This window comes from Sebastes umbrosus, chromosome 14, assembly GCF_015220745.1.
Source record: "Sebastes umbrosus isolate fSebUmb1 chromosome 14, fSebUmb1.pri, whole genome shotgun sequence".
NCBI lineage: Eukaryota > Metazoa > Chordata > Actinopteri > Perciformes > Sebastidae > Sebastes > Sebastes umbrosus.
The window spans coordinates 18,623,942-18,696,030 of record NC_051282.1 but is presented as its reverse complement, the minus strand read 5'-3'; the positions used below and the strand labels follow the sequence as shown (position 1 = coordinate 18,696,030).

General features: G+C 39.9%; 1 protein-coding gene across 1 annotated transcript; it reads left to right on the top strand.

Annotated features, from left to right (window-relative positions):
- Positions 1 to 24,717: 24,717 nt before the first annotated feature.
- On the top strand, positions 24,718 to 47,928 carry hs3st2 (heparan sulfate (glucosamine) 3-O-sulfotransferase 2). Its single transcript, XM_037793611.1, has 2 exons — positions 24,718 to 25,711; positions 46,646 to 47,928. Exons 1-2 carry the CDS (start codon positions 25,206 to 25,208, stop codon positions 47,262 to 47,264), a joined length of 1,125 nt encoding a protein of 374 aa, XP_037649539.1. The 5' UTR covers positions 24,718 to 25,205; the 3' UTR covers positions 47,265 to 47,928.
- The last annotated feature ends 24,161 nt before the right edge of the window (positions 47,929 to 72,089 follow it).

Sequence of the window (72,089 nt, the reverse complement as noted above, 5' to 3'; positions counted from 1 at the left end):
ACTACTCATGGACTCTATGAAACTGGCCATGTAAAAAATGTCAAACTTATATTGTATTTAGACAAAAAAAATCCTCTGCACACCTGAATATGTGACAGGTGTGTCAGAGGGAAGTGCAATCTTAAAAACAATAAGAAAAACTCCTGCACAATGTCCGCTCACAGCTTATATATTTATTTACACAATGTTTCAGTCTGTCCGACCTTCATCAGGTATAAACTTCTATTTTAAAGATAAGTAAATTAATCCAAAATCTGTCATCTTTCACATAAGTGTTTCACAACTTACCAAACATGACAATTCAGATAAATTACAATCATCAGCACTTTATTTCCCCCCAGAAGTTACACTCCTGCTCTACAAAACTCCAACATGCTGCATTCAACGCACGTTATTATTCAAGTCATATCAGTGTATGCAAGACCTGGCAGAAGCCACTGCATGCGCTGTGGCCTGCATGCGCCCGATATTGGCAGAACGACATCCGAGATCGCTCTGGACTCACAAGAAGAAGTGTATGCAATCACCAAATCTAATGCAAAGGCGCATGTGTTTGTGTCAGTGATAAAAATCCAATTGTACAAACAGCCAACACTAGATGAAAAAAAATAGTTTTTGCATGAGACCCACGTCCACCACTGACCTTTCTTGATTGAGTGTAATAGCATACAGAGCAAATGCAAAAAGGTCACTGGTAGAGACAGCTTTAATATTATAATTGGCACTTTTTCCAGGGAGACAGCTCTGTTGCAAGCAGCCACACGCACTTGCTCCAGAAAAAAATAATATATTACATATTCAGGACATAATGTTTGCAGGCCTGTCATATTCATGCAAGATGGACTACCTGGTTAATCACACAATGCTGTGATGTGACTAACAGAATGAGCTATTGCAACTTGTTTTTTTGTCCTTTAGCATTCTGAGAGGTGCCTTTGTGTCTTTGTTAAGTCTACTCTTTTTTTCCGTATAATAGTCAAGGGTAGCGTGTTTTCAGCTGAAAAGTGAATTCACTTCAGTCGGAATATGCAACCACGGACATGGCGCTGAAATAATCAAATTACCAAGTCTAGCCAGACATTTAGAGAGAAAGCACAGCTCCAACATGTAGCCTCTGTCATCTTCAGGAATAATCATCACCCGTGCTCCTCTGCTCCGTATGAGCTAATCAGCAGAGTAAAATGTTGTGTTCTGTGACTCTGTTAAGCACCTTCAAGTATTCTCCGACTGCCCTCTCCTTGTGCCATAATGATGAGCAAGCTGTCTGCCAAGTTTAATCACTGTTATTCAGGCAGGTTAGCTTTGTACGTGGGCTACATCGTTAAAGGCCAAATCTGAAAATAAAGAGTGAAGCACACAGCGGAAACATTTGTGCACCGTGTGCCGGCCTTGTTTACATTGTTATTGACCGGATCAAGGACTGTCACATTGGACCGTCTTGAGGTTTTTTGTTGAAAGACAGAAAGTTCTGCATTAATGCCACACTGCTGTAAAAGTTTTTGTGATGTTTGTTAGACGAGGGACAGAGTTGTGACTGAGTAAAAAAAGAGTTTAAAGAGTCTTGATGGATGTAGTATGTTCGTATATGCAATGTGTTTTACTTACATATCATCTCATAATAGATACCAGTGGTAGAATCTAACTATAGATACTTAATTACAGTTTGAAGGTACTTGTACATTACTTTTTCTATTTTTGCTACTTTATATTACTCCACTACATTACTACACACCAGAGATGACATTTGACACTTGACTTGGACTTTACCACCAAAGACTTGTGACCTCACTTGGACTTGAGCCTTTAGACTTGAAACTCCTTACATTACTGAGCACCAGTTGGAAAAAATGATACCAAAGATAATTTTGTTTGTGTACACAAACTAAGCGGTGATCAACGAAAAACAAATTGCACTATACAAAATGTGCAGGGGACGGCACGGTGGTTAGCACTGTCGCCTCACAGCAAGAGGGTCGCAGGTTTGAATCCGGCTTGGGGCCCTTCTGCGTGGAGTTTGCGTGTTCTCCCCGTGTTAGCGTGGGTTTTTCTCCGGGATCTCCGGCTTCCTCCCACAGTCCAAAGCCATGCAGGTTAGGTTAATTGTCTAAATCGCCCTTAGGTGTGAATGTGAGCGTGAATGGTTGTCTGTCTCTATGTGCCAGCCCTGTGATAGTCTGGCGACCTGTCCAAGGTGTACCCTGCCTTCACCCAATGTCAGTTGGGATCGGCTCCAGCCCCCCCACGACCCAGGATGGGATAAGCAATTACAGATAATGGATGGATGGATGGAAAACGTGAAGTTCAAAAATTACAAGCAGAGATGCAAATGGCATTACAATTGGTGAAGAGCGCATTATGACTTGTTTAGGCCTTGAAATTCAAAGTTTAGGTCTTGGGACTTGAGTGCAAATACTTAATTGTTCAATACTTACTTGTGATTACAATACTTACTTGTGACACTACACTACTTTTCAGATTAAGATTTTAAATTAAAAATCATATGATGTGCTTATAAAATACACTACAATGGCAAAAAAGGTCCTAAACTCGTATTTCCACCATGATCCCTCCCCAGATTTATCTTGTGACCTTCTGATAGGGTCCGAACCCTATGTTGGGAACCACTGGACTAAACTACCAAACTCTATATAAAAATAGTTAAAATTATGTCAACAGTAAAATGCTACTTTTTTTTACTTACTTACTTGAAGACTTACGTTTAATTCTGTATGTAGGATTAGGATTTTGTTTACAGGACTTTTACTTGTAATGGAGTATTTTTACATACCGTAGCTGTATTGGTACTTTCATTTGAATAAAAGATCTGAATACTTCTCCATCAGTGATGAACACCATGCTTTCATTATATTTGAGGTTTTGCCACATTGAGCTTTAATTATGAGTACATCTTTGATTATAAAATCATGAATCACACTTTTGTTCATTTTGCATGTCAATGAGCAGGCTTGTCTGTGTCAGTTTGTTCCTGATTATAGCTACATTATAACAATGGCAACAGTAGGTGGAGTAATTATTTTCACAGAAGCTTAATAATAGCTTTAGCTCAATGGCTTATTTGTTCTGGGTTATGTAAATACAGTGCATTCTAATTAATGTAATTGGGTAAACAGGAAGAGATAATTGGGAAACATCACACGGAGTGGTTGTGTGCTTTGGATAATAAAAATGTCACATTCATGGAATACAAACTTGAATGGAGCATAATCATAAGCGAGGTACCTGAAATTTCATATTGTGACCCAAATCCAAACATACTTTAGCCTACTCTTTGGAGATAATATGGAAATGAAAAGCTATTCATTGTTGCAATAACTGTTGCACTTGTGATTCAGAGCGCAGTATCATGCAGCACGCTTTGGACAATGGCACCATTTGATAGATAGGATTCAGTCTGCGGATGATTTGTTAATGATTGATGGGTGTGTCAGAGCGCTCTGCAGTGACTTCCCATCATAAGTGCTGCCGTTGTTCTGCTGCTGTGCAGAAGTCTTCGGACCAGAAGTGAAATATCCATCTTGTCAAGTAATTGTGTCTTATTGAGTCCCTTATTTTCTAAAAACCGGTATAATGACAGTTTCAACTTGTTTCCAATACAAATCAAATTAGTTTGTTCCAGCATCATTTAACATGATTGTTGTGCGGCCAAATTATTATCTGACACTCATTTCTACAAAATGCTTGGAACAAGTTGATTTTTCTTGAAATAATCTCACAACATTGGCAGATTTCTTTTTCAGATTTTAAAAACATGCCAGCAGCATGGCTCTAGGGGTGTCTGTCTGTTGGTCGACCACTTTGGTCCAGATTGAAATATCTCAACAATTATTGATTGGCTTGCCGTGATATTTTGTAGTGACATTCATGGTCCCCAGAGGATGAATTCTCCAGAGTTTGATCCCCTGAATTTTCCCGCTGTTTTCATTAATCCTGCAAAATGTCTTTTTGATCATTTCGTACATTCATGGTTTTCAGAGGATGAATATACAGACTGGTGATCCACTGACTTTTCTTATCACCTTCATGAGATTGCTTTTGAGTGAAATGTCTCAACCACTATTGAATGGATTGCCACAAAATTTGGTACACACATTGATGTGCCCCTCAGAATGAATTTTAATTTCCTTGGTGATTGTTCAGCGCCATCATTAGGTCAAAATTTCCATTTGTTCAACCCTTTGGTTTATGACCAAATACCGGCAAAACTAATGAGATATCATCATCGTCAACTGTGCGTTTTGTTTAGTGCTAATCATCAAATGTTAGCATGCTATCACACTAAACTAAGCTGGTGAACATGGACATGAACCTGTTCATGTCTCGTGTGAAACCAGAAGTCAACGTTGATTTATTTGTCACGCAACTTCCGTGCTTAAAGTAATGCCACTTCCGTAGTTATTTTACCAAGATGTTTTCCTAAACCTAACCAAGCAGTTTTGTTGCCTAAAACTAAAACCAAGTTGCTTCCTGTTAAGACAGAAGTATATTTTGAAAAGACTGCTTGCATTTAATGAGCGGAAACTGACACATGCTGGACATTCATAGGAAAACGCACAAAAAATGAGGTAACTTTTCGTAACATATCACGGTAACCTTTGTATGAGGATACGTTGAAATATTATATGTACTTGGCCGCATGTTAATATTGTCATTACTAACATGTTAGCATGCTGATAATGGCATTTACCTGCTTGCATGGCTGACAATACTTATAGGTCTCAATATCAAAAGAAAATTACTGTATAAGAGTTTTTGCAGGTTTACCACTAACAGGTTATGCATTTAGGCCTGAACAATCAGTGAACACAGTATAAACTCAACATTACAGCATGAGTATAGAAGAGGGAGATAAAAAATATTATATTCCAACGCACTCATTATGAAACACATCTCAAATCTTCACATGCAAACGAACAGTAAAGCCGAGAGACTAAGATTAGTCTGATGATCCGTCTGTGGGAATGATAGATGCGTAAATGTCTCCATACACTGATTTATTCCACCGAAGGAGTCAGGACCAACACTGTATGTGACAAATGTGTGTCTGTATGCACCTGTGAACCCCCCCACGCTTTCATGATTATAGCATTTAATGGCTCCCTCTCAGTAACACATTGACATTGTCCACCCGAGATCCTCCCCAAGATGGCTTGATTTACCAAACCCCTCGAAAGAGAAAAAAAATCTCATTGAGGGGACGGATTGCTGAGAGGGCTCTCCAGCAGGCCTATAAATCATTCTTTAATCAGAGCGCACTGAGAGTGAGGTTACACACTCAGACCCCACATTAGCACCACTGACTCTCAGCTGTCTATGGTTCTGCTCCTGCACTCTGCCTTTCAGACTCCTTCTGTGCTCCTTTGCCCTCCATCTTCCCTCGTCCTCTACGCCCTGCAATACAAAGCAGCGTGTCATTTACCTGAGAGAAATGTTGATTGGTACAATTAAGGATTTGGGACACTGATGGGGCCTTTACTACGACGGAGTATTAAAAAAAGAAATCTGAGATTTCGAGAATAAAGTTGTATTATGAGAATAGCCATACGTTTACAAAAAACTGTTGTAATATTATGAGAATAAAGTCATAAGTTTACGAGAAAAAGGTTGTAATATTATGAGAATAAAGTCATAAGTTTAAGAGAAAAAAAATTGTAATATTATGAGAATAAAGTAATAACACTGGGGGCGTTTATTCTTTTTTTCTTTTTTTTTCTCATGAGAGGAATTCAGATTTTTTTTCTAACTATTATTTTTGTCATGAGTACTTTCACATAGAAAAAGCTGCATAATTTTTTCAGAAGGAGGTCCATATTTCTGAGCTTTCACACCACAAATAAAGGCATTAACCAATCACGTTGTGCAGAACGGACATATTCAAAACATACACTATCATTAGGATTATAAAACAACAACAACACGGAGGCTCCAGTCCGAACTAAGACTGCAAACTTCATTACTCCTTTCAACCTTGACAAAGGCAGCACACACTGTACCACTCATTCCGTTCCTACCTTTCACTCAAATTCACTCAGAGCATTTCACTAAAAGGAAACTGAATAAAATAGATTACACAGTTTGCCTCTGACATACTGCCAGTCGCTGCTCTGGGTCAATAGGATCCTGGTAGTTGGTCCTCTGCCTGCATGAATCTATCCAAACCTTTTATTGAACAAGGGTTGCATTGCTGCCGGTGGTGTTGATGAGAAAACTTTGCAGGCGAGAATTTTGCATTTTGGTGTCTGACAGCTTTAATTTGAGGGTATTTTCAGCTACAAAACTGAGCAGTCTAGGAGCAGTTATGGTATTTCTCTTTCCTATTTCAAGATGTGAAAATGTTTGTTCATGTCAATGTTACATTCAGAAAGATGGCCGTGGAAGCAGAGATGTCAATGCTCAAAATAATCTCTAATTAAGCCTCTTAAGGTAGCACCAAATTATCAAAAATATTTTGAATGGTGGCACTCGTAAAGTTTTTTAAGACTTTTTTATCCACTTGATTTTTTGCATGAGTCATTGTCCAAGGTTTATGCCTCTGCGGTGGTCTGTAACCCCAATGACAAGCTGTGTTTGCTGAAACCAGCCTGTTTAAAAATGAAACACATACTGTTTGGCCTTCCTACAACCAAGGACAGTCCAGTTAATATTTGTGAGCCTGAACAACTGTTTTATTCAGAAAGATAGAGGTCACAAAGACGTGTTATTGAAGTAAGAGAAGTTATACTGGTGGAAGGATTTGATGTGAACTAAAATCTTCTCTGATGAATAGTTTGAATTATAATGTACAAATGTATGAAAGACACAAAACTAGCAAGGTGATGTGGTTTGATGAAGAGCAGGTCAGCTTTCATTTCTTCATTAGTGGCCTAATAAGTGTGATTAGGTGTTTGTCTCCTCAGTGCTGTTACAATATTGCTCTTTTGTTCACTCTGAACTTGACAGCCTCATCTTGTTTCATCTGTGCTCAATGATGGACCAACAGATTATATATATTGCCATTATTTTAACACGTAAATGCTGCACATGTGAACCTTTGTCCATCCTGCTTTTAAAAGTCGATGTCCCCTCGCCTCACGTGCAATGCTCTGCTGTCGATAAGAACGAAAACTGGGTTGTTAAAATCACACAGAGCTTTGAAAATCGCATTTGCCACACAGATGATATGAAAGTTAAAAAGTTCCCTTTTGGAAGAATAAAAGAAGAATAAAAAATGTGTTTGTCAGATATGCATTTATTCTCCAATTGGTGGCTATAGATGAAGGGGAAATTAAAAAGAAACCAATATAAATTTATTGTAATTTGAAGATTTTAAATAATAATCTCTCTTCTTGTTATTTAGATCGACCCTTGCCAGTTAATAATATTCAATTTATGCAAGTATGATGAAAACAATCATTATCTGTCTGAAGGCTGTTTTTGGAGGAGAAGTGAAATAAAAGCATCCTCATTAGAGTTTGCTGCGTACCCAAACTCACTCACAGTTTGGTCACAGATGAGGAAGAGCAACCCAGTCATCATTGGATTTAAGTTCTTTCAACTCACTTCAAAAGCAGTCTTACACTGATAGTGAGGGGAAAATGCGAGCTTCAGTACGGGGACATCACAGCCTGCACTCTCTGGGAGTGTCAGCTTCATCATCTGGAGCCTCTTAGTTGTCATCTTCTTAAAATAGGATGTGTTCAGGTTGACTAAGATAGGGAATAGAGGAGCCTATATCAGTCGGTGCATTAGGACATCAAGTGTGCTCGGTTTTAGGGTCGTGTAACTTCATTCACATGCGCTTCACTTTCCCTCTAAAGACACAATAACTGCACATTGATACAGTATATTCCCATAGAGTGACGAGTACAATATACATTACAGGCCAGGGTGCATTATGTGCTGACAGTGCTGTAATGTAAATCCTATTCAGTTGTAGTAAACTTGGCTGAGCAGTGAGTACAAGATGTAACTTTGTGCTGTGCAGAGCAATATGTGTTTTTACCGGTTAGATCCCTGTGAGACATTTGATGGACACTTTTTTTTGGAACAACCAGCATTACTTCAGTTGTTTTGGAGAAGGGTGGCTTGAGGCTAACTTATAATGATTTCGCTGTCTGGAATGGAAGTTTGATTGACATGGTGACACTTTATTTTGAGATCATCTCGAGAAAGAAAACATAGCATGTTTAGTTTAAACCGGCAAAAACTGATTTTTTTTTACTACCTGGAGGCAGCTGAAAAAAAATTACACACAACATTGACATATCACCAACAGCTGCTTATTGATACATCCAGCGGTTACGGAGCAACATGATCATTCATTTGGAGTCATGTTTCTGGTCACCTGATGAGTGTAAGTCCAATAGCAATTATTGTTTTTAGCTCCGTTTTTGGTCTCTACCTGCTACCTTGAGGGAAATATCTGTCTCTTTAGCTGCTAAATGCTCCACTATGTTCACCAGCCAGTCTCTATCTTTGTCTGTCTGTTGTTTGGTGCTGAGAAAGTCGTGCACGATGGTTTTTTTTAGAGCTGCCAGCTGTGGCTGGAAATGTAGATTCATCACTACGAGTGACCACTTTCATGTCGTCACGTAGTCATTTTAATTTGATTAATGCCGCTTTAAGGATCATCAGTGTATTCACCATTACCTAATGCAATCACTGGGCAACCTCCAGTTCTGAAAAGTGAAGCCATGTGGAAGTGCCTTAAACTTGCATTCTTTATAATAATTAATAATTCTTTCTAATTCGTTCTGGTTGCAAAAAGAAGTCTGATTGTATAGTCTATGAGAAAATGAGCCTACATCTCACTTGATTTATTACCTCAGTAAACATTGTAAACATGAGTTTATGGTCTCAATCGCTAGTTTCAAGCCTTCTTCAATACAGCATGATGTTCTTTTGGTAAATTATGGTCCCATTTAGAGTCAAATAGACCATAAAGCAGGGTATGCTTTAGGGCGTGGCTACCTTTGATTGACGGGTTGCTGCCATGGCGTTGTCTGGTATGGCAGTTTCCGCGTTTCCGTCTTACAACTTTAACCCTTTCACAGTGTGTTTTCAGTTCATGAAAGTTAATTGTAACATTTTTGTCAACTAAAATTGTCTTATTCAGCGTTTGGTTGTACTTAGCTCCACCCTCCCGTGTCACTTTTGGTTGCAAAACACCTAGATGGCCAAAACGCTGAACTCGAGGCTTCAAAACGATAGTCCACAAACCAATGGGTGACGCCACGGGGACTACGTCCACTTCTTTTGGATGAACTGCACTTAGTACCGTACTGTCTACTATATGAGTGCAAACTTTATTTCACTGCCTCCAGAGCATGTATGATAATTCCACTCAGCTCTGTCTGCTGATAAATATCCTCAAGTTAACCTCTGCATATTGAAGTGTACAGTGTATGCACTGCTCTCATATCTCCTTCCCAGAGAAGGTCCCTGCAGGCTTTCTACTAAGTTGGCAGTACTGATGGTTATACAGCGCACAGCCTTGCTATTAGTCCCCAGTTTACTCTGTATTTATGAAAACAAACTGTCTGTATGCCTTTGAGGTGAGGGATTTAGCCGTCTCCCCTCCTTCTGATATCCTTGAAAGGGCAATGTCAGCGCTGACGTTATGTGTATGTTTGGCCGAGATATAGTTTTAGCATATAGTTATAACTTTATTGTTCACAAAAAAATGATACACAAATAAATATGTAGGTTGTCTTTGTGTCTTCTGTGAAATACACAGTATTGTAAATATTTTACAATTGCTGTATTATTTCTTAATGTTCAGGACTTCTCTCTGTGGAGAAGTATCTGGTGCGATGAGTGCATAGAGCATGGTCCGTGTTAAATAAACAATACATTTAAAATATATATTTTTTTTGCATCTGCCACGATATCAAACAGCTAAACAATAAGCCAAAAAAAAAATGTATTTCACTACTTTTGGCTATATCACTTTACTGTATAGATGGAGTCTCCCTCAGCTGCTGTCTGAGCTTTAACGGATGATGAGTCGTGGCAGGTTGTGTCACCTCAGGAGTGTCCTGAGAAGGAGAACCAGCCTCAGTTACAACTCTTGTTTGCAGAGCTTTCTTTGTCTAGCAAAGCCCAGAGGTGTACACTAGAAAGAAAAACAAAAAAAGAAAGAGAAATCAAATATGCATCCCCTTCAATTCATAATTAAATCTACTGTGTAACATTTGCTTATGTTAAATAATGCATCCACATCACTGGTGTGCCCTATATCCGCTAACAAGTAGCAAACGGGGGAAGAGGAAACTCTTGTGATTTGTAAACAACAAAATTACATCTTCAAAAACAAAGAGATTTTAATGAAAATTAGCTTCACACTGAGTTTGCAGACATGGTAACAGTGGTGATGGTTGTGCATTCAGCCACAGACTTCTCTTTTTCCTTGTGTTTTGCAGTTTTTACTTTGCTTTTGGCTTCTACTATTATTGTTCTGGCATAAAAAACAACAGAGCCAGTACTTTCAAGAACAAAACGAACACAAGTGGAAATAAATCTGACACTTCTGATCTTGTGATCCTGGAAGATCTTTCCCAGAGCCAAATTGGAGCACTTTCCAGTTCTGTCTAGCATGCAAAAAGTGTGACAAATCACCAAAAGAAAGAAGCCCCTTTTCTGTTTTCTGCAGCTTTAGCATCCCTGAACCTTGTTGTTTGAATTCTGAATCTCTACCCCTGTGACACTGGTGCAGGGAGAGGTGATGAATGATTGAAGCCCCCCATTTTTTTTTTTATTCCTCTATATGGTTGCAACACTATCTCCTCTGACAGACCCTGCGTGTGTGGAGCTTTCCCTCGGCAGTGCAGGAGGGGTATGGATACAGAGTCACACCTCTGTGAAAAGACAAACCAGGCAGAAAATTGAACACCTCTATCAGTATTTGCAACAATCAATTTGTTTAAGTGAAATATTTATGCACCAATCCTAAAGCGGAGGAAGTGTTAGTTTGCGTGTGCTCTGATAAAACATATAGCCTCTGCTATAGGAAACAAGATGAACACCGTGTGATCCCAAAAGCACTGCCATACTATTAAATTATTCCAATGTCTACAAGAACACACAGATTGCTTCCACTGCGTGTTTCCATGGTCACTGCCAAGCACCTTTTCTTTTCAAATCCCCTCCCAAATCTCGATAAGAACATTGATTGAGACCAAATTCCTAGAGGATAAAGGTGGCGAGGCTGCACGGATGACAGTAAAATGAGATCTGAATATGTAGTGGGGACCAAGAAGGATTTAAATATAAATTATGAATACGGCAGGAATTCAGAGTGCTCTAAAAATTCTCCCTCCCGCTTCAATAATAGATGCGGTTTTAGTGCTCCGCCGATCCATATGGGATCCACTTTTATACACTGGTGTTTGTGAGAGTAATGCCAAATAATCCCTCATTCACATGAGACGGACGGAATTTCCTGTCGAGCAGAATTAAACTCCCGACACTGTATCTGATTTTCAAGCTCAGCTCTTTTTTAGTTTGAAAGTGTAAACACTTGTTACTAAGTAGAGCACTCGCTTCAGGTGAGCCACCTGTTTTGATTGTGAAGGGATGGAAGATCTTAGTGCATGATCGGAGCAGGAATGATGGTGTCTTACCTCAAACAAAGATATAAATAACCTAAATATATACAATATATAACAGCCGGTATTGAGGGCTGGGGATTTGCACTGCATGTTACCTCTCTGTGTGATTTCCGGGTGTAGACATCTGTGATATACCAACATTTGAAGTTACTTTTCTTTACAAACACCTTCTCAAACAGACTCTGAGAGCCGAGGTAGCACTTGTGTTTTCACAGTGGGACGCTCTGTGAGAGCAGAGCTGCTTCCTACCGCACTGACAGAACTCCTATGCTGAGATGTCTGAGTGATGAACTGCGAGGCTCCTCACTGAAAATCTGAAATTATTGTATTATTGTTGTATAGGAGCACGCTGGAGGGGAGTCAGTATCAACTATCTTTAAAAAATGAATCGGTGAATACAGGCAGATAGGTGCTCTGCCCATCGCAGGTACCCTCGGCCATTTCTGATGAAATGCTCTGCATTTTGTATGGGAGCTGATTAGTAGATCTGTGCAGGAAAAATCACCTCTGTTTTTATATTTTTGGATGTTTTAAGCACTCTTTCATGGTTATTGTACTACGACACACCACCTGTTCAAAGTCCTGCCTGCCTGAAATCCGTTACTTGGACAGAACCTCTTAGTCTTATGTAGACCAACTGTTAACTTGAGGTAAACAGGAGGATGCCAACCTGCTCATTTTACTGGTTTTAGGTGCACAGGAACAGAATGGAGGAGCTGACGGCCGGCAGTCTGTTCTTAAAGGATTGTTGAACAGCCATCTCTTTGTAATGAAATGACAATTTGCTCTAAAACTAGAGATACAATTAAAGAACACGATAAATGATAATTACCACCTTGCGGTTGAATACCTCCACCAACCAGTCAAGTTGCAGTTAACATCCATGTCTGTCCAAAATGTCATCGCGTCATCATTTTATCCTAATGTGTGTGAAATTGTCATAATTAGCATATGAATTCTTGATTTTTGGCCAAAAAACGTGTTTTGTTGAGGTCACAGTGACGTTGAAGAAAACCCCTGAAGGCGTTCCTGAGATATTGCGTTCACAATAAATGGGCCGGACGGATGGACAGACAACCTGAAAACATTATGCCTCCAGCCACAGTTGTCGCCGGCGCTGAGGCATAAAATGACTGTTTTTTTTCCAAGTAGGAAAAGTGTATGTGAACCACAGCCAGAGAAAAACCAAGTTCACAAGTCCGAGTTCTTCACACAGCATCAGCTGCTAAACTGAAACAATCTAAAATCAGATTAAAGGCCAATGAATAAACAGCACAGAGGAACATGACGGAGCAACTACTTGTTTTTGTCATTCTGGATGAGAGAGTGTCTGAATGGGTTCGGATCAACAGCCAGTTAGGAATTATCTCCTCCCTTCTCTTCAACAGACAACATTACTAGCAATTTGCCTCCAACACAGCCGAACCCTGTTAAGTTTGGCCATGAGATGTAATTTTGTTTTTCTTCCATTTAGCCAGATTGATGGTTTCATGAATGGCCTGAAGGCCACAGCAAAATACAAAGAAACCAAAACACAGAGAATCTCTCTGTGGGAAATGTGATGGAAGCTTTGCGTCCAGGTGTTCCCAGATTCATTAAAGTGACAACCCCGTCAACCAGTTACCTGCAAGACAACAAAACAAGCCAACAGTTGCTCCCAAGACAGACACCTGGGCTGTATTCAATAGGCCTTTTTCACAGCAGACATTTGGACATATTCAGTTTAATAATGGCGGAATTTCATTTAGCTGCTTCAGTTTCAGGGTCCTCGTATTGTGCATGCTTCAGTTCACATTGTCATGACTTATTGAATAGAACAGAGCCATTGTAGAGACACCTGTACTTCCATTCACCTGAAAAAAAACATTGCAAAGACTTTTTACACTTGATTGAGGTGGAAAAGTTGGTGTATCAATAAAAGTAAATGTGACAATGGGAACAGACTTGGTGAATAAATCAAGCGGCCAAAACATTCCTTAAATTAGTACATGAAACAAACACAAAGGCCATATTTCCATAATTTTGTTTCCAACATTGTTTTCCACAGTTTGAAGTCATAATTTTATGACACCCGACCGCAGTATTAGTGCAACCAACTGTTTATCTCCATGAACCCACTCCTAATGTTCACATTAGTGCATGGAAGCAAACATCGATTCGCATTTCAACCATAAATGTTGCACAACAGCAAAATTATGAAAAAAATAAATGAATAAAAAAATTTAAAAAATGGCACAAAATAATTTCTTGAGTCACATCAATATTTTATTTTGGCTGAGAATATGTGGATAAGAGATTTGTTATGTGAAATGTACAGTACTGGACAGAATGTACACCTTTTGGAGTGATGTGCTGTAACAGCTCACCTAACCTTCATATTTACTTTCTGGTATTCATATTCTCATTTATATGTATAGTTTTCTACCACTTTTATACTGTATTTGTGTATGGAGACCAATATAATCTCCACACTCTGACAACAATCCTTTTAAAGAACATACATGTCATTGTTTTTCCCGCTCTGTATATATGCTGGTTTGGGAGAATACTTGATTGAAAAGAGTCGACAACTTCTAAATGCTTCACATAATATTCTGTGCATGCGCATCAGACTGTGTGAAAATTAAACACTCATACAGTTTAGCTTGAAGCAGAATATCACCAAATTAAATATTCTCATCTCTGTCGGAAAATAATACGCTGCAGGACATTCCAATCAATATTTGTCACTGTTAATTCTCTCTGGAGGCCATAAACGAGACAACTAACGCTGAAATGTGGGACGTTAGCAACAGGTGACAAATCTAAAGTTACAGCACTTGAAACCAAATTTGACTTTTCGTGACAACGCTGCTTTTTCACTTTGACACTGAGGAGTTTCCATATGAATTGGATTAAACGAATAATACTATGTATGTATCTCCACTCCTCTCCTAAACCGAGCAATAGCAACACGTTTGTTTGTCTCATTGTGTCCAGTGCCATTATCTGTGTTCCCAGTCCAATGTTGTTCTGTGATACAGCGGTCCCACTGAGGGACAGTTCTCATTTTGTTTGGATTCAGGATTGTTGAGCCTCAGAATAACAGCAGGGATTAGGTACTCCCTGTTTATGTGCTTTCCACAGGGCGCTGGCCATCCAGTATAAAGAATCTGTAGAGATGCAATCAAAGAAAACAAACCTGAGAGCCACCGAAAGGACATTGAAATCCACTCCACAGCCATCAATCGACTCTTGTTGCATTTGGGCAACAGAAACAGGAGTGCATCCTTCTATAAACGCTGATCTATCACTTGTTGAAGCAACCCCTTTGTCTGTCATTGTCATTGAAACCCAAGTAAAATGCACATCAGCCATGTGGTTTGTCTCAATCAATAAGAAGTTGTGTTCAGAGCAATTAAACAGCTTCATTTTTAAAAAACACTCATGTCCTGCTCTGATGGCAGCTGTCCATCATCACAGAGCTGGCGTGGATGGAAATCAGTCAGTTGCAGAGGTGTTAAGAATATTTTAATTATGCGGAGACGCAGGCAGCCTCTGCATCACTTGAAACAGCCAGAAATTACAAAGATGGCAACAACCTGCAATCAATAATTTATATTTTGAAAATAATTTAATTCTAATGCAAGTAAGAGCTACAGATGCTTAAAATCAATGCTCATTATTATTATTATCTTCAATAAATGTGCAGCAGAATCCTGTTCCATTATGAGAACTGTGACTAAACAAATCAAAGTGGATGGATCACAGCACTCAGGCTCCTGATGCGTTTCTCATATTTTTTGCTGAAGTTATAACTAATTAGATTTTTTGGGATTCCTCCTGACAGTTTAGAGTCTCTTTGACCCGGTGGCAGCAGGATCTGTGGGTGTTGGCTTCACCCTCCATGAGAGGGGATCAGAAATATTTGCTGGATTCAGGAAACTGCTGAGCGCTGTCACAGCAAGCTGTGTGATAATTAGATGATTTTGTTCGAATATCGAGACGCTCAGCGGACGGCGGAGAAGGTGGCATTTCTAAACCGTGTCCCCTTTTTGTGAAGAGACAAAAGAAAGCGATGCATCAGAATGGTCTTGATTTAAACAACACGGGCAAAATGTCAGCGGCAATTAGCTGACACCGTGGTTGGCAAGGAGAGAGGTTACCTGCTGTTCAATGACCTTTAGTCGGTGCTTGGCTTTTGTTCTTGTTGTCTTTTCTTCAGCTAAACATACACAGGAAGAGGAAGAGCATGAAGAAAAAGGCAAAAAAGAATTAGTAGTAATAGTGTTATTTTAAAACAAGCTTGCAAAATTGAAAACTGATGCTGATTTCCCAACTAACCTTCACGGCACTACATGTTTCATAGTCAAAGTCTCTTCATTCCAAAAATGCAGCATGTGCTGATGGGGCAAAAATACCTTTTTTTTTTTTTACAAAAAACAGAGCTTCTAGTGTACAAAACCGTCTGCACTTGTACAACAGGCAGTAAGAAGTGACTCAAATTAACTACATTAGGGATTTGAGCGATTCTAATTGTAAAATTATAAATAACATGTTAAAGGATAGGTTTAAGTCTGTGTTAAAACATATAGGTGTTCAAATGTTCATATTCTCCGCCAGGTTTGAGGAGATTGTGCGCTCAGTCGTGTGTGTGCATCTGTCTGTCTGTCCACGACTAATCTCACATACTAACCATTAACCTAATAATTTGTTGTGCTCATTTATGACTGTATGCTCAAGGATCTCTCATGGTTGCTGGGATTCATGCTTTTTAAAAAAAAATATTTCATTGACTGCTGACTCCTCACTCCTCACTCGGCCGACAGGGGCCGCAAGTGATCATCAACTGGTTCAGTCAGATTTGCACCCCTAGGTAAGCCGCAAATGTCGGCCCAGTAGTATTTCTGATTTATTTTCCCATCTACACAACACATTCTCACTCCCAACTCATCAAATACCTCCGCTTGGTCAGTGCCCCTGCATGGGATACCCCTCTTGCGTTACTTTTGGACGGACCAGGGACGGCGTGTCAATATACGCTTGTTACATGCATAGTGTCCTTTCAAAATAAACTTCCGTTTTCACAGGAAGTTAGGTTTTAACATTAACTTCACTGACTCGACTTACGTGACTAATGACTCACATGAAAAAATAAGTTACTTTTTGTTTCACACGGGACACCAACACCGGTCTCCTGGTTGTAAGTCTTGTGTTTGTTTGCGGTTGCAAACAGCTGCATACACCAAAATGAGATTGTATGCGTTGTGAGATGTGCGAATGAAAATCATGTCTGATATGCTTGTAGTAGACGGGGAGGTTAGCCAGTTGTGGTTCGTATTCATCCAAAAAACATTACAGCAGGGGTCGTTGCAGACACACCGGGCCGAGATCTGCACTCTACTGAGTCCACCCTTCTAGTTGAAACAGTTTTAGCTCGCTGTAATCATTCCTCCTGTTCACAGTAGCCATTAAGAGATCCCTTTCCTAATGTGTTTCCAATGGTGATGGGGAACAAAATCCACAGTTCTGGTGTGCACAAATCCATTCCAAAGTTTATCTGAAGCCAATAAAAAGCTTCAGTGGTTTCAGTCAGACAAATCAAGTGAGTGTCTACCAAAGTTAGTCTATTTAGTACCTCTTTGTGTTACTATGCCTCCACCAATTTTGCACTAAAAAGCTGTAACTTTCAAAGATCCCCACTTCAGATAAGCTTTGGAATACATTTTTTGCTCAGAACAAAGGCTGTGGATTTAGTCCCCCATCATACATTTGGGCCTGTATTGTTTTCACTTGAACATTTATGAACCCGTCCTTTATTCATGCATCCCTCCTACCAAGCACAGAGAAAGCTCCAGCACAGTTGTTTATGAAGTGATACAAATGTAAGTGTGTTTCTGTCCTTAAACACCTACATGCAGAAAATTAACTTCTAAATGTCACTCTGAAATTAATTTTGATGGCTGTTGCAAAAGAGGTCTTTTGGTGGTGTGAAAACAGTTTTATATTACTGCCCTCAAAGTTTCTATTCTGCCAGTCTTTAGGTCCAGTTCAGTTACTTGAATGTGCAGGATGACTGATGGCAGAAACAGACAGTGTGTCACTCTTCTACCGGAAGAAGCAGCAATAAGATCATCTCACTCCACTGATTCACAGCAGCCCACATTTCTATCACTGATGGACATTTTGATGAACTGGGTATGTTCAGTAGTTGTATAACACTGTGTTATATGGAGTCAGTGGATGGGGAAAAAGCATCCAGGATATACTTATGTTTATTCTCAAGGAAAACATTAGTGTAGTCTCAAAGCAGCGAAACATTGCCGTAACTCCCAGGGTTCCCTTTGTGCCTCTTGTTCCCCGCTCTTCTCTCTGAACAATCATCTCCTAACTGGTCCCATCAAAGAGCACGCTTCTGCACACTAACCATTTGGCTTTTACAGCACTTTTAGTATATTTTGAGTTAATGACTAGTGTTTTTTAGTTTGAAGGAGGATTGTGAAGATACACAGTCACGTTGACTCTCGATCTGATTTGCCACCAGAAAGATAGGAATCTGTCGAAAAAAAACACCGAGTGGGTGTTTACCACAAATAAAAATGACACATTTTTACTGTAAAACCAATTCTGAAAACTCATCATCACTGTCAAACTTTTTTTGAAAAGAAACAATAGTTATTGTCCTTACGCTGGCATCTCTTTCAAGTTTATCTACAAAACGGCAGCCTGCGGTGTGCCACATAATTTAGCCGTATAATGTCAGGTTTTCCACATTGAGTGGGTGGAATAACTTAATGCTGTCAAGTCCTGATATCATACTGATATGGTGAGCCTATAATCTCTGAATAGGAAGAAACTAAATGAAAAAAGCAAGATATCCTTGGCATTATAGGACGACATCAAGAAGAAAGAGAAGGTGTTTCATTACCACGGGGCGCTCCGCTGCGCCACTGTGCAGAGGCTTGGCAAGGTTGCTTATTCTCAGTGGTTTATATCAACTTAAAAGGAAAAAGATTATTAGAATCCCCGGGGATAATATTCTCTGCTGGAAACATGAGCTTGAGCCAGGGCACAGCTGGCAGTTCAGCAGCATTTACAGCAGCAAAGAGATACTATGAGAGGTTAATTGGCATATAGCAGCAAGTAGTCAACAGAAACGTTTGATTGCTTTGTTGATATAATATTAATTTGACATGAAACGACTAGGTATTCGCAGAGAATCAAGGCTGTGTTTGTGTTAGCTGTGACGCAGGATCTGTGTGAACAAAAATACAGAAGGCACAGCATGAAAGTCGGGATGCTGCCCTACAAATGTCATATTTTCTGAAAAACTTGCTGCATGACAAACTATCACATATAGCAGCAGCTTGTAATTTAGGAGCAATTTCTGGGATACCTGCACACATCAAACAAGACTTTTATAACATTCTGCTCTATTACTCGTTGGAATTGCATCCATTTGCACGGAATACAAAAAACCTCAGAGTTCATCTTCATCAAAGTTTGGAAAGCATACGGTACGGAGGTATTTATTCCTATAAGGTTTAGTGGCAAAGTGCACAAGTAACATCAGTGTTTTCTATCATTAAAACTTAATGTTGTGTGTGTGTGTATCCTGAATGAGCATCTTACAGTCCTGAGATGTTCTTGGGGAGTGAGTTCATCTTTCACAGTGTGAAGGATGTGAGGTGCAGTGTTAACCACACATGGAAGTGTTTTGGAAACCTGTTCAGTACCTGCTGTCCAGACTTTCAGGTGAGGGAATTTTTCTGCCTAAGGTGTGGGTTTCTGTGTGTGTGTGGAGTGAGGAGTGAAATTTTAGCACTGCTACAGCAGTGAAGTCATTATGTAAGGTTATTGTAAAAGCAACGAATCACTTAACATGATTGACTGCCGATTTATAGTACTTTAACCCTTAACTTTAAATGAATTCTATTGCTTTGGAAGCAAATGAAAATGACAAAAATGTGAAGCACTCACCCGCGTTTCAGACAGATTATAAAGCAAAAAGGTTTTCAAAATCTGACACTGGGCATCGAGAAAACATTCATTGATTCATAGCTCAAGAACATAAACAGATTTTAAGAATTCTCTCCTTTTGTGTCCTTCAGTTTCACTTAGGAGTTCATATTCATTCATACCAGCTACAAATATGAGTGTCCTTGCAGCCTAGGGCCAATCTCCAATGTACAGTCTTACAGTGACACATCAAAACAGCAAAGTGGGAAAGAGTTGGAGCTGTTTCTGCAATTTCTGCAGTTCCAAGTTTCTCGCTGTCAATTTGAATTGTAAAGTGGTTTTAGCCCCAACATTTTATATTTGAGCTATTTTGACCTTGACGGACTCATGTGATCTACATGATTGCTGATCATATTTCAGTGGGTCTGTATGTGGCGGGCTGGTCGCTGCAGCCGGAGGCCCCGCTGGAGCCTGAGCTGAAGTGGTTTCTGGTGAACCTGGATGATTTTGTCTGATTTCGCCGGAATCAGACGCGATGGCACCGATGACAAGCGTTTAGAATAACTAAATATTCAATCTTCTCACTGATGTTCTCGTTTACTTCTGTAGGTCATATAGGGGCATCAGTATAACACTGACACTGTTTCATAACCAGTTAAAGTTCCTACACAGTAACGTTAAAACGTCAGAGGTTAGGAATTACAACAACTCTGTCTCATACCACTGCTTGTTTTCTCAGTGCAGCATGTACTGTATTGGTGGGGTTGAGAGATGTGGTTGTATTTATTTATATTTTTTAATACTACTAACACCAGTGCGACAAGAAATGAAAAAGTACACACCCAAACACTGGTGGACTTAAGGGGTCCACTTTTGCTGCAGTTTGTTGGAACAAAAGTTCCCTCTTGGATGCCCCTATGGTAGATAAAACACGATAAAGTGCCCTCTAGGGTGCCCTTCCAGTGGAGAAAACATGATAAGATGTCCTCTGGGGTGCCCTTCGAGTGGAGAAAACATGATAAGGTGCCCTCTAGGGTGCACTTTCAGTGGAGAAAACACGATAAGGTGTCATTATAGGGTGCCCTTCCAGTGTAGAAAACATGATAAGTTGCCCTCTAGGGTGCCCTTCTAGTGGAGAAAACATGATAAGGTGCCCTCTAGGGTGCACTTTCAGTGGAGAAAACACGATAAGGTGTCATTATAGGGTGCCCTTCCAGTGGAGAAAACATGATAAGGTGCCCTCTAGGGTGCCCTTCCAGTGGAGAAAACACGATAAGGTGTCATTATAGGGTGCCCTTCCAGTGTAGAAAACATGATAAGTTGCCCTCTAGGGTGCCCTTCTAGTGGAGAAAACATGATAAGGTGCCCTCTAGGGTGCACTTTCAGTGGAGAAAACACGATAAGGTGTCATTATAGGGTGCCCTTCCAGTGGAGAAAACATGATAAGGTGCCCTCTAGGGTGCCCTTCCAGTGGAGAAAACATGATAAAGTGACCTCTGGGTGCCTTTTCAGTGGAGAAAACGTGAAAAGGTGTCATACAGGGTGTCCTTCCAGTGGAGAAAACATGAAAAGGTGTCATATAGGGTGCCCTTCCAGTGGAGAAAACATGATAAGGTGTTATATAGGGTGCCCTTTCAGTGGGCAAAACATGATAAAGAGACCTCTATGGTGCCCTTCCAGTGGAGAAAACACGATAAGGTGTCATATAGGGTGCCCTTCCATTGGAGGAAAACATGATAAGGTGTCCTCTAGAACGGCCTTAAAGTTGAGAAAGCATGATGCAGAGCCAATTAGGATGCCCTACATGTTAGAAAACTTTCTACACACTGGTGCCCCACCACGTGCGTCTGATGTCCCTTTTTTTTTTTTTTCGCCCCTGCCCCTCAGACATTCTGAGTCCGCCACTGCACCCAAAGGGATTGCTTGTGTCCAAGTGGCTGTACATCATCAAACTTTTTGAAGCTGGGTTATATTTTCTGACATCATTCAAAATGAGCTGCAGGTGAAATGATGCTGTCTGGTTGCCAGCTCAAGGGGCCTGATGGATGACTTCATAAAAATGTGTATAAACTTTAGTAGTCTAAATAAAAAAAAACTGCCACTTGTTTATTTCCTGGAGTACAGTGCAGGCGTGTAGCGGTAAACCCCAGGGAACCAAGACTGTAGTCTAAGCAGCATTGAATCTCAGATATTTTACTTGTATAATGTGACGATATTCACAAAGCCCCTCTGAATGTTCTCCTAAAAGGACTCGCTTAACCCCACTGCTAGTCTAGGCAGCATTAAACTGTTTTACACCTTTTTTAATTTGCAATAAACAGAAGTTAATTGTCTAGAAAGAGATAATAACAAACATCACATCTTGAATGTCTTTGCTGTTTATGAAAAGAGTTTTCCTGCAGATTTTCATCTGTTAATGTGAAGATACTGTTGTTTTAATGTCAGAAGTGACTTATGAGCAGTGAGTGCAGCTGTACTGGAATAATAAAGAGTTAGAAAGTGACAGAAACTGGTTATTGAGTATTTGCATTTTTTCTTTTTATGAGTGGTTTCACCTTCACCTCCTTGCAACTCATGTGTTTTTCACTTTTAGCTAATACAGTATAGGCCCACTTTTATCATCATAATCCTTTAGAAAAACAACTTCTTTCACTCTTGTGCTTTACCCTTTTTTAAGAACTCTTTGCCTTGAAGCAGGAAGTGTATACTGCCACATAGCTTTGCTCTGAACTCTTTCACTTCTAACTGCTTCACATCATTGTTGTTGCATTGATGGTGCTTCAAAGAATGTTCATACAAAACACAACCACAGCAAATGGATCCAAAACTCCCTGAAAAACGCCAATTTGAACAGATTCAATGTGTTACCTGTAAAAAGATGTTTTGAAAAACCTGCACAATTCCTTTAATTCAACATTTTGTCTAATAATTTACTTTAACATTTAGTTGTCTTGTTCAGAATTACACACAAGCCCGTTCTCATTCTCAGGGCATCAAAGACCGACGCTTTGTTTGATACCGCCACACAAGGCACCCTTTAGCACCAGTATGATACGCACTGGGCTTTCCAACCCATCCGCGGCAACACTAAATGCTCAGGGAAAGCGTGGTGGGAGTGTGGTGACGTAGTTGGAAGAGTGAAAAGAGACACACCAGGTGGGCAGGAGGGGGGGTGAATCATTGTATTCTCACACAAAAGATTCGTATGATATCATACGAAGAGTTAATCTTCCTTTTTGTGTGTTTTCCTACAAATGTCCAGCGTCAATTCACACTCTAGTCTTTTCAAAATAAACTTCCCTCATAACAGGAAGCAACTTTGTTGGTTTAGGCAAGAAAACCACTTAGTTAGCAGTAGGAAAAGATAGACTTGGTTAGGATTAGGCAAGAACACTACTTAGGTTTAGGAAATATCTTAGTTACGTGACAAAAACTACCTAGTTAGGTTTAGAAAAAGATTGTGGTTTGGGTTAAAATAACACTGGCAGTGGCGTAACTTAGGTATGGAAGTTATGTGACAAATAAATGAACGTAGACTTCTGGTTTCACACGGGACACAAACACTGGTCTCCTGCGTGAAAGTCACAATTACATAGATTAAATTGATTTTGTGGGTTATACAAATTACAGTGGCTTTCTCAAGGCTTTCTTCCAGGAGACCACTGTTCATGTCCCGTGTGTTCAGTTTCACTTTCACGTTACAATCAGCCGATCATTTGTATCCTGTGTTCACAACATTCAGTGTCATTTTCACTGAACAAACATAGTAGTTTTAAGCCCATTTTTTTTTTTTTTACCTAAACTTAACTAAGCAGTTTTGATGTCAAAACATAAAGTAATGCCAAAGGGCGGGACAAAGCGCCACTATGTCATGAATTGAGATGAGAACATGTGGATTACACACCTATTGCACTTGTCAGTAGGTGGCAATGTGCTCTACTGTAGTACTGTAAAAAACATTTCTTTTTAAATCTGCCCGATTCCTTTAATTTAATTTAATTTAATATTTTGTTGTTTCTCAGAGTTGCACATGGGTTGCACTAGCCAGTAGGTGTGAAAGATGTGTGTGGCCAACAGATAGAGGAACACTAGTTGTAGTTGATAGTCTGAGCCCGAGGACTGGCACACACAAAAAAAGTGTGCTACTTAATATATCTTGCTAAGTCTTGCCAACAAATAAATGTGAAATGTTTTCTACACCACAAATGTCTTATAATGTCTGAATGGTGTGTATCTGCTGCCGGGTCACGGACTGAAACAGAATGTCAATTTCTAATAATAAAAGTGGACAAACATGAATATTGCAGCTGTTTTTCCATCAGCTATTCACTCCTTCATAGTGAAACAAGCTTTAACTATGACACCGAAACACCTGAAAACTTTGCATTCCGGTTCGAATCCAGCAGACGTCAAAACAGAGGATCAAGCGTGATCTTGACTTTCACAGGCTGCTAATGCCCAGGTGTGTGCGTGTGCGTGTGTGTGTGTGCGTGTGCGTGTGTGTGAAGAAAATAGTCATGTAGAGAATGCTCAGCCTTGATGAATCATTCTGTTGCAAGTGAAAAGCAAAGGTGTTGCACAGCAGAACAGTGATTACAAAACTGTTGATAGCTGCTTTCAAATGTGTTTTGGGTGGATTCCTCTCATATGAGGCATTTTATTAATACATTGAACTTTATAAACTCTACACTCTGATATCCTGAAGACAATTAAAGTCGAACTATACTGGTACTCAGGAAGCCAAAAGTTGCATCTTGTTGCTAAATAATAATTAATATGCTGCTAAAGACATGTAAATCCAGAGGACAGATGGTAATTTTGTAATGGGTTATGTATGAATAATTGTGATGTGTTTTGTTTTTTTGTCTGATGGGTCTTACTTGTCTGTCTGTCTAGGGTAACAGTAGGTCTGTTGTATGTGTACTTTTTCTCAAACTGAGCTGCCTATGGATGCAAAATGAATTTCAGTGCAAACTGACAATAAAGTTGTATCGAATCGTATCTTTAAAATCCCCAAATATGATGTTACCTAAAATATTCAGGATGTCCCTTTAAAACATAAAACGCATATAGAATTATGATCATGTGCATGACGTCAGGGGGTTGATTAAATATTTATAGCCGGTCGCCTATGTGCATATATCTTCACAACTTCTTTATGAAAGGGAAAAGGCTGGCTTAGCATCGAAATCCCCCTCAGAGGTGATCAGAAAATACGCGCAAAGTGACAGTTTTTGGCACACAGGACTTTTCTTTCAATCGACACCAAGGAGAAGGAGGATAAAGATGGGCGTCAAATTCCTCTGGGATTCGTTTTAAAGGAGGAGACATCGGTTAATTGATCCAAATGACTCACTTCACACTACTTAAGCCCAACTTGTTTAAAGGAGGACTGACCCATTTCCTCCCCTCGGAAGCTGCTGTAATCACATTCTGCTCCAAGTTTTTCTCGCACACTTTCAGCAGCCTATGAAAAAGGAATAATGCGCCTTACGCGCAGTTGATGCCTCTCCGAGAAGCCACCCCTATCCTCGTATATGCCAGTCTGTCTGACTTCTTTACAACCTACATTATATTGCCAGACTCCGACCGCAGACCAAGAGAAGAGGAGGAGGAAGACTCCTAATGGAAAGCCATGCAGCGCGTTGAACCCATGGAGACATGGCACATAGGTTCCTCTCATCTACGAACAGATTCAGCGCCAGATTCGCCTTCATATTCACCGTGTCACTGTCCTGCACCTATTTGTGCTATAGTTTCATGTTCTGTCGCAGCACAATCATGACAAACCAGGGTTTGTCAGAGGGGAAAAGATGCCCACCGCCGAGCAAGAACGCAGGAGGGAAGAAACTTCTTGGGAAATTGGAGAATTGCGCGTCTCTGGAAGTCAGATCACATCTGGATGAGTCTGTTGTCCGGCAAGGATCGAGTGATATACGCGACCAAAGTATGTCTGGAAGCCACTGGGCTGACATGAAGTTGAGAAACATGAGTGTGGCGCAAAAGTATGGGAATAAGAAGCTGCCGAACGCGTTAATAGTCGGCGTAAAGAAAGGAGGCACCAGGGCGGTGCTGGAGTTCATCCGGATACATCCAGATGTGCGCGCACTTGGAACAGAGCCGCACTTTTTCGACAGAAACTATGACAGAGGGCTCGACTGGTACAGGTGAGCAACACATGAAAGAAACATTGAAGCATTAATATGCATTTTGTTTTAATTCACATGCACTTGCCTTTATATATTTCTGCACAGATGCAGCTTTTTTCACTTCAGTCCCACCTCTGCTCTGATATGTGAGGTCCTGGTGTAGACACTTCCATTTCCAGATGTTCATTTAAATCTCACTAGTTTGGATGCAAGGTTATATAGTCCAAGGCACTTGTCAAGTCATATAAATGTTTTATAACTTCTCATTGGCATATAATTAAATTTAAAGGGTACATTTTGCTGTATTGTGAACATACAAAGGCAGCATTTCTATTGGTGGGGATAACACACACATGCCTATATAAGCAGCATATCACACCTAAGCTCACAAGTTTGATTTGACTTTTTTTAGTCCATATGATTTTGTCAGCGCTGCAGACGTTAGCTATGACAGAGGGCTTGACTGGTACAGGTGAGCAACACATGTTCAAGCTTCAAGTTTATTTGTCATATGCATTTAAAAAATACAGTGTACAGTGAAATGCAATGAAATGCATTTTACCCCTTGCTCTATCTCTCAGTCCTTAAAATCTATAAATAGTACAGTTGATAAATACTACAATAAATAAGACAATACCTGAGAATAAAATTATAAAACATCCATAAAACAATCCACAGCTCTGCATTCATTTAATGCTACTATTCAGTGAAGTGAATATGCTGGATGACTTGTGTCCTGCATGATACAAAGATCTTTCTTCCTGTAGTCGGGTGGTGTAAATGTCCTGTAACTGTGGTAACGGTGATCCAATAATTTTAGATGTTTAGTTTTCACTGTCCTCATCAGGAGTTTGTGGTCATGTGATGTAATGTTGCCAAACCATACCAGTATGCATCCAGTTAAGATGCTTTCTATGGTGGACTGGTAGAAGTTGATGAGGGTTTTTGTGGACATACCATGTTTCTTTAAACACCTCAAAAAATAAAAAATGAAAGAAACATTGAAGCATTAATATGCATTTTTTTAATTCACATGCACTTGCCTTTATATATGTCTGCATAGATGCACTGTTTTCACTTCAGTCCCCCATCTGCTCTGATATGTGAGGTCCTGGTGTAGACACTTCCATTTCCAGATGTTCATTTAAATCGTTTTCTCACTAGTACGGATGCAAGGTTATATAGTCCAAGGCACTTGTCAAGTCATATAAATGTTTCATAACTTCTCAGTGGCCTATAATTAAATTTAAGGGGTACATTTTGCTGTATTGTGAACATACACATTGGTGGGGATAACACACACATGCCTATAAGCAGCATATCACACCTAAGCTCACAAGTTTGATTTGACTTTTTTAGTCCATATGATTTTCAGATTTTTCAGCTGCAGATGTTAGCTGTCAGCAGAGCTCCATGGTGCTGAACAGACAGCTCCATGAGGCTGATCAGTGCACACCAACAATCACAGCCAACAGCAGGAATGACACAGGCAGCCCTCAGGTTACCAGCCGACTTCAAACAGGCTTACATCACGGCACAACATGTTCCTGCGTTGGCTGGTGAAGGCAAAAGGGGCTCAGAGCATCACCCCCCCCACCACCCACCACCCATCTCTGTCTCTGTATCTCGCTCTGTCACCTCTTCTCCAATTTTTCTATCCATCCCTGTTGAATTTCATCTGAAGACAAGATATGTTGTTTTTATTTTCTGTTCTGTTGAACTGAAATTGAAGCAGGAAGTTTCAAGTTTCCTCTCCACACAAAAACGTAAAGGTCATTGCCAAACTGAGTGCGCAGTGACTAAAAATGTCGCACTCAAGTCTGCAAATGTCCTCCACAAAGGCTCGATGGTGTTGTGTTACATTATGTCTGATTGCCGGAGCTGCCTGCAGATTTCCGCTCACATACCCACAATGCCACCAGTGTGGCAGGAACAGACCACAGAGCGATGCTTCCAAGAACACGGAAAAACAAGTGAGGAAGTCTGTTCTCGAGCATGTTTCTATGAGTACCTGCCCATCACGGCTCAGCTGATAGTTTGCTCAGATCTCAGTAGACATGCACATACTTGATACCAGCCTGAGTTTTCTGCTTTTTCAATAACTATTAAAGATTTAATTACAGGATGTGCATATTTAAATTGTATTTCTTAGCATCAGTGTGTGTTTATATTGAGACGGAAGTGTTTAAACTCACTTAATTGGCAAATGGTAGGCCCTGTTTGGTACACTTGTTAAAATACCCAGCCTTTCTTGCTTTTGGTGTGTTATTCGTACGACATGTAGTCTGTACTGACTGTAATGTAAATGCATCTGTGTAAATATTCCACGCTCAGAGCTAGTGACGTAGAATAAACAGCGAGAAAGACTGCTTATAGCGGGCGGGAGGGGAGGTGATTGGGTACAACAACAATAACACGACTTTTAAAAGGAAGCTTGTGTTCGAGACCGGTGTTTTGTTTTGTAAGTTATGTTAGTGACGATTGTCATGTGTTTTTTCGTGACGTGTTTTCTGTACTTATGTTACGTTGTTTGTATACGTATTTTACTTTGTTTACGTATTTATTTTAAGCCCAACCATACTGGTTTTCCTAAAGTTAGTTTTTTTGCCTAAACCTAATTGCGAACGTTACCGTAGTTTTGTTGCATGGCGTACAAATGACAAACAAAAAGCTTAAAATGCGCCCTCAAGACACGCAGAATGTCTGTGTAGTGTTGTACAATTTATACGCCTTCCTGTGAGACTGGGTTGAAATACCAGCTCTGTTTTTACACCCAGTTTCTGCAATGAAGGATTTTTAATGAATTAACCTTTTGCCCCAACAATGTTGTGACCAACACACACACACAAACCCACACACATCACTACACCAGTTTGATTCTTGGGTCTCATTTCAGATAAATCAAACTGTTTCCTAAAGTGAAAGTCCTGTAGAGCTGACAAGATTCAATCAGTCCTTAAAGTACAAAAAAAAGGTTGGATTTGTTCATTATTTTACATTTGTGACTTCACATAGAGAAAGGGTTTGATTTAACTTAAACTTCATAGTCAGTCTTGTCCTATCAGACCGTTAATTCCTGAGTGAAAATACATTTACAGAATTAAATATTAATGCAGTGGAGGCCTATGTCAGTATGAAAGAAGTGTACTCCACAATACACACACACACAAACACACACACACACAGATTGTCTGTACAATAGAGTTATCTTCAAAGCTGCACCATAGTCCGGAAAAGCGAAACAGTCCTTTTCATCTTCAAACTAATGAACCAGAGGCTATAATATTACACAGATGCATTAATGTAAGACACAAAAACACTCCAGAGAGAAGTTAAAAAGCAAACACTTGTTCAATAATTTGCATGTTTATTAAGGTCTCTTTTTAATTGCAATTTCTGATATTAATCTTCATTTTTCCATGGATTATTCTTGGTTATCAAGCTTACACTGGGATGTCATTTTACTTGAATGCACAGGAAGGAGCTTTTAAACACTGAAGTAAAACTTCCTAAGGGGCTACTTTATAGACAGTTAATCTTTATTGTTGTGTGTATTTCACAAATGAAATTGATTTAGAAGCATTCACAAACGAGAGGTGTCGCTCTTTGTAACACTTAACAGAATGAGCTAAAGCTTTGAAAAAATCTCAGCAAATGAAGACATTTAATGTGGACCCAGAGGACGTTCGTTGTCAGTGGTGAAAGTGTTGATTAATTTGCACGTGCACACAGGAGACCTAATGAAGACACAGTGTAATGGAGTCAGTTGTACATATATAGGCCTTTCTTTATTAACAGTGCAGCAACAGAAGTTAACCAAGCACCAGTTCAACATCTGAACACAGCAGACTAGAGGATGCAGAAAGAATAAACTGTGGTGCATTTTTCTATCCCTCCAACAGATCAGATCAGACATCAACACATCAGACATCGTCCTGCCCCAACTATTAGTCCACTCACTGCACCAGCAACCTTCCCTCGCATGAATCTGCCATCTTAATGCAGCTTAATGATGCATTAGCAACCGTTTACCTCACATAAACGCCCAGAGGTTTGGGCTTTACAGAAGTTTGATTTTGTTTTTTCTATGTCACTCTCAATTTAATCAGAGATAAATCGAGGTCCCTCGCTGATATGATGCCACAATTACAAAGCTGGAATATTGCACACTTGTCACAAGCTGACAGTTCATATATTCAAGATATTTAAACAATACCACGGACGCAGAGGCTGGTTTAATTCAGGCTGAAGCAGCTGTTATTCAACTTGACGAGTGGCTGAGTGGTATTCATTGTGTTGGACTGGCCCTCAGTGATTATCTGTCACAATGTTTGGGTTGTTGGCAGCACGTCACATAAAGTATCTTTCCATTTTGATTAACTGTCACATTCATCTCTATAGCAAGTAACGTACATACACCCCCTTTACACCTTGTATTAAAATGTGTTTTGGGTTATTGGATTGCAATCAGATCGTGCTCAACCAGGATGGATTTTGATCCGAACGGCCAGACCACGTTGAACACAAGTGTATTTACAATTTTGTTTTCAATCCACATGCAACAACTAGGCCTATGGGTGGTAGTGATGCGCAGGTCGACTCACCACAACATTCGGGTACACTTACATAAAAATATCACGGATTCAGTCAAAAATTCGTTTCGGATTCGTTCCAAATAAGTTATTAATAACTTACAGAAACATTGTGTGCAATAGTCCACCTTCCATCTTCCCTTCCTTTTTCTCTCTCAAACACACACACAGTGAGCTCAGTCCTCGTCTCTGGCCTCAGTCCTGACAATCGTGCTACTATAATGCATAAAGTTGGAGGTTTGCGGGTCGGGTTGTGTTCGGTTGGTTGATTAACGTATATTTTTGCGGGTTGGCTGGTGTGGATTGAGCTAGACAGAGCGATCGGATCTCAATGTGGACAGGGAGAGGCTATTAGTAGCAGGTGTAAATGTAGATACAATCTGGATAGACGCATTTTAATAAAAGATGTAAAGAAGATCATAATGTACCTGTACATTCTACATGTGTTGCTCTGCTTTGTGCACAAGTCATCCGTTGGCCTTTCTATCTGTCTACGAATGGGCTGTAAATTACATGTTTAAATGTTTTAGTCAATGAACGCTAAAATAAGAGTGTAAACTCGCCCACACAAATAGTGCTAAGTTTAGTGGGAGGGCAACATTTCAACCATAGACCTTTGCAGGCGTTAAACTTACAATACAAAGAAATATCTTTTGTACTCAATCCACAGGCTGTAACAAACAACCAAATCACAAACCCCTAAGATAATTACACCTACATTCATTGTAAAAACATAAAGGAGACATGAAATATAGCCTCAAGTCCATAAAATACAACAGAAACCTGAAAGTCCTGGGAGGAAATACAAAATACATAACAAAAAGAGAGATGTTTCCTTTGTAATCTAGAAGTCATAGAAAGATTAAACAATGTGTACAGAACATATAAATAAACTGTAAAAAATAGATCATGATTAATGAATATGTAAAAGTTATGAAGAAACAAAACTGATGTCTATTGTTTATTCTATAATTAGTCAAAAAAGCAAAAAGTGTAATCATAAAACAAGAGATGGCAGTATTGGTCAATCAGCCCCAAAACGTTGGTCTGAAGTCAAATTCCTGGACAATGGTTTCAATTTCATTAAATATGGTACAAATATTCATGATCCCCAAAGGAGGAAGCCTGATTACTTTGTTGATTGGCGCCACCAATATGCCTAATTTTCCATTTCAGTTAATGACAAGATGTCTCTGAAACTAAAGACCTCATCCCATCAGTCTAAAGTCATACGTAGAGGTTAATACCCTCATAGCATACTGACTGCGTAAACATTAGCATCCTACGTGGTAACTCTACGGCTGAATCATGCAGGTTCAGTCTTGACCTTGGGGACAGTAGTTTGACAAAACAATCTAAACTTGAGTTCCCCTTAGTAGCAAACTAATCTTTCTAGTGTGTAATGAACATTACAGCCTTGCATGCCCGCTACTTGATGAATGAATTCAGTGATTAATTGATTATTAAAATTGCCCATGATTAATTTTAGGTTAATTTGACTAATTCATTTGAGCATGAAAGTCTATTTTTGACCTTGGGATTTGTCAAGTGTGTTGAAATACGTTCCACTATATCTTACATTTCATGGTCTTCATCACTGAATGCAAGTTGCCAGTGTCATAACAAGATAACAACGGAAAAACTGATTCATTGATCATTTTCAGCACTAATCTTTCTGTAAAAAAAAAACACTACATACTTTCTTTCTGGAGCACCATTCATGTTACATTTCAAAACATTATTTTAATTCATTTTGAATAGCTGTTGGACAGTCAGAAACATACAACATGTGACACCAAATTAACTTTAGTCCGTTTCAGCCCACTGGCCGATTGTTCTACAGTCTGTCCTGTTACATTAAGCACGTGACAGATCATTTAGGCTCCGAAGAAAAATGGTGCAGTGTTCATTACTGTGCTTCCTGAACAGAACACACACGTGGCCTCATTTATTTTATGCGAGGGTATTCACATAACCATACAGGACCTGATAAAACAGACATTTCACTGCCACCAATTTCCTTGCACTTCTCTCGCCACTTTTGCCATCCTCCACAGAATCAGAAAGATCAAACAAAAACATGTGGCTATACACCATCAAGACTTAAAAGGGCATCTCAGCTCTATTGATTTCACAGGAGTCAGAAGCACTTCCAGTAGATTCCCTGAGAAGGGTTGAAATTGTATGAGAGGCTGCAGCAACAAATATTCTCCAGGTCCACATTAATTGGCTCGGGGAGGCAGGGAGCTCTGGAACAGTATCATCAGAAAGGTTGATGAGGACAGAAAGTTAGATGGTTCTCATTTAACACAGAAAACTGCACATTATACAGCGAGGGATCGTAAGGCGTAATTCTGCATTATTAATGAGCTGTCTTCATTGCAGTGCAGCTCAGAGACATGTGGTGGTTAACATTAATTAAAAAAAAACTCTTTCTGAGATGTTTCCCGATGAGACCAGTCTGAGACATGGTGCTTTTATTCCTTTAATAGAATAATTCAGGAAATAATGTGATCATGCATAAATTATGGACAAATTAAACAACCAATGGTGACAATCTGACAACTTTGATGGTGGTATTTTAATAATATCATACAATCAGCTTTCTCAACTGGCACCATTGCTTATTAGCCATCAATCGGTCGGTCCACCACTTTATTCTAGACTGAATTTTCTCAACACATTCATGTCCCCCTCAAGACGAATTTTAATAATTTCGGTGATCCCTTAATTTGTCCATAGCGCCATCAACAGATCAATTGTGAGTATCAGCATGTTAGCATTTCCATTTTGAGCATGTTAGCAAGCTGACGTTAGCATTTAGCTCAAAGTGTGACTGTGCCTTAGTACAGACTCACAGAAGTGCTGGCATGGAGCTAAAGCTGTAGACTCTTGTCTATGAATCTTGACTTTAACAGCAGGTCCCCTTTGTCCAGTAGTGGCACTATGGTCCCCGTTTTGCACATAAAACAAACTCCAGTGTGTCTATAGACCCAACTTTCACATTAACGCCATAATCACACCATTGCTGTTGATTATAGTTTGAATGGGTTAAATGCACCACATCATTTCCAGGCATGTGTACAATGCTAATTACTGTATTTCCATTTAATTTTTTAGGAAATTAGTTGCATTTGAGCTTTGGCAACAACAACCCTGTCTCATAAAATTGCATTTATGTAATAATAATTTCCAACAGCAAATATGTTTTGACAATATAATGTCACTTAGAAACATTTTTAATAAACATAATGCAAAGTCTTTGTGTTGTGGTCTGTTCATACAGAGCCTATCTGTTACCACATTTAATTTCACCTGCAATAAATATCCACTTGTGTCAACCACAGAAGAATTAACATGTTTATGGTTATGTTTAGGCAACTCAAATCACTTAGTTAAGATTGGAGAAAGATGCATGACTTGATGAAATATTAAAAAGTGAAGACTGATTTAAAGGACAAACATGTATACATACATGTACATGAACCACACACAAGACTAAGGAGGCAAACCCCAGTCTTCTGTACACCCATCATCCACCCCAAACAACTCCCTATAACTCTTCTGCAGCACAAAAATGCAACACTTTCTGGACAGAAGTTGTTATACTCAAAAACATAGGTAGCAAAACCATTTTTTAGCTTTTCGATGATGAAGTCATTGGTGATATATTGCATTTTTATGTGGTCAAAAAAGTCGCTGTAGGTCAAGCCATAAATGACTGATGACAGGTTTGTCACTGAAAATAGTGAAAAAAAATTCCATTTGGGTTCCAGTAGTCCCTGACGATACTATCAAACTAACTATCATTCTGAAGACATTGCGATTCTGGAAATATCCGGCAGTCAGCGATCCTTAGCTCATCCTTAGAGATTGTCAGCTTGTTAACTTTCCCCCCTCGGCGAACCCAGAGCGTCACTCCCTACTGACCGGGGATCAAATCCTGTCTGAGCTTTCCCTCCTGTGTCTCCACCATTCTGTCTCCTTTTGTACTTTCCCACCGTCTAACTGAAGAGTAGAACTACTAAAGCAGTGTGGACTGTCTGCTCTCCATTTATAAATACCCTTGACTGTCACATTGTGAAGGGCTATCGTGTAAACCCAGAAAGAACTTTAAGAAATCTCCACTTATGTCAATTAAGATGCTGCTGTAAAACTGAACAAATAGGTGATAATAGAGGGGAAGTGTGCAGGGCCAGGACTTTATACGCCCGTCATCGATTAAGACATTTACAATGTCACGATGTTATTATCACGAAGGGCATTTTATGTCAATAATAAGAGCAGAAAAAAAGGTTGTAGCTGCCACACAGATGACAGTGTTGCAAAAAAGCCTTAACAAAGTTGCTTAATGTGTTCATCAATTAAAATCAGCAGCTGTAAATTAAAAAATACACAAAACTAGAAGTAATCGTCATGTGCAGTTTAAGATTTCAGAGGCTTCCCTGTCTTCATTTCAGTGTCCGTGGATACTTTCCGGTGTCACATGTTAATGTGACAGCTCGTAGCTCGGCTCAATTCAACGCTTTATTGTTCAAGGAGAGCAAGTGTCAGTCATTTCCCTCTGCAGACCAAACCATGAATAATTGTTATTTCAAGGAAAACAAGAGCCTAGTGTTGAAATGACAGCAATTAAATAGGTTTTGCTTCAAGGTCAAATACATCATGCACTTTATTTCCCAGTATTGCAGGACTGTATTGTCCTGTTATGAATATGTTTTGATTCTATTATAGGGCTGAGGATCGGCCGGGAATTCTCCCCTGCAAGACATCTGGCTCAGTCGGTCTGCTATTTCCAACCAATTTGTCTTCTATTAAATTAGAAAAATAGATGCTTGATTTTCCGAGCGCTGAATTGTTATTCACCTCTGTTCCTCACCTAGCTGAATTGGCCGCAGGATTGTCGTATTCGTCTGGACCGCTCTTTGTTAACTCTTAATGGACTTTAAAGGCGGCAGGCCTCTGTTGCTGGTGATTAATGATCAGATGTCATCACAGCTGTAATCTAAGTGAGTGATACTTTAATAATGGAGCAGCCTCTCCAGTGGAGACTGGATCTATGCCGTATGAAGAAAAGAGGAAGGAGACATTTTTAGGAAGTGCAGTGGCACAGACATTATGAGAATCACGCAGCGTAAGAACATTTTTTCTCTGCACAGTCTACCTGAGTAATACAAGCTGTTAATGGGTTTAGACAGCAGGGAAGCAAGTCAGTGTGTGGTATCGCCTTTTCAGGACATTTCAGGACAAATGGCTTGTATGAAACGCAATTTCCCCAAGTCGATTTCTAAAAGTATGAACAGAAAGATTGCTAAAAATATTAAATCATGGAAGCTAAAAAAAAAAAAAACAATACTTGAAAGCTCCAATTGAAAACATACTAATGTGTCCAAAAAAGCAATTACCCTTAAGCTGCTATGACAGGCTCTCAGGATTCTCATTTAATAAGTGTTTACTAACCAGAGCACAATACTTCAGTATATTAGTCCAACTTTGTATGGTGTTTGCATAGTATTTTATGCGTTCAGCATTAATTTCCCTTATTGACAGGACTGTTGACGCACGTTTTTGTGTAGCTCTAATTCAGTCTGAAGATAAGGACACAAGTAATTTAACTTATGTTATGACTGTGTGCTGGATATTATTCGACTTGGCAGTTCCTCAGATAAAAAGTTTGAATCTATTTCTTCTAGAAAATGTCCCCTTTTTTTTTTGAAACCAAAGCTTTTAGTGTATAGCGAAGGACCGCGACAATCATTACTCGGCATGCTGCTTACTGTGATAACACACCGGCAATGAGAGCCCAGGAGACTTTTTCTTATAATTTACTGTGCAACTGTTTTGTTGTTAAATTACTCCAGAGACCAAACAAACACATGTAATGGATGCTTTGATTCGAGCCTCTCCATGGTCAGCTTGTGAGCCTGCATATTGTTCAATGGCCAGGGTTCATTATTCGTCCTTAATGGCAAACATTTGTTGTCCGGTGGGAGGGAGAGGCCATTCTCTAAATCCCTGTGCCCCAGCAGAAACACTTCACATTGTGATTAATGGTTTCTAAGTTAAATCCCAATCAGATCAGTGTTGCCTGAAATCCTCCAACTCATTCAACTGTTGTATTAGTAATACCCTGTTGCCACAATACACCTTGATTAATTATAATTGATAGGTTGGGTAATTGGATGACCTGTGCGGATTGTAAAAACATGAATGAACTTTTAACTAGGGGTGTAAGAAAAATTATCAATACACTTCAGTATCGGAATATTATGTTTTGTGATCCTCAAAAACATTGCATTGATTTTTAATTAATAGTTTACATGCAAAGATTCGTGGCAGACAGACAGTGGCTCATACAACCCATTTTCATTCACATATCTTGAGGTCAGAGGTCAAGGGACCCCTTTGAAAATGGCCATGACAGTTTCATGCCAGCCAAAATGTTGCATAAGTTTGGAGCGTTATTTAGCCTTCTTCACGACGAGCTAACATGACATGGTTGATACCAATTGATTCATTAGGTTTTTCTAGTTGCATATGATGCAGTATCTTCACTCTAGCTTTAAAACTGAGCCCGCTACAAACTAAAAATCGCGAGTTGCGTTAATGCATTTAAGAAATTAGTGATGTTAAAACGATAAAAACGATTTTGCATTAACGCGTTATTATTGCGTTGAACTTCACAGCCCTAACTGCAATATATCGCCCTGCTTACAGTATCGGAATATATCACAATATATTGAATTTTAACCCCTGTGTGATACGTATTGTATCGCCAGATTCTTGCCAATACACAGCTATACTTTTGACAGGTTGGCAGCAACTTAGTTTTAACAGAGAATATGGAGGTGTGATGCCTAATAATGTATATGTGAATATATGCGTAATTATTAATCACAAGCGAAAAGGTGTTTGAGATGAACTCACTGGTTCTTTTCATTGTATATAAGGAACTTGCATTTTGCATGTGTAGCCTTGTTGCATGACAATTTTGTATTTGTGCTGCAAACATTTACTGAGAACTCGTCCTGAACGGACAATATGCAATGTTCTGTTTTAAGTTCAAACCACAGTGAAATGACAGTAATAAATTCTGAGTTCATTGATCGTTCACAAGGAGATGATTCAAAGCTGACCTTTACTTGTTCTGATGGTCTGCATCCCTGATGAACCTGCGCTGCTCTTTGGAAGTTTAAGTTGTTCGACAAGACACACTTGTCTGGAGCTGAACAGTGCGTTTCATTCAGTCACTGCCTGTCTTCACACTATGAAACTAATCCTGCAGAATGTTGTCGGTGAATTTGCAGCTTTTTTATTTACATATATGCAGTGTCACATACAGGCGGTGGATCTTTACAGTCTGCTGTCTGTACTGTAATACGACAGCCCTGCACCAAACAGTTTTTAACGCCCAATCTGTGTTTAGTTTGTCAGTCAGAATTGTTTTTTATTCTACTGTTATACTGGATTGAGCTATTTGCTCTGGCAGCCATGGGATGTAAGGAGAGTCTGTCAATTGTTATGTGTTTGAAAGAGAGAGAGATTTTGATAGCTAGTGACCATCATGGAAGAAACATCAAAATGCAACCCGTTCTCACTCCCAACGCGTCAAATACCTCTTCAATGTTGTCATGATACTGGAATTTATAATTTTTTATTTAAGCTTTTATAACTTGAAATATATTGATATTTGATGCATTTTCAATACCACAAGTAAAACTTAATACAACATTGAGGGTATAACATTTTTGATATTTATTAGAAGATAAATAGCAGATTGTGTATAAACTCCCTGTCAGATAGAAGAGATAGCAGAATGCGCAGCTGGTATCCGTGAAGTTGTATCTCCAATATAAACCCACCCGCGTCATTGTAAGGCACTCAGAGCAACTGACGTAGTAAAAAGTGCAGGATACTCCACTAAGGGTGGGTGGGAGTGGTGGTGAATGGGTCAACACTTTCACCTTGGAGAAGGCTGTTCATGTCCCATGTGAAACTAAAAGTCAACGTTGACATTTTGTCACGTCATTCGCTCATCACGTAAATCACTAGTCAGTCAAGTTAACATCAAACACGCTCTTTTCCTAACGATAAAAAGTGGTTTTGTTGCCTCAACCTAACTTTCTATAAAGACGGAAGAAGTTTATTTTGAAAAGATACTATGTATAATGAGCATATATTGACTCGCCATTTCTGACATGTCCAAAACTAACGCCAGAGAGGTACCTGGAGTGTCATAGTTTGAAGCTTAGGGCCACTGACCAAGCTGCGTTTTTTGTTGCAAAATGTAGTGTCCAGGTTGCCATGAACGTTACTGAGCATAGTCATGCTCCCCAGAGGGTGAACCCTTTCTAGTTTGGACACTGTATGATTTCCCCAAGTGCCACCCTCAGTAGTCCTACGGGAACTCTACTGTAGATGGTATTGTTTCTGACATCCTGGAGTCTCAATAGTATCTCCTTCAAGCTAAATCACTGTCTGTGCAGGTCACCTGTGGTGATTTACTATCAGAGTCTCATGCAGTCCTCTGTTAATGCTGTCACTGAAGTCACTGCTATATAGCCAGATCACTGTCAAATTGAAGCACAAAAGTCAGCTACATAATGAGTTGCACTGCACAACGGAGAACTTGTTTGTACTCAGCCCAGGCAGGTGGTTTCAAACTCACAGCCAACTGAAGATCTGCCTAAGGACTGTGTGTACCCTGATTTCTGATGAGGTTTTCTCCAGACCTGTGTGAACTGTGAAAGCAGACCCTGTAGGGTTGAAAGTGCTCATCCCGACTGGTTCAGCATGTACAAAATATTCAAATGTTCGGTATGTTGAACACCGCACATGAATGACTAAACCTTTTGGGTCCTGTGAGAAGAGTGAAATAGAACAACAAGGGCAATTTACAGATATGAACTGGCTAGAATCAAAGCAATTTTACAGGGATTTATTAACAGTATTGCTGATGAAGGGCTGTACATACTGTAGTAAGAGTAGCCTGTTCTCCCAGTGGAGCTGCACGCTGCAAGAGAATGGTGTATCTGGGTTTAATGGGGAGTCCTTGGTTCTGAATTACCTCGGTTGCTGAATAAAGACATCCATGTTTGTGGCCTATTCTCTATAATGATATAGCAGCGTCCAGAGGGAAGTAAGTGTGGGCTCCAGACCTCCTGCCTCCACTGCGCCAGCAGAGATAAATTGTTCAGCGAGATAGCCAGCAGGCTCTTTCAGGGTCACTACAATATGCAGACTAGCTTTCAGCACACCACAGCTCATTAATGAGTGGCAATGACTGCCATGCTTCCACTGTTGACCCCCAACTACCTGTAGATACGAGCTGGAATGCATTTCTCTCCTCTCATGGAGTGGGCGATTAAGCTAATATAAAACATTTAATCAAATTTTTACAGACCGGCATTGTTAGAATAGCAGTTATTTCTCTCTTACTCAGGGCTGCCAACTCTCACGCAGCGACCGTGAGGCTCAAAAAAATAAATCATCTATATACCTCCAATAACTTTTAATGAATTTAGAATAGAGATTGTGATTGTAAATAAACTCAAATTTCCCCATAAATATATCGGTATAATTCGGAGCCACCATTGAGCCTGGATGTTGGAGATAGTATTGATCTCGAATATGAATGTGTGTGAATATCCGATGTTACTGATTATTTAGGCTGGACTTGCTAACCCTGAAGATATAGGCCTTTTTCATGGAAGATGTTTTGACATGTCACAGTAGGAAAAGCACAGGTGTAAATAAGGAAATGACTGATGGCTGAATTCCATTTAGCTGCTTTGATTTCAGGTATTGTGCATGCTGGCTCTCTGTCAACCTTACTGGGACACTTGAATAGAACAGAGCCATCATTAGTGGTTATTAGTAACACCTGTGCTTTTCTTACTATGACCAGTCAAAATGTCTGCGGTGAGAAAGGTCCTATTGCTGCCTTGTTAGAGTTGATCTAATTATGTACACACCCACCTGCTTGACTGCACCTGTGTGTCAGTTATATCCAGAGCTGCCCTGATTGCAATCACCTGGCAGCTGACACCGGCCGAGTATATCTGTGAGCTGCCACTTGTTTTTCAAATTCCCTGAGGAAGACTGAGTTGAGATGCGTAGGTGCTAAGTCGTTTTATTAAAGGCTTTCTGATTTTACTAAACAGTCGGCCTTGGTATCACAAAGCTAAGCACGAGTCTAACCTTTCTCTTTGTTGGTCTCAATTCTTTGTCAATACTTCATCGGTTAAAGAAAAACAAAAACTCAGTAGAAGGATGTGATTCAGATCTTTGGTTCAAAAAACAGTGTATAGCTTCTAGACCAGGGGTCAGCAACCTGCGGCTCTTCAGCTCATCTCAAGTGGCTCACTGTGGCTTTGATAAAAAAATATATAGAAATGAATGATGTTTATTTTTTAACATTTTAACTTTAATAAATCATGTTGTAGGCCTAGAGTGATTCTTACATTCTCCAATTGCAAAAATGTGTAGCCTATATAGAGATGCACAGATACCAATGGGCCAATGGTCGCTGTCAGTATCGGGACTGAAAACGTGGGATTGGTGCATCCCTAGCCTTTACAGTGAATAATAAAATAAGTTTTAACATTTCAGTAAACTAAACTGTGTGTCATAGCCTACGTACGTCTACGGCCCGTCGCTTATCCTCTAATTTTGCCAATCCTCAACAGGTTTCCAAATCCCCAAAAAAAAGAAAATTCTTAGAGGAAAATGGAGAATTTAATAGTGCGTGGACAGATTTGTTTGCTCTCTGCAGCGAAAAATGAGCAAACAACAAAAAAAGTAATTGAAAGACATTTCCGGAACAAACACACTGGAAGCTCCTGCTGAAAAGAGCTTCCAGACAAATCTCCTCAAGATGATTCTTCAATGTCCCGCCTCTCGTTTGCACCTGGGTCCTCACTGCATTGGACTTAATAGGCGGTGTTACCTTCATTATAAAGCTCAAATACGTTTTGCGGCTCCGGAGAGATTTTTTTATTTATTTTTTGGCCAAAAATGACTCTTTTGATTGTTAAGGTTGCTGACCCCTGTTCTAGACCATCATTGTCAACGTACTCGGACGCGATGGGTCGTCCCAGAGGATGTAACGAGTCCTTGTTAATTTTAGGAAGAGTGTATAAAACAGGTCGTATTTTGTTGTCTTGAACCATGTTTCATCATCATTGATTTGTCCCTCTCATAAGGCCCGTTTTGAGTCTTGAGTTCATCATCAAACATTAAAGTATAGGGTCTGAGTGTATGGAATATACATATCTCTGTCACTAAATTGTCTTTTGATTTATTTTACGTATGAGGTTATATTCTGGACCACAATGGCCCCACCATTATCTGCATGGCGTATTACAATGTCCTCATTATTCATCCAACTCTACTAGAGCATGTTTACATCCTTTAATGTTCAAAAAACACAACTTTTCTCATACTGTCTGTCTGAATATAGCTGTATATATATGCTGATTGGCTTGCAAGAAAAATATGGTTCATCTTTGTAAAGGTAGTTCTCAAACTGTATAGGCGATATATTCTAATGAGCCTTCATGTGACATAGGAAGAGGAGCCAAATCTGAAAAGCTTGTTGAATCACGTGTTTTCTGATCTAGACAGCCCACAAAGAACTGACTGGCTTTTCTTATTTCACAGTTTGTGTGTTGGTAGACACTCCAGATACCCAAATGTATTAAAAAAGTGAGTTTTTCATGATATCCACTTTAAATAATTCCACTCTTGTAGTAAAGGGATCTACCTTTCTAGAGGGAACAAATAATTTATAATGATAAATTAAACGTCAGTGTTAAATTCACCTAAGATTCGAAATTTCTTTTACACAACACAAGTTAGAGCATCAAATGCAATGCCGAAGCATCCAGAACAAATTAGCTTTCAACCGTGTCCTCTCATTTGACCAGGAACAGGTCTCATTTACAGTATCGAGCTGATCTTCCACACCTGAATTAATTTTCCCCAGAGTGATTAAAATGTCACCGCCAAGCTTGTAATGCATCCTGACTTAAAGTTTCACCAAGAATTGGGAAGACGACTGTAAATTACCCCGAAAAATTTAGCGTTGACTCTGAGTGAAAAAGGTGTTAATCAATCAGGGCACTTCACTCAAATGTCAGTTAATCAAAGTGTGTGTGTCTCGGTGTGTGTATTTGTGTGTGTGCATGTGTGTCTGGGTTTGTGTGTTCACACACAAAGCAAAATGTTCGTATTAAAGTGCATTTTAAAGTTTGTTTATACTACTGATAAAGATGCTAAAGTGTCAGAAACATCAGTGATTGCCCTCGAAGCATTTTCAATTGGTATTACAATCATGTAGATATTCTAAGTGCAAATAATCATTACCGAGCAAGGACGGAACAGCTTTTAGTGAAAGCACCCACTGCCATAAAGATCCTCAATTTTATCTTTTACTTTCAGCTGCGGTACGCAGTGCAGATAGTTTCTTGGGGGCATGGAGAAAAAAAAAATCCTGCTGGTTGGTTCAGACACCTGCCTCAGGTATCACATGTTCCCCTTCTAGCCTGATTCCCGCTATCTCAATAACGAACAGATACATAAATGAGGCTGCTGCTGCTGCCGGGTGTGTTTTGAGTGAGCAAAAGAAAATTATTTATCAAAAATAATGAATCTCTGCTCGTCACTTGCATTCTGTTTGTTATATCACATATGGCCATTAAAGGTTAATATGCAGCCGTTAAGATCAGCTGGCGCATGTGTGGATGATAATTTGTGTGATAACCACATAATTGAATATGAGCCCCAAAACTACAATATTCTAGTTCAAATAGATGTTTGTAGATGATACACGTGCCCCCCAATGCTCCTCATTAACATCACTCCAAGGCGACAGGCGACTTGGAAGTCATTGGTCCGGGCTGCTCCCACTGACATGAAAGCATCCCTCATAAATAGCCCCGATTTCAGTAAAAAATAAAGACGAAAAAACCTTGTTCTCCTTGGCTGCAGTTAAGCAATCCTTTGAATGGACAACCGACAACCGAGCTCAGAGGACACGGAGGCTGTTGGCATCAGTTTAATGAGCCACAGGGCGAGAGTTAGATGATGCACGGCACAAGAACGCTCTGTTAATATTTCTGTTTTCATCTAATCTTGTGAGAACAGATAGTGAAGATGCAATTAATTCATCACATAGTTTGTAACAACTTGCTTCGAGTTCTCACGGGAGAACTACTCTCAGAAGAAGATACTAGGTAATAACATCTGATCTCTTTGCATTTACACCTGCTATTAATGCACATTCTCGTTATCAGTTGGCAATTTGAGGTGGGGATACCATCCCCCTTGTAAGCGAAATAACCAAAATACATTAATCTGCCATCACCCCGCTCCATCCCCTAGTAGAAGAGAGAGTGCAAAGTTGAATATGTTAGTTTGGTCTGCGTGACTCATTGATCCTTTATCTGACTGAGGTTTGTGCAAGTTGTAGCCTCCATGAGGTGCAGCTGGGACGCGGCCGCTGGAGCTGATCGAGGCCACTCTAAACAATGCTCGTGATTTCATCAGACATGTTGCGGCGCATCCCAGAAGTGGTGGGTATTGATAAATGTGTATTAAATGTGATGTGTATAGAGAAATCCATGGTGCTGTCCATGGTGCTGAATTAGCAGACAGATTTGTAATTGTGACTTTTTCTTTGGGTCCCAACCTTTGTCCTGGGGGGCATGGACCAGGATCCATCCACCCTGTCCTCTACTGCTTATCTTTAATTCTGGCCGCGTTGTGATTAACATATCAATTATGTGTCATTCTATAGAGGACAATTCTTTTGTCATTTACTTTAGAGGACTTGTTAGACATATAGAGACAGACAAAGGCATCCTGGAAACCTATAGCTAACAAGGCTAATGTTATACTTAGCAGGTAATCAGTTCCAGCATAGAAGCTTTCTATAGTGCGAGCCTCGCCACCCCTGTCCGACACATGACACTTGTCTTCTTGCACATGGTGACGGTCCCTCAAAGAGAAAATGTGTTGTATGATGGACCAAGGACAACTGCGATAATGCGTTTACCCCATTCATTCCTATAAAAGTTGCTCATTAGGTGCATGCGTCAGCTTCTTTATGCTTTTTGTTTTTGGGCCAATAGGACATGTGCACTACTTTTCCAATCAAGCCGGTTGAGAGCATCATGCACCTCCCATACTTCTGCTGACTTCCTGTTAGCTCCCCACACACATGGATGCGATAATTTAATTATACAGCTCTTCTACACTTTCCAAATGTTATTGGGAAGGATGGATCAAATCTGATAATAAAAAGAGTACTTTTGTGGAAATGTTGGCGCTCCGAAAAATGGATTCACCATACCAGATACCAGATGTGAATGGGACTTAGCTGGGAGTGACTGTGGTGACTTGTGTATGAGTATGTGGATTCAAAAAGTTCCATTTACTTCCAAGTCAAAACTTTGAGTATCTTTAGGAAAAAAATATGTCATATTAATATTAAGCCTTCTTTACACTTTCATAATTGATCCTAGTCGTGCCTCTGGCTTCCCAACTTAAGATACAGCAGTCGTTTTTTTCCCCCACCCTTATTTCCATCTTGTCTATCAGTCCCATCAGTGCTGCATAACTTCCGTGTAACATGTAATTTATCCGGTGCTGATACTATAAAAAAACAGTACCTCAAGGTAAGTTAGCACATATTGCAGCTTCCTCTGATGGACAGCCAGTTTTATATTCTGCATCCAAAGAAAAACAACCAGCGTGAGTGGAACATGTCAGTGTGAAATCCTCTTGATTTAACATCATTAGCTTTTTTATGAACACCTTATTCCCAGTATCCTCATGCTATGGTGCATATGTAAACATGCTGTCAACAGATTAGTGGCGTATATGGTTGTATAGTCAGGCAGGCAGCTGTATATATACTATTTTAAGCAGAACCATCTGCAACCTTTCACTGCGTGTGTTGACATTGTCAGCCCAGTTTTGCAATATGACAAGTTGCAGTTTTGAACCGGCGCGTTCGGGGTCCTCTCATCTACACAATCTTCATCTCTGAGTTTGGTGGAAATGTATGGAATTTGACAAGCCAGATAACGAAGACAGTTTCCTCAGCGCGCAGCCAGAGATTCTGCACCTCCTGGAAAATGGCTGCAAGTTGTTTTTTTTTGTGTGTGTGTAGCAAAGCTGTTTGCTTGAAAAGGTGCTGTTCTCATAAAAGATTAATAGTTGCCTCGTGGCCCTGAGGCACCTGAGCCAACAACTCAGGATTCATAAATAAAACTAAATGGATCAATATTTCCAAGACTTTAGAGGTAACCTATGGCTACCCCTACCTTGAGAAAGAAAGGTTAGGTTTTAATCGAAGCCTTCCCCCAGTAATAATAAAGAAAATGTGTATTTAATAATCCGGGCTGTGTGGTAACGTACCTGAAATCCAGAAACTGATACACATGCTGTGAAATAGAGAAATGGAAGTACTATATCCTCTGTAATCCTAAAAGTAAAAAAACAGTTTACTTGTACTATTTTGTAATTATTGTCACCAAACTGCAGAGTTATTGTGCTGGCGCCACAGCTCAGTCCTTTTTCTATTTACAGGAAGCAGGGAACATAGCATGGATGAATTGCGGCGGAGGCATTCGTTGTCTCAACAGCCAACATCAGACGCTCATTAATCAAGTTTTATTGAACCAAAGTGCCGAAGCAGAATGACATATTACACTGGGAAGGAAAACTCACATGACAAATATGACAAATAGAAACATTTGCCTGTAGTTTGCAAAGCCATTATCTTGGCAGCGGGACGATGATAATTATGATGCATGTTTTGATTGTACAAGCTGTCCCGTCACCAATGAATATCTAACAAATACATTCACATTGTGATTATTTTGGGTACACGGTTATTTGATACTCTGTATTGGATGTATGATGTAATACTTCATATCTACAGTTTACCATCCAAAACTCTGAAAACATCATAAAACTGTATTTTCTAATGTGTGTAATACTAAGATTTTACACGTTGTGCACCAACGCCTGCTGAGGCCTGAATCCAAAACACACTCTATTTGTACGCAGATGACACCATGATAGTCGACTTCCTGCACTCCAATCAGGCTCCTCTTCTGAGGAAGAACCTGCAGTTTTTGCACAGTGGTGGGCGTAGAATTTCCTTGATTTAAACTTAATACTAGGTTGTTTTTGTGATTTGTGATACAAGTAGGGATTTGCTTTCCTCTGACTTTGACATTTTTATATCCTCATCCAGCAGAAAAGACACGTGGAAATGCTCCTGGACAGGAAAATAACAACAGTTGCTGACTCATCCTTGTGTGTTTTATTCTTTTCTTTCTCTCCCAAGGGGACTAATGCCACGAACGCTAGACAGCCAGATCACATTAGAGAAGACACCCAGCTACTTTGTCACCAGAGAGGCACCCAGACGCATCGCCAGCATGTCCCATGAGACCAAGCTGATCGTTGTGGTGCGTAACCCGGTCACGAGAGCCATCTCCGACTACACACAGACTCTTTCCAAGAAGCCCGACATCCCTACGTTTGATGAGCTGGCCTTTAAGAACAGAAGCCTGGGCCTCGTCGACACTTCCTGGAATGCCATTCGGATCGGGATGTACATCCTGCACCTGGAGAACTGGCTGCAGTACTTCCGCCTGTCGCAAATGCACTTTGTGAGCGGGGAGCGGCTGATCACGGACCCGGCGGGGGAAATGGGCCGCGTTCAGGACTTTTTAGGACTGAAGCGAATAATCACGGACAAGCACTTCTACTTTAATCGAACCAAAGGCTTCCCCTGTCTGAAGAAGCCGGAGAGCAGCAGCCAGCCACGCTGCCTCGGCAAATCCAAGGGCAGGACTCACGTACAGATCGAACAGGAGGTCATAGATCAGCTGCAGGAGTTTTATAGGCCATTTAATATCAAATTCTTTGAAACTGTGGGGCAAGACTTCAAGTGGGAATGAGAGGGCCATACAGAAACAGTGCTGTTGTTAAAGTGGCTACCTCTGGAGAGAAATATAAATAAGGGTCTCTTCAACAAAATGTTAAATGACAAGTTTATTGAGCTATGTATACATTGACAAAATCAATATAGAAGAATATAAAACTCTTTAAAATATAATCATATAAATGGTTTCACATAGTACTGGGTTTTGGGTCATTCTTATAACAAAGTGCCATTTCTTTAAAAGAATATATACAAAAAAACAAGTTTCTTTACCACACACATGACATATGAAGCCAACCAGCATTAATTCATTAACCAAGTCATTAACCAGCAACCATCACAACGCCACACCACACCTACATTAACGACACTGCTTAAATATTCATTCCGCTCAAAATGAACCACCGGCGTTACTGTTAAAATGAGCTCTCAACATTTGATGCAAAATGTCAAATGAATAATGAAATCAGCCAATTATTCTGCAGAGAAGAGTATCTCCTTATTGTTGACAAAAGCTCATAGGCAACAGCGACAGCTTTACTGAATACATGTACTGTAAAAAATGACAGCTATATTAAAACAGATGCTATAACACTGATACCATTTGTTGAACTTCAGCTCTTTCTGTGTCAGTATTTTTGTTGTGATCATCGAAATAAAAGGCAAAAGACTTAAATTCATTCAATTTATTTGAGATATTTTCTGTTTTTCCTGAGTAAAGGTATAGCGTTTTCTTCTTATGGTGTCTAGTAATACTATACAATCATATGTATTCCCCATATTTGTGGTGCATTCTTGTCCTCCTAATATTATCTGATCTAATATAACAGTAATTGTAGCGTTTCCATTACAAACACTAATCAAACCCGATGCCAGTTTCTGTGAGGCATAACCTTATGAGTCATACTAAAGTTGTCTAAATCAAAACTGGAAACAGGACTACATTTACATGCAGATTTCATGTGATTTAGAGCATGACATCCACTCGGACCAAATTTCAAAGAACATGTAACATAAAGAAGTTTGTACTGAGCCTGTTGAAAGATGAAACGTCCCTTACCAAATGCTGCCATTCATGTCACTGATCTCATTAACTTTTCAAGATTCCTCTTTTGATGGATTTGATCGTGCTCTTTCTGAATGGGTCCCCATGCTAAGCAGCCAGATGAACCTCCTGAATTTGCACCCTGAAGCCAATCAGAGTTGCCATTAATCATTTCCACCGAGGCCTCCAAAATGTTCGACACCAAAGAGGAAGAAAAGTGCAGAAAACCTACAAATCTGTGCAAAAAAAGTAATAATAATATAATAAAATCCTGAATTAATGATGTGTAAATGTATGTTGGATGCATCTGTGTTCTGTTTAAATGCACAGTGGAATTTTTATTGTGCAGATTACAGATGTCAGATTAGGACAGGATTAAGAACACAGACGACCTCTGCAATTATTTTAAATGACGTCTCCAGGTAATACTTGTGTCCCGTATGAGTACGGCTTTAGATTTAACATTCATTACTAACTGACTACAACATGACCTTCCAACACTGCTGAAACTGCAAGCGTTGGCATGTTGTTACTAGGTTTTAACATTTAATCATCAAGCCTAATTGGTCTGAGACGTTGGCATTCTCCTTATATAAGTCCCTTTAACTGTTGGTGGTTCCGACTGATACTAATTTGTGCTTTTAATTTGTTTGCAGTAGGAACATTTTAGGTTTGTCTCTTTTTCAAAATAGTCTGAATCTGAGCCATAGAGTGTATATAACAAGTGGACGTAGTCACCATGTCGTCACCCATTGGTTTATGGACTGCCGTTTTGAAGGCTCGAATTTGGCAATTTGGCTATCGCCATCTTGTTTTTTGCGACCAGAAGTGACACGAGAGGGTGGAGCTAAGTACAATCGAACGCTGAATAAGACATTTTCTGGCAATCAAAAAGGTTAAAATTAACTTTCATGAACTGAAAACACACTGTGAAAGGGTTAAAGTTTAAGATGAAAACACAGAAAACTCCCAGACCGGACAATGCGGTAGTAGCGACCGAAAGCATCCCCTGCTTTATGGTCTATCTGACTCTAAATGGGACCATAATTTACTAAATGAACATCATGCTGTATTGAAGAAGACTTGAAACTAGCGATTTGGACCATAAACTCATGTTTACAATGTTTACTGGGGTAATAAATCAAGTGAAAAGTAGGCTCATTTTCTCATAGACTTCTATACAATCAGACTTCTTTTTGCAACCAGAGGAGTCGCCCCCTACTGGCTGTTAGAGAGAATGCAAGTTTAAGGCCACCTGATCTGAACATATACTAATAAAACTTAAACACACAATTAATGGTTAATCAGAATACTGCTTCATATGATGTTCTTGTTCAAAAGTATTGCAAAGTCAATGAAATTGAGTTTGCAACTCCCCATCACATACACGATGCATTAAAAGACAGTCTATAAATAAAGTGTACTGTATAAAGACAGCTATGAGGTTATAGTGAACAGTGTCGTCCTATGTGCAAACTGTCATAAAGGGCAGTAAAAGTAAGTAGACAATCTAAAACAATATAAAAGACAGTGAGTGCAATTGCAGTCAATGTTGTCCAAACCTCCTGATTTAAGGGATTTTACAAATGCAATTAATTGTTCTATGAGGTTATTTAATGAACATAATTTGATAAGATAATATGATAATCTAAGCAAAGCACCCTGGCTGAAACAGCCACGTTAAGCTGCTACTTTATGGTAATGATGAAACATTGTTTTAGGGTATGAAAAATGTCTGGGACTTCTTCCATAGGTGTCTGGCTTTCATTGTTTAATCCCCGGCTGCAGGGCTGCGAATTGAGCCGCCCTATCTAGTCCCACTTAGACTAATGTGCAAAAGTGACAATGTGACCTTCCTTATGAAGGAAATTGTATATTCACTCGCATTCCAACTGTGCTCTTCCAGTGCACGTCCGTTGGCCAACAGCAGTATTTAAACTGTCATTTGTGATATTCATACATTTTTGATTAACCTGCCAGTGTCGTCTGCAGCTGCCTGCTACTTAGTGAGCCATCAGCAGACACGCCAGTTTAGCAATAAGCTCAACTTTATCTCAGCTCAGTTAATTATAACTTTTCCCCGAGAATGCTTTGGGCTTGATGACATGGCACTGAGGGAAAAAACTCCCACACTGCTGCCACCGTATGATACCCAATAAATACTTTGATGAGTCCTGTCCTTTTATCAGTCCTGTATATATGGCTACTTTCCATGGGAATTCTGTTTAAGAATATTAGGTGAACTTATTTGGGAATATTCATGTGTTGCAGAGACGAAAATGGCTTTTCAAAGTTCTGCACACCTTTTCCTCGCATGCTTGTGCTCATTTCATTTTTATGCTTTTTTGCAGCAATCGAATGCAACGCCTGCAGTTGTTGCAATGAAAACACACTTCTCCTTGATGTATATAATGTATTTACTCCTCATTATGAAAGAACACAAGTGTTCTCTGCTGTCTGACCATTCTAACCTTCAAAGTAAATACCAAAGAAGCTGTTGTAAATGTCATGAACTTTGAAAGAGTCTGAGGTAAAATAGACCTCTGCCACTCATCAGAAATGTCTAACAGCACACAATAAAATCAATTACCTTGGAGACCGTTTATTTTTCCTTCTCATTAAATGAAAAGAAATAATGAGGCACCATTCAAATACATGTTTTGCAGTTGCCTCTTACGGACTCCAAAGCTGTAGAGGCCTTTTATAACTCCTGCCTTGAAAACCTATTGAAATTCTACTGAGGTTCCAACCCTGAAACTTCACACACTTTACAAGCTCGTGTCTGTAATCTCTTTATTGTGGGGACGACATCTAAAGAGAAACGGCTGCGAATGCGCTGTGTCCCAGAGAGCACAGTAACTATAGGCTGCTTCAATAAAATGCATCATGCAATAATAAACTGCTCAAATACAATGATAGAAAAAGCAGAGAATATGTTATAATACTTAGTGGCTCTTTGTACTTTAAGTTTGCTGCTATTTGTTTACTGATGTCACTTGAAATTTCCAGATGTAATGCAAGCAGCTTGTGTCTTACTGGAATGTGCACTTTCTCCGAGGAAGACTTCTTCCATGTGGGGGACAGTGTTGAAGTATTTATATCGAGACATCTCCTTGGCCCCCGTAATGAGCCAAAGCTATGGAAGATAATGAGGATGTTCCTTTTCTCCAATGGACAATGAGAAGAGCATGATTTGAAACTTGGCAGCCAGAAACCCCTCCAGAGGAAATCTCATTAAGCTAACCTCTACCTGCATCAATGCACCTTTTGAATGTGTCATAAAGGTTTTTCTCCAGGAACATGTTCTATCACTGTGTATCGTACTTCAAGCTGTTCCTCTAAATTAAAAGATGTACCCAAAAAAAAATAGATTTATATACTCTGCAGGTTCGTGTTGGTATTTTCTCGGGATGTGTCTCTGCGATGCTGTTTCATGCTTCATGTAATACAGCTGACGAATTCAGTGTCACACTAATGAAAAGATTCCCATGCATTCTTGAGGGGGAAAAAAAATGAATATCACAGCCACACATGCACAACTAGCATAATAACCAATGTGAAAACCTTTCCCCTCACCTCATTTCCTCTGGTCTGTTGAACATGAGCTGCTTGCCTTACCTTCAGAAAGGTCAAGTGCAGAACGGGTCTCCAGGCACACAGGCAACTAATTAAGCAGTAGTGGTGGAAGATGCATACCGGCTCCTGGGATGCCGCAGCGGTCGGTAGCCACCCTCAGGGATAACGAACATATTGTTTCACATGCAAGTGAGGTAGGGATTTGCATGACATTGCTCTCAAGCGAAATATAAAAGAGCTATGGCAGGAAAGAAAGCAGCTGTATAATAAAACATGTGCTAATGCCTGAGTCGTTCTGCTTAGTATTCCTGTTTGCAAACACAAATCATTTAAAATAGTGTTATTGATGAAAATATAAATCAGCATTTCTGCATTTTGATTTACTGTTACCATGGAGAGGAAATGAGAATGAAAATGCAAATTGTTGGATATGCAGAGGTTTTAAATGTCTTATTATTTTGTCAGCTGGCATCTCATTAAAGGAAAAGTAGTTGGTACCATTTACAGTTACATGTCTATTTCATGTGCCAAAAGTTCTTGGCTGAGACCAGTTGCGAGGCAACTAGTGGAGACTCCATAAAAGGAGGAAGGGTCATTAAGTCACTGAACTCAGATTGGTGCCAAGCTGTTATTATCAACCCATTCTCACTCCCAACTCGTCCAATAACGCCGCTTGGCCGTTGCCCCTCGGCATCGGATACCGATGCACGGAGGCACCCTTTATCGACTGTATGTGACGCATCAGGCTTTCAATTAACTCAAATATAGACCCACCCGTGGCGTTATTAGACAATCAGAGCAAGTGAAGTAAAGGACGTGATGGTGGTGCACGTGACGCATTAGTATCTTTAGTCCTGTGAGCCACAGGAGTCATTAGTCAGTTAACATCAACCACAACCGTCAATTAAACGGTTGTGTTGCCTAAACCTAACTTCCTGTGAAGACAAAAGTTTATTTTGAAAGGATGCTATGCATGTAATGAGCGTCTACCGTCCAAAACTGATACTAGAGGGTTACTTAGAGCATCGGTATCCTGACCAAGCGGTGGTATCTGATGAGTTGGGAGTGAGAATATGTTGGTAATATTCAACATGTATTTGATTGTGATGGAGCATCTTTGTTATCAATAACTAAGCCAACCATCAAACTGTTATTTAATGATATTTAATAATATTCAGGAGGGCTAACGTTAGCCAGATCTTGTTTCCTATTATTGTCAGGAGGTGACTCTAATTGCTAAATTTGATATGTCTCTATAAATCTGGTCCTTTATACTGGTGCTTAAGAATAGTGTCTCGATGACGTAATGACCCTTCCTTATAGGTTCCTTGGGAAACTCCATGGTTCCGGCTAAGAAATAGACTGGTACATAACCCCCTGTAAAAAGGCAAATTGTTGTTTACACGGTTTTTATTCAGATTAAACAAACGTGAGATGTTCTTTAGAGATGCTCTCATTCCCAGGGCGTCAAATACCAATGCTTTGTCACGTCCCTCGGCGTGTGACACTGGTGCACAAAGCACCCTTTGGCGCCTGAGATGGGCTTTCAAGTAACTACAATGTAAACCCATCCACGTCAATAATAAACACTTAGAGAAAGTGGTCGGGAAGTGTGGCGACGTAGCGCGTAAAAACACACATAGGTTGGGTGGGAGGGGTTTTAGGATGGGTCCAACAAACACAGGGATTTCATCCAGGAGAGATCTGATAGTGTCCCGTGTGAAACCAACGTGTCATTTGTCTTTGTGTTCCCAATTTTAAGTTTCATTTTCACTTTACAAATATAATCATTTTAAGGCAATCATGATGTTTTTTCCTAAACCTAACTAAGTGGTTTTGTTGCCTAAACCTAAGCGTCATAGCCTGATGCGCTGGGATACCCAGTACGAAGGGATGCCAAGGAGTCCTGACCAAGCATCAGTATGTGACGAGTTGGGATGAGAATGTATTGGGTAGACAGAGCCAGGCTAACTTTGTTGCCCCATTTAATTCCATCCATCTTTATGCTAAGCTAAATTAGCCAGCTGCATATTTACTAAACAGACACAACAGTGGTATCAATCTTCATATCTAAGTCTCTGCAAGAAAATAAAAAAGCTTGTTTCCTAAAATGTGAAACAGCTCTGGATTAGATTTAATCCTCCAGTAAATTCACTTGTGCCAATAGATGATTTTTTGTTGCCATAACAGCTTCCCAGTGCTATAATATCTGGAACTTCCAAGACATCTGCTAAACAGCATTATATGTCAATGCTATTTTGTTGGGAAAAAGCAAACTGGAAGACAAAATGGTAAACAAACAGTTACGGAGGCTGCAGCTTTGCAAATCACAGAGTTGTTCAGTGTTGGCAGAGGACTGCCCGCTGCCTGCCATTTAAATGTGGGATCACAGAGGATGTCAATTCAGTTTACAGGACTGCGCCCAGGGGACCCCCAGAGGAAAAGAAGGGGTCGGCAGTGATAACAGACATCCTCTCCAGGAAGCCTGATAAATGCAGTCAGTCGGAGTCTGTAACTTAGATAATTAAGTCCTTATTCAACTGAGGGAATGTGCCCGACGGCGTGTTCAGGAGAGCAGAGCACAATAAGGAGCTCTGCCAAATGACCGCCACTTACCCAAACTTTCCCCACTTCTGTCATTCTCACCAAATCCCAGAGCCCGCCGGCTTCAGCTAAAAGCAGCTCAAGCGCACAGATGCTGAAACTTTTAGAATCCCAGCAGGAGGTGAAAATGAATAGTACTTCACTCTGAACAACACGGAGAGTTCACTTAACTACCAATGGGTGAAAAATGGAAAAGTACGCAAGTAGTCTGAATACAATCCCCAAGAGTCACAGAGCTGTCAGTCACACATTCAGCAGTGGGTCTGTTCTTGAGCCACTACAAACATGATAAGATAAACGATTTGCAGAGATTTACAGTATTTAAACCCTCACAGTCTACGTGTTGCAGCTATGTATTACAAGACAAATGCTTCTGTTTGGCGTTTTGATTGATACCGCACATTTGTGTTGCTTATTCATATGTAATTATTAACGCGAAGTTGAGATTCATGAAGGCATCTCTAATGAAATGGAGCCATAAAGCTGTCACGATTGTTTTCAGGGTGTGAATAAAATGCCATCGGCGCCGTAAACATGGATGGAGTACGTGCTCTGTTGATCTAATGCCTCATTGACCCTTAACGTGTAGGCATTCTGGGAAAAAATGGTGAATATAACTCTCTGTAATTGTGGAACTAATGGCCTTACTTTGGAGAACAGGAGACAATAATCAGAGCAAAATGCAAAGCCTCTGAGATTGCTTCTGCCTGCCAGATTCTCAGAGGGAAATTATCACAGATTGTGGCGCAGCTCTTTGCAATCACACTGGCTCTGGTTTAGTGTAATGTGACTTATCAAAGCGTTTCCATTGTGTCATTACTTTCATGCTTTCAGAGAAAATGGGCTCATTCAGTCAGCATCAGTCTAACTCCTTCTCTTGTCTTTTACCGTCTCTCCTTACAGCGGCCCTCACCCCCCTCAACCCACATATTAAATATTTTAAGATACTCGCTGCTCACTCCAGCCAGCTCTCTGCTCTGATTACTCTTCCTTGTAGTGTTTGAGTCGATATGTCTTTAGGTGAAGAAGGAGAATCTGCATGTTTCTCATTCACTTTGAGAATGAAAGAAAACAGAAAGAGTCATTTTAAAAAGAGATTTATTGATTCGTTGCAATCTCCTACAAACGTTGCTCCATCTCTTTGAGTCCGTCATTGCTGTAAAATCCAAGCTATAACATGTTCAAGGAATAGTTTGATATTCTTTCTGGTGGAAAGTTAGATGGAAGAATTGATACCGACAATTTGCCGTTTTACAGATTATTATTATTTTGGCCAGCAGAGACTCAATAAATAATCAGTCACATGTCGTTTTTTTCAAGAAATTAGATTTAACGTGTTAATTAGTGAGCTTTAGATGTGCCGGTTTTGTTACTTTTGGATAGTCCCAGGCTGTTTCTAGTTTTTATGTGAAGCTAAACTAACCGGCTGCTGGCTTTTGCTTCATATTTAACAAACAGAAATGAGACTATATGTAATTGATCCTCTCATCTCTCAGCAATAAAGTGAATGAGCTATTTTTCCCCAAAATATTGAACTATTCCTTTAAGAAGCAATTCACTCAAACTACAAATTAAATCCATTTCTTTAAACACAAATTACAAACTTACAAAATACAAACTGTGAAATTAAATAAAACTAAAGAAAAGTATACAAAAGAATAGTGGGTCTATCCTTCACAAAGGAATATTAATTATAATATAGTTTGAGCAAAGTAAAAGATAACCCAAAATTTAATAAAGAAAAGTGCAATAGAGAAAATTAATCAATCCAAGGAACGGGGGGAGTTTTTAATTTGGATTTAAAAGTGGCTGAAGTTGAGACTCATTTAAGATCATCAGGAAGTTGGTTATATTATAGGCTATACCTAATTTTAACAAGAGAGAGAATTAAATAGTGAAGCTACACTGAATGACATTTTAAACAATCAACACTATTCAGTCTCAATATGTTTGAAATAAGTCTCCATCGGCTCTCTGGCTGGAATTTTCCACTTTGTTACATTTCTGGTCACAACACCGCCATTGATTTTATGGGAGACATTTTACCTTTGGCAATATCAAATGTCTTTGTTGTCAGGAAGTTATTACCACCCCGAAGAAAAGACGGGTGATCTGTCATCATAGACACACGCCTCATTCTGGCATCTTTCAAAACAATGTGCTCGGAGAGACAATAGCTTGAAATGGTGTGTTAATGCTCCTTTAAAACATTCCTCCAGAAGCCTCATCTTCTTGGTACATTTGAGAAAATCACTCACTGAACATTTACCCCAGATTTTAACGGTTCCCTTCTCGTGGAAGTACAGTCATTTACATCTGAATGACTTCACACGCACCCTTGAAATCCGTGAAAAGAAGGTAAAAGACGTAACAAGGCTCGTCTGTTCTGTCGGCCTGTAAAATGGGCACAGCTTAATGGCTTGTGGATGGCAGAGACGCTCTAAAGTTATATGGAGGCAACAAAAGAATCAATCTGAAATGCATGACAAGTTGCACTACACGGATTCAAAATGTAAGAGGATTATTAATGTTTGCTGACATAACTGGGACTCACTGTGAGCTCCACTGGAAGTGTCAGCCTTTGTGTCTTACAGCATCAAAGTTATTTGTCTTCTGAATTATTAAAACCGGTCTATCAACAGTATTCGGTCTGAACCAATTCAGCTTAACCACCTTGATTTATACATAGAAACCAAGAAAGCCATAGTAAGTCTCTTATATATGAAGGGCCGTATATAAGATGGGGACATTTTCTTCAGAGGAGGTGATGAAATGACTCTAAGTTCAGACTGCGATCATTCATTTAGGACATGTTCAGTCACAGTGAATATCCGAGCAATCACAGACCTTTGTGAACTCCCCAGTAAACACATATTGTACAGAAAGAGACAGAAAACATCCTACAGTATAGACCGCAGACTGAGAAAAAGAGATTTTTATAATGATACCATCGCACTTGTTTGAATAAATTTCCACTCGCTGTGTTATCTGTAAGTGTCGAGTGATGACTTACCACAAAAGTGTCAAGAACAAGTATGTGCAATTCTGTTTGCAATTTTTTTTTTTCCTGTTTCTCGAAAGTCGTGCTGGTGCTTTGACACAGACCGAGATCATCGCTCCACTTTGAAGTGAATGCCTTTTTCTTTTAGACACGCCAACGCTTCCGCACTTCTTCAAGGAGCCGAAGCTGAAGGTTTCCAAATGTGTTTTCCTCTCACTCAAAATAAATGACTGGTGTGTGCTGCAAGAATCGAAGAACAGAAGCTGTTCTGATGGCACTTCAAGATTCAAGGACTACACGGGAGTTTTTGCCTGTTTTAGGTCATTAAAGTACAAATCGCATCTTTATTATTATTGCTGTCAAATATTTTCCAAAGAGGTTGTGGTATGTAAGGTTCTTACTTTTCAGACAGCAAGTGGTCTCACTTCACATATGTTTCATATAAAAATAAACTTGAAGAGAATAATTTAACATTCTATTTTTATCTAAGTTTCAGATGTTAGTCTCTAAGTTACATTATCATATCACAGTAAAGCAGATGAAAGCATGCATTGCTTGTCTTGTACTGTGCATGGACGTTCCAGCATTCAAGAATTAATAATCAGTAGTTGAACAAATTAGCATTTATGTGTACCAGCGCAAAACCCGTTTGTCACCTGCCCGTTCGGAATGGGCTGATTGCTTGGTTCCCGGTATTGATGCTTGCAGCGTTGTCGGGGGGGCGTGCCCATTCAGAGTGCGTGCCCATTCGGAGCGTGCCGATTGCTCGCAGCATTCCAAGAACCGCTCATCACTCGTTGACTCCAGGGGAAGTGAAGAAGAGTTTGGTTGTAACGTTAGTGTATCCAGCATCCAGCAGAGTGCTCTCTCTGTCTTGTTTATTCAAAGTTGATTAATATTGAACATGTCGCATGTCCAAATTACACCAACTTGGACATCACACGTCCTTGGGTCCCCAGCAATACACCCACCAAGTATGAAGAAGGTTGGATGAACGATTCTCCAGATATGTGAAGGACACACATAGACAAAGAGATTCCTTTATTTAAGGCACGGTCACACATGTACAAAATTAATATCCGCCTCCCGTTCACTTCCATTCTATGTGAGCAAAGGGGGGAAAAAAACATTTGCTTGCAGTTGCGAAGCACATTTGCATCTTCGCATTCGAAATGCAGTTCCACTTTGGTTAACTTTCAGTTCGAAAATCGCCTCAGCAGGCGATGGTCACTCACCGGCATTCGCGCATGTGTGACCGCGCCTTTATAGACCATTTCAACGGAATTGCATTGCTAGGCAACAGCTTGGGTCCATGTCTACTTCCTGTCAGCTGATGTCACTCAAATACACTGTAACAGGAAATAAACTGTGACACATTTGGAATATTTATGTTTACAGCTGTGAAATTGTCTATAGATAATGTTTGCAGAAAAATAAATCATTTTTACACTTTGACTTCTGTACAGATTGAACAAGCGAGATATAACATATAGTTAGTTTTAGAGTTTTTGGGAGGCAGATTTTGTCAGCATTGGACAGAGCCGAGCTAGCTGTTTCCCCCTGTTTGTAGTCTGAGTTTTATTTATTTTCTCCTTTAACTCTCTGCAAAAAAAGCAAATAAGTGTATGTCAAACTATTCCTTTAACCACATCATAGTTGCCATGTGCAGATATTTTGACAATATATGTTTTTAAAAACATTGCCATTGAATGTTAAAAGATTGTTGTCATTGAACATACAGTAGTCCAAGGTTTTGCTTAATGGTCCAATATCAGAGTTCTTGTCTTGTTCTTGCTGTTTACATGGTGAGAACATAAACAGATGCCCATGGCTACAAGGACAAACTATGGTATTTGTGTTCTTTCACTTTCAAAATTACATTTGAATAATAGACATTCATCTAATGCTGTTACCCACAGCTCCAAGTATAAGTGCAACAGCAGAATAAGGCTCAGTTCTTTACATCGCCAACATTACAAGCAATTAAGAAACGCAGGTGAAGGTTCCCAGCGCCTTCACCGAGCTTCACATTAGAAAGACGTGCTGACAAAAGAAACTGGAGCCAAGCACAGAGATAAAATATGTTTTCTCTTTTTTTTTCCGAGCTAAAGAGCAAATAAAGGGGGATGATGTGGGTGAACAGATATGATTCATGGGGCCGAGCAGATACAGTGTGTCCTAGCTGCTTGTTAAATGTTCTGAAAATGGATAGTGGCCTTTCAGAAAACTCCCAGAACTCTGTCATGCATTCTTGCACTGAGGAGAGTTGAGCCTCTTTGCCAAAGACTCCCAAGACAAAACGACATGTCAGAACTGTGGCCCCACATGGTTCATCATGTAAAGGTCACACATATTGCTGCATGGAGTGCCTGATGAGCATCTAAAGAGAGAGACCGTGTTAAGACGACAGGAGCTGCAATTTAATACCGAGACTCCGTTTGGTGTGGATTATTACAAAACACCACTCAGTCCTAAAAACGCAGTATTTTACAGTATTTTATTCCGTCTTATCCTACTTTATAAAAAGGCTGCGTGTGTAATTTCCCCATTCGGTGACCTTGAGCCGGCTTGCCCACCCAGTCACAGATAACACACCAAGTTTAAACTCAGCATAATGAGGTGTTACAAACTGAAATGCTGACATTGTCATTCTTCAGCTCTCTGTCACACAAAAATATGAAAAAGGCCACATCAGAAGCCTCCCTTGAGACAAGGCAGCATTTGAAGTCAGTCTGTTCACCCAAAATACAAAAAATATATATTTTGCATACAGTATCTAATCATGCTGATGGTTTTGGTGTGATTCGCTGAGGTAGAGACGTCTGCAGCAGCTGGTTTGGGAACCAAAAAATGATTTTATTCCTTTCATTATTTAAGTTTTGACTTGATTATGAACAGTTCCGACGTATTTTCTCACGTCGAACAACTGTCTACTTCCTTGTTGCAAGGATGCTAACGTGTGTGTTAATGATGACACTGAAGACGGATATTTCTACATATTTCCAAACATCACACCAACAGTCTGGAAGGAGAAACAGAAGTGAGTAAAATATGAATTTTAACGGAATTAGTTAGTAAATTTGTACAATTTGGACATTTGAATGACACATACTTTTATGTTTTAGCCATTTAGCTGACATGCAAAATGAGAGGATTAACAATGGTATCATTTATAAACAAGGCAGTATGCAAGGAGCTTGTAGCTATACCCACTGACATGTTATACATAATGTAATTATATATTGTTGCATATTCACTAACCCATTAACCTTTTACCAAAGGAGTTAGACTGCTACATTTAAACTGTGTCCATAAGGATCGAATGGTTAAAATCAGCTCAAAACTGTCTATATTATGTTATTTCTTCATTGCATCAAAACTTACAGTAACTATTGCATACATGAATGAGCAGCGCAGCGTTCGTAATATGCCATCCTTGTGATTCTCTGTATTATTCAAAATAGATCAGAGCGTGATTATTCACTGCAGGGGTTATGAAATGTCACTGAATCAGCAATGTTTGAAATCATGGAGCCTTCAGCAGAGCGGCCTTATACTTCAAAGGGAATCAGCGCAGCACTGTAGTTTTTGATCATTGGAGACAATTGATCTTTTGTGTTCAAAGAATATTTATGCTTCAGGCTTCCCTGAGAAACATTTCAAACAACCTGCCATTAAGTGTGTGTTTGTAATATCAATGCCAAGAAAGATGCAAATAAGTCATCTGCTCCTTCGATATTACAGTGCAGTTTGTGTTTTCCTACAATTACTAAGCCTTTTCCTGTACAGTAGCAGTCAGTGTCACAGTGACAGTCCAGTGTGGATTAAATCAGGCAGGTACAGTTAATACTATAAGGCAGTAAAGGTGATGGTTTTATTTGTATGTATAAGCTTCTGCAACGCTGAAATTCATGAATTTATCAAGGTTTTGGAACATTGTGTTCTTAAAATCCACTTACATACACTATGGACTGACTCAGTAATATACATAGGTGTTCCTGACCGACTCAGCCCAATAAAAAGTTGGATGTTTTGTGTAAAAGTTATATTGAAAAAAATCTTCATAAATGCTGTCATACACTGGTGGCCTGGCAACATCTTGCAGGTGTAGCACATCTTCATAATAAATGCTCCTTCTGATTAAAACCTGCAGTTAAACAATCATCATTTCTTCATGCGGCAGAGCAATTCCTATTATTGCAGGAAGAACACACCTCTCAGCTCTCTGCAGCTCTCATTAACAAATACAACAGCTTGTGCATTCGTTGTTTCAACCACAGGAAGTGAGAGAGTTGATCCTGTAAATCACTGTCACACCAAACTGTGTGAAAGTGATTGAAAGTTGCTGTGTGAGAGTTATTTTAGTGTGTGAGAGGAAAAAGTGTAACATGAAGTCTGTCTGGTATCAACTGCATGTAGTCACATTTACTTTGAGAATGTATAACAATGCTATACTCTCCCCTGTAGTTTGAACCAGTTCGACGATGTTTTTGCTCATTTTAAGCCCATTAGTAACCTCTGTGCACTAGTTGTAATGTCATCTTGCGCAACAGTGATCTTGACTGGGGTGACTGAGTGAGTTATAGCATCTTCAGAAAGAGTTTTAGGTTCAGGCTCAGTCCAGACGAGAAATCTAGTTCCTCCACAGAGGTCACTGAGGTCCGGTCAGTCTGACTGAACCCCCTCACAGCCAGCACAATCTGTGTCCTTTGGGCTGGATTTTGTTTGGAGGCTAAGAAAACCTGGCTGGCTCTGTTATTGTGCCAGAACCTCGAGTCGCCTCATGTCCAGAAACAAAGAGCCTCTGGCAAACTCCCTGACAGTTTTATCATCACTATTCAACCTGTTTAGAAAATGGGCCAGGCTGGAGGAGTGGTAAATCCACTCTGCAGACTGTCGCTCCAGTTGGTGTGAATGAAATCGTCTCAAGTTGAATGAGAGTTTGAGCCAAAGCACTTAGAAACCCAAAGACACAGAATATATACTAATATTGGAGAGAGATGGTGTTGGAAACCTTAATGCACAGAAAAGCAAAGAGTGGACTGATCCTTGGTTTTAATATAAATATCTGGTAGATGCAGATCCGGTGATGCTAATCTGAGGGTAATAGAATATGTATGTGTCACACAAACTGGCCTGGAGGAACAATCAGAAGGCTCTGCTGCAGGAAATCAGATAGCGGCACACAAGCCACACACAAGCTGCTCATTTGCACTCGCTTCACACTTCTGATTGCACAAGTGGTGTGACTTGCAGCGTGCATGATCAATTTATGTGTTAGGTTGTTTCGTTTTTTCAACCTAGTGTATCCTCACCAAAATCACTGGCATCCTTCCTGCTGAGAGGAGGGGAGTGCTGCCGACTCCCACGGAGAGGAATCCAGAGGCTGAGAGGACAGCGAGTGCTGCGGGGATGTGAGTGAAGTACACGGGGCACGACGCTTTGTTATGCACCGTGTGGCCCCACACGGGTCGCAGAGCACAGAAAGTGGCCGTGATACTGACTGACAATTCCTGATAGGCCTACTTACCCTCCAGCCCCCACACCCAGAATGCTGGGCAGACATTTTAACTAGCTTGTGAGATGCAACCAGGAGAAGAGGAGTGGAATTTTTTTTTTACTCTGATTGAACACCTGTCGATTGGGAATACACAAGTAGAGAAAAATAATCATCTATTACTTGAGAAAGTAAATGTGAGATAATGTGAAGAGAATTCAACATCCAAAGTTTCAATAAGTTCAGTCTGAGCTTTGTTTTTTCCACCAGTGTAGAAAAAAATCTACTGGTGCTAGTAATAATGATGCATATTTCCTCATTACGATTATTATGCCTCCTGTCAAACTACATTCATCGATTTCCAGACGCTAATGGTCGAGATTGAGCTTAATCGACCAGCAAAACGAGCAACACTGAAGCATTCCCACAGCTTCGTAGTTGCATCTTATTCAAGTGATATTTTAAATTCAACCAATTAACCTCCCACTCGTTCAGTCTTTTGCAAATTACTATTCAGCAAATGGGCCTTGAAACGGTTTTATCTTCATTAGGAGCCTAGAGATATTTTCCACTTTAGATATAAGCTGGAATCAAATACTGAAGATGTACAAGCTTGAGAGAAAGCAATTTATGCAATGTTTTAGTTGTAAAAGACATATTAAAGGAACAGTGTGTAGCATTTATGGAGTTTTATTAGCAGAAATGTAATATATATTAATAAGTATGTTTTCTTTAGTGTATAATCACCTGAAAATAAGAATTGTTGTGTTTTAGTTAACTTAGAATGAGCCATTTATATCTATATAAACGCCACCATGGTTCTACAGTAGCCCAAAAACAGACAAACCAAACACTGAAAGAGCCATTCACGTTTTTTGCGTTGGTCACCGTAATTCTCCTACACGCTTGGCACACGGGAGAAGTTTGAGGTGGTTGCAATCTGCAACATCACTGCTAGGTGGCGCCAAACCTACACACTGCACCTTTAAACCACACCAACTGTAAAATATAATATACTGCTCGCAGTTGAACAAAAGTTTGAATAATGGTCACACTTTATTTTAATACTCCACTTAGCATTTATAGGCAATATGTAATGTTTGTAACACACTATACAGATATAAGCATGTATTAATGCATTTGTTAACAACTATAACTCCTCCTTTGGGCACCCATAATTGGAGGCTGGTGTAGAAATAGAAAATGAATGACAATATGGTAAAACCCAGTATTCATAAAAACAACTACATTATAGTGCGATATGAACCATTATTAAATGTTTATATACTTATAAATGCTAAATAGGAGGACCGGCAGTGTTTTTTAAATTAGATTAATTTGCACGTCAATATATTTTTTCGAACTGTTGTTTTTCCGTTAATGCTTTCACACAGGCAAAATAAAGACTATAAACTAATCACATTGTGCAGAATGGGTTGAGTTGCGCCTAAACAACACGGAGGCTCCGTAGTCCAAACCAAGATGGCAAACTGTATTATTCCTTCCAACCTTGAAAGAGGCAGACCAGATCCACTCCTTGCATTCTTACCTTTCACAATAAAAGACGTGTAATATTCGCACATGAGTATTTAGCATTGTCGTGTTGTTTACGTCCCGCCCCCGGTGTGTAAAGGCCTTTAAAATGTCACCAAAATAATGACTGGATAAGTGATAAAACACAATCAACAGGAGCATACAATGTGATGAACCACAGTGATTTAGGATTCAACCTGTAAATGAATGTAAATGTATGGAGCACCACCTTTCCTCCAGCGTTTCCTGGTGTAATAGCACTAAAACAGAATTACTCCATGAGGAATGAGCCCTCATTGAAACCAATGAAAGTGAAATGCGTTGAGTGCTGCTTCAGGACAAGACCCTTCCCACTCACCCGCTACGGCAGTCAGAGGCAGTGAAATCACTGCATGCACGTCACAGATATCATTATTACAATTCCAATTATGAATGTAATGTTTTGCTTTGGTATCCAGTTACAGATTAACCTGTGTGGCTGCAGGCACTGCGAGTGGTTTGACAATAAAACCTCATTATCTCAAATTAAAGGCGGCGGCAGAAACAAGAGCAGGATGTATTTATTATTATTTTGTAAAAGCTTATACCAGCAGTTGACATGATTATGTCTCTTTTTAGAGAGCGCAGACGATGAGAAAACACCTCTTTCCTCCATGGGACGTTTCGCCAGTGTAGCGTTAAGAACGCCAACAGTCTGTTAAATAACATGTCCGTGTGACCCGCTGTTGGTTGGGGGGGATGTGAAGCGAAAGCGTATGGGCCACTGCCCTCAGAAACACTCAAGTGTACCCTCACCTCAGTGCTGTCAGATTGAAACTGAAAACAAACATGAATCAAGACACTGAGGCAAACAGTCTTATATAAGTGTTTTCGGTATCGCCTTTTCATTGATTTTTCATCAAGGGTTCATGTCTCATTATAAAGGGATGAGAGCAGGGTGTTATACAGAAGATTCATTTGTGCTGACTCATGTCTTATATAATTTAGTAGAGGTATAGAGCGGCTTGTTTGATGTTCAGAGGGACGTTACATGTTCTTGTGAAACACTGCGACGCTGACTAATTGCTGACTAGTGTTTGCAGGATGGAATTCAGTCTGCTACTTACTGCAGCTGGTAATTGATAGATTCACGATCATTACCTGTAATCATTGTCATTTTTGTAAAAGCTAGGAACACGAGGCTTGCACACAGCTGGACTGTGAGGAATGTGTGGGATTTCAATGTAACCTGACCCGCCAGATGGTTTGTTACACAGAACCATCTGGGAAACTGTCATTGGAAACTGTTTGGGAAAGGGGCAGGCACTTTCAGAAAATACTTGGCAGGTGATTGAATGAACCATCTGTCAATCAAACTCTTGCTGTAGCTAGTCAGGAGAAGAGCAAAAAACATTTTTTCCATCGAGAAAAGCCTCCAGTGTCATTCTTTGCTCTTTTTTTCAATGAAGAAATACTGTCCGTTGGAGAGTAAAAAGAGGTGGACACACACTCATTCCTTGAAGCCTGTCAAGAGGGTTTTTAGTAGAGTGACCATATTTTCAAACCCCCAAACCGGGCTAATATGCACGCACCATAGGCATTCATCAGGATGGCTAACTTGGTACACCTGTGGCATACTTGGGCCCGGGGTGGGATCAGAAAGAAGGCATTTTTATAGGTGGGTGCATTAGAGGCAGTGACAATCATGACTCATCACATTCACTAACCCCTTTAATCACAGGGCTATCGCTGTCATGACGCGTTGACAGTTTGGCAATCCTGTAGAGAGTTTTCTTCAGAGGAAACTTAATGTTTCTGGGACTTGGTTGGAAATTATTTTAAAACTTTAGTTTTGAACCACAACAATCACCAACACATCATGCTGCTTATCACAGCCACACATCTATACCTGTAGGCTATAATTTAAGAATAATGGAGACACTGGTGAAAGACTGGCACGAACGGTCGAAGTTTTAAGTGATTCACCATTACACGCCTGTTGATGCAGAAGGAACTGTGTAGATTAATTAATCAAAAGGACATGTTTGATGTGCGCATAAGGGTTCTGTGGTTATTTTCCAACAGTTTGATGCATGGTTGCACAGAATGTGACCAGCGGATCTGCCGTGCCCGTGTGTAATTGTGGCTTGACGGCACGCAACATCACTCCAGTTAGAGACTGCATATAGGGATGTGCTGTGCTGGCTCTCTATGCACTTATCTCATGTACATACATTTGTAAATTGTGGCCTCATATATATGCTATATTCTTTCTCTCGATGGCCACTCACTCTATACTGGGCTCCGTAAAAACGAGTGGGACAGAACATGGTAAACATCTATTTAAGTAGCTATAATGTTGAGTGAAAAACAGGACAATTTGGTAGTGACTGTTGAAAACCAGGACATTTGAGTGTTTTACAGATATTTGTCGGGACACCCAGTTTGAAACGAGACAATCCGGGACAATCCGGGACAATCCGGTACGTCTGGTCACCGGATATGTGATCTCGCAAGATCTCGTGACATCACGAAAATCTAGCTGCCGTGCAAGGTAATACATCCTGCGAACATTTCAAAAACACAACCCAGTTTACTGCTGCAGTCTGGCTCATGCTGTACAAAAAAAAAAACAAGCTGAAACAAAGACAGTTTCTAAACAATAGGGCGATACGTTAAGTATCAATGGGCTGTAAAACTTTCCTGATGGTACAGCAAACTCCCTCCAGCTTGGCAGATAAAAAAGATTTACAGCAGCTTCTAATTCACATCACACCCTCGTCCAAAACTGGCTGTTCCCCTTAGACACTGTTGAGTATGAGGATGTGCATCACTTAAATAAACCCACAGCTTTTTACTGCATTCAAGCCAATCAGAGGACAAATCGCTGCCTACAGAAAATAATCAAATGGCTTCTACTGAACCAAAACAGTCAGAAGATAGAAGCTGCTTCACTGTGAAATGATGAAAATAGTCCTGGACCTCTGTTTGCAGAGAGGAGCGAAGATCAATAACAATCAAGACTGTGATTAGACCAAAGGGCCTATCTTGTTTGGATTGCCTTACATCAGATCTTTGCGAGTATTCAGGTCTGTGTGTTACCAATGTTTGGACAAATAAAAGCTGACACGTTAGCGGTAGCTGAAATAAAGTCTCTCTGCTTTTACAGAAAACAAAGGTTTTCTCATCTAAACCTCCTCGCTCACAGGGGAAATGGTATTTTTTATTATTTAGTGAGCCTTTTTTTGGGGGGGGGTGTTGAGGTGTAGTATTTTATAAATCTGCCATATACCAAGAGAAAGAGTAAAACTGTGGGTATCTCCCATGCTTACCTGTCCTCTATACAGCAGCAGGGTGTGAGGATCAGTTCATCCATAGCTGCTGAGCGAGGAATATTCTCAGAGATCCAGAGACACTTTAAAGATGGTGGCATATCAGCCGAGAACTGCAGATGAGAGATGAAAGGAGGAGGGAGAGATGGAGAGGGAGGACTGGAGGAGAGGCAGAAAGAGACAGAGTAAGGTGAGAAGTTAATATCCCCCACACGACATATCCTGCATATCATCCAAGTAAAATAACAGCGAGCCCATCAATGCAAATATGTGCAATTACTGCAAGTGTTGAACTGCTTGATAGTTTAAACATGTCACAGGGATTCCCAGCTTGAACCTGAGACTGCGGTTGAAGTCGGAGAATAACCAGCTGCTGTCTTGTGAGAGGATCAGCCTGATAATCTTTGTAATATTAAAAACGCACTCATTATTCTGGAGCAGGAAGATGTGGCCTAAAACACGCTTACTACTGAGCAACTGATTCCCAATTCAAATAATAAAAAAAAAGCTCCCTGCAGTCTTTCCTAATGTGTGAAAAAACTGTTTTGAAAGCTGCTCAGTGTTTTCAGTGTATGTCCTCATTAGCATTCTTTTGCACTCTTTAAGCTGTGGGTCATTAAAATACCTGACGGTAAATCCACCAGCACATTGTGTTCTTTAATGCATTTAAATGAATAAATTGCCGCAATTAAACATAAACACAAGTTCGACTTCAGCCCCGGGAGCTGCGAGTCATATTTCATGCTACATTCATCTATTCGGCGAACAGAAAATAGATAGCGTATTACCATGTGTGGCCGTATTGGTCTCAGCAGCACACACCGACCTCAGTGTGCTTCGTCTCATTTCAATAACAGAGTTTATATTTCAAATACATCTAGCTGTCTGCTCTGATATTTAGTGTGATGAGGTATTAAATGCCATAATAGGAAGACAAAATACAAAATATCAGTTTTTCCAATAAAGAATATACACTGATACAAACCTGATAGAAGTATAGCAGTAACGTTTTTCCTTAAAGGGGACATATCATCCTCATTTTCAGGTCTATACTTGTATTTTGGGTTTCTACTAGAACATGCTTTAATGTTCAAAAACACACATTATTTTTCTCCTACTGTCTGTCTGAATATACAGCCCAGTCGCACAGCAGTTCATGAAATAGTCACAAAATGTAATGTATTGATTCTTGTACATAGACACATTTCTTCATGATGGTCAGCACAAAATCAATTTGTATATACTCTATGTAATTGTGAACCAGGATGTAAACACAGGACTTTTGCCCAGGAGACTGATATTCGTGTCCTGCGTGAAACCACAAGGTTGATTCATCACGTAGCTTCCGTACTTAAGTTACAGCACTTCCGGAGTTATCTTAACCCAAACCACCATCTTGTCCAAAAGCAGAATAAGTAGTTTTTGTCATGTAACTTCTGTACTTAAGGTACGCCTTGTTATATTAACCCAATCCACAATCTTTTCCTAAACCTAACTAAGTAGTTTTTTTGCCTAAACCTAACCAAGTCGATCTTTTCCTAAACCTAACTAAGTAGTTTTATTTTGAAAAGACTGGAGCGCAGATTGACACGTGTGTCACATGTTGCTGGACATTTGTAGGAAAACGCACAAAAATACGTTGTTGAAAGTCGTGCTGAGCATCACGAGAAAAAAAAAGGGAAATTTGTGTCAATGTACATGAATCAAATAGATTACATTTCGCGACCAGTTCATGAATTGCCGTGAGAATGTGTTGGAATATACTTGTATTCACCCTCTGTCTGAAACGCTTCGTTTTAAGACCACCTCCAGAAAAAGGCCAGTCTGCTCTGATTGACTTGTGAGAAAAATATGGTGCGTCTTTGCAAAAGTAGTTCTCAAGCTGTGGGTGATATATTCTAATGAGCCTGCTTGTGACATAGGAAGGGGAGCCAAATCTGAATAGCTTGTTGAATCACATTTTCTGATCTAGTCGGCCCACTAGTGGGTTGGTAGACACTCCAGATACCCAAATGTATGAGCACACGCACTGAATAAGTGAGTTTTTCATGATATGTCCCCTTTAAAGCTATGCTCCTGTCATCTCAGGATCACTCTTTGTGGTAATGTATGACTATGCAACATATTGTTATTTGGCATCTTTGTTGTGGTGATATTCATAAAGGAGTGTACACTTCTGTTTCAAATATATCTTTCTGTTTTCTTTGGGGAAACAATATAATAGCAGTGATTTATGACATAATAAACCAAACAGAAAAAGACTAAATAGGGGTTTATAATCATTCTCTATGGAGGTAGATAGCCTATCCGAATAGTCAGCAAGCATAATATTTTAAACTAACTCATTTCCACTTTTGCATACATCAGTATACCAAAACATACCGTAAATCATTCCTCCTCGCCGTTCCTTGATGACAACCGATTGTGTTCAATCCCCTCTTTTCTTCTTTATTAAAAGAGCGCGGTAGAGGTCCATCCTGACAGCAGACCAATCTCTGAAGCCTCCATATAACACCCTCCCCTGCCACCTCCTGCCCCTAAATTAAGATTAATTACACAACAGGCCAATATGCTGAAATGGGAAATTATATGCTCCCAGGAACAGGGCTCTATAGATGCTCTGTCTCAGTTAGTGGAACAGCTTTTAGATTGCGCTCACATATCCTTATGCTGAGCACAGCAGGCATGGGATTGACTGTCTCGCTGTATTCTGTGGGCTTGATAATACCTGGCAGAGGGGTCTCAGGATATGATGACACTGATTAAAGTCGCTTTTATTGCATGTCAGGTGGGGTTGAATTCTTCTTATCTTTCTAATCAGTCGTTACGCGCAGTGAGACAATACAGCACACGCCTGTGTGTGATGTGATGCGTATCTGGGAGTCTAACAGGCCCCGTGCAGTACAGTGTGTGCTGATATGACTGACAACATTTTAAATCCATTGTGGAAGTCTTTTAAATCAAATATGTATATTTGCTATTGGTGGAAAGATGCACCACTTGGATGTTTTGTCAGCCAGCAATAAAGGAAAGTATTTATTTACAAGTTTTACATTTTAAAGGTGCAGTGTGTAGGATTTGGCCGCATCTAGCGGTGAGGTTGCAGATTGCAACTGAAATTCATCCCTTGTGCCAAGCGTGTAAGAGAATTTACGTTGGCCGACGCAAAAATGCAAATGGCTAGAGTCAGTGTTTGGTTTGTCCGTTCTGGGCTACTGTAGAAACATGGTGGTGCAACATGGGGGACTCCGTTAAGAGGACCCGCTCCCTAGATACAAACAGCTCATTCTAAGGTAACAAAAAAACAATTCTTATTTTCAGATGATTATACACTAATGAAAACAGACTTATTAATATTAAATTAGGTGGACCTCCGGGTCTGAGAAGTGAAGGCAATGCGGAATTTCCGGAACAGCCAGCAGGGGGCGACTCCTCTGGTTGCAAAAAGAAGTCTGATTGTATAGAAGTCTATGAGAAAATGAGCCTACCTCTCACTTGATTTATTACCACAGTAAGCATTATAAACAAGAGTTTATGGTCTCAATCGCTAGTTTCAAGTCTTCTTTAATACAGCATGATGTACATTTAGTAAATTATGGTCCCATTTAGAGTCAAATAGACCATAAAGCAGGGGATGCTTTAGGGCGTGGCTACCTTGTTATTGACAGGTCGCTACTACGGCGTTGTCTGGTCTGGGAGTTGTCCGTGTTATCATCTTACAACTTTAACTCTTTCACAGTGTGTTTTCAGTTCATGAAAATTAATTCTAACCTTTTTGGTCGCCTGAAAATGTCTTATTCATCGTTCGGTTTTACTTAGCTCCACCCTCTTGAGTCACGTCTGGTTCCAAAAAAACAAGATGGTGAATTCTATTTCTAGCAATAGATCCCCTTAAAAGCTACACACTGGCCCTTTAAGATAACTCTCGATATTGCTGCATATTTTTTTATGCTCTTTAACATTCATTGTTTCTATTCAGACTGATAAGTAGGGAATGAATGTCTCGCCACCACAAAACAGCTGTTTGTCAATGACCCTGTGTCATTGTTTTCACTCCAGAATTTACCACTTACATTTGACAAGTGGCAGCACTGAAAGATGCACACTAAAATAGGAATGCAAGTATAATATTTGTGTGTTTTATGTGCCCTTACAGCAGCCCACTTACTATATTTACCACCAGCAACTACTGACTGCCGACTTCCCTTTGCGGCCATTACAGTATAAGTATCAAGGCCCCCCCCCCCCCCCTGTATTAGAGGAAAAGCTTTGAC

Excerpts from the sequence above, each read along its gene's own strand:
- hs3st2 (XM_037793611.1), top strand. The coding sequence starts at position 25,206 with ATGGCACATAGGTTCCTCTCATCTACGAACAGATTCAGCGCCAGATTC. Across the intron at positions 25,712-46,645 it reads AGAGGGCTCGACTGGTACAG|GGGACTAATGCCACGAACGC; the intron begins GTGAGCAACACA and ends TTCTCTCCCAAG.